Source organism: Taurulus bubalis, assembly GCF_910589615.1.
Source record: "Taurulus bubalis genome assembly, chromosome: 3".
NCBI classification, from domain to species: domain Eukaryota; kingdom Metazoa; phylum Chordata; class Actinopteri; order Perciformes; family Cottidae; genus Taurulus; species Taurulus bubalis.
The window spans coordinates 40048840-40119678 of record NC_136591.1 but is presented as its reverse complement, the minus strand read 5'-3'; the positions used below and the strand labels follow the sequence as shown (position 1 = coordinate 40119678).

Genomic DNA, 70839 nt, shown 5'->3' with positions numbered 1-70839 from the left:
TGAGAAACGAGGAGTTGGCGAAACCTTAACTGCTTGCTGAGGATGAGCGTAAATACAGTCAGTGCCGTAACGGAAACACATGAGGCCCCCCTGCAGAATAACCCTGAGAGACCCCCCCCCCATATGTAAGGGATAATGTATTGTCCAGCGGTCATTATCCAAAGATAAACGAACAGGACCAAAGCTTTTCTTTTGAGGGAAATGCATTCAATCAGAAAAAACAGCTCAAACAGAGAACAAATGTATTCCAACTGAAAAACATATGCTAGGGCCTATCGAACAGCTCAAACAGAACATATGTTACAACAACATAACAAATATGCCTACATATAGTCGATACACCGGTAGGCTACTTTCTACAGGTTTGCATTTGAATACACATGTGCGCGTCTTTTAGCAAATCTGTGTGCAAAGGCTTTAACCACGCTCTTTACATCTAAACTGCGCGCACGTTTACTCTCTATGCTAAGGATGGCCAGACCTGACAGCCTCTCTTGTGACATGGAGCTTCTGAGATATGTTTTGATCAGTTCTAGCTTGGAAAACGACCTTTCAGCGCTTGCGACAGTCACGGGTATTGTCAGAAATAATTTGATGGCCGTGGCTACATCAGACACACTTGATAGTATGGAGTTGTGTTTTATTATTAGCGTGTTCGCTAAATCATGAATTGAGCCATTTTTTATTTCCCTGATGGCGAACTCTAGCGCCTGTCTTAAGGCGAGCACCTGGTCTGGGAAGTCCGCGGATAAGTCGTCAGAGTCTTGCTCAGCAAGGGCACTCGCTGACTGGTACATATCATTGTCTGACTTTGACAGGAGTTCTCGTGGGCGTAGGAACCCAAACCTCCTTGCCACCTCTTGCATTCCACTGAACCTACGGGTGACCTGTGTAATGGCTATGTCTACAGTCTGGTAAAACACTGACCCTTTAAAGTGTTCCTCGGGATCCAGCAGCCTCTCATCCTCGCATAACTCATCGAAATGCCTCTTGGTGGGCCTGGCGCGTTTTTGAAGAAATGTGGGAGGAATGCCCCAGGACTGGGCAAGATCTTGGGCTCTTTCTTTAAGGCTTTGAAACTCCCCTCTGAGTGCAGCAAGGCTCTGCGATACACCGGCTAGATATTCGCTTGCCTGCAAAACATCCACATTCTGTTTCTGGAGGCTCTGTGAAACAACATTTACAGTTTGGAGAAGTTTACCCTGTATAACTGTTTGGAGGACAAACTTGAAATTCTCCATGCTGTGTTTGAGTCCCTCGGCCTCGGCACACTCTTTCTTTTTGTTGGACAATAGACATATTTTCGTCAGTGCTTTCATCACGTCTTTAAAGCGAAAGCGGAGAGAGCGCACAGCATCATGCCGGGATGCCCAACGCGTCGGGCATAGCCGTTTAAGTGTAGGCCCTGCTTTGAAGAATCACAGAATCATTGAAATCTTTTACCTTTGTTACATTTTGGCATGCATCGTTCAGGACGAGGTTTAAATTGTGAGAAGCGCAGTGAATATAGATGGCGCTACGTTCTCTGTCTGAGATGCGTTTTTGTAGCCCGGAGTACGCCCCACTCATTGTGGCTGCACCATCATATCCCTGTCCTCGACATTTATTGACAGAAATACCCTTCTTCTCTAAAAGGCCAACTATGTCTTTCTCCAAACCAGATGCGCTTTGATCATGCACTGCATGGAAACCCATGAAGCTTTCATGTGTTTTGACCTCTAACGGAGTGTCATTTTCATCTTTTGAAATTGTTACATAGCGCAGCACCTGGCTGAGTTGATCTACTTTGGAAATGTCTTGAGTTGTGTCCATTATTATCGAATAAAATTCTGCGTCGCGGACCTCTTTCACTATCTCGTTATATAGGGTCATATCTGCCGAGAAGTTCTATAACGGATACAAAGTTTCCGTTTGTAACGGCCCGATAATCCAAGGACCCAAAAGCACAACTCAGGAAGGCGGAGGTACGGAATACGATTCTTTTACTTAACAGGTCACTACAGATTACACACAAGGAATGCTGGAGAGCTAGGTTCAAAAACACAAAACAATCTGGCAGGGGACAAGTGCAAGTGAGGGGACCTAAGTAGTGAAGACTAATGAGGGGATGTGCAACAGGTGAGACAGGGATGGGCCAGGTGCAAGAAATGAGGACTGACGAGGAGGGAGTGACTGATGAAGGGGGTGTGCAGCAGGATCTGAAATGACAGGACAGTTAGAATACAGACAGGCAGACAGGATGAAAATAACTTAAGGAAAAGTGTGGCGCTAAACCGTGACAGAATCCCCCCTCTAAGGGACGGCTCCTGACGTCCCAAAGCCACCGCCACGCTGGCGAAGAGGATCTGAGGGAGGCCTAATACTCCTCCGACATCTCCGCCCTCTCCTCATCGGCGGGTGAATTGCCCTGGTCGGAGGACGGCTCCTCCTCGATGTCTGACTCTGCCGACGGAAGAGAGGGAGCAGAGTTCGGCTGGGTAGCCCCCGTGGGCACAGGCCCCTTGGAGGGCTGGTCAGGGTGGCTGCAGTGAAACTCTCTTATGAGAGGGGCATCCAGAATGTGTCGGGCCGGGACCCAGCATCTCTCCTCTGGGCCGTAGCCCTCCCAGTCTACCAGGTATTGCAACCCTCTCCCACGACGGCGGGAACAAAGTAAGCGACGAACCGTGTAGGTAAGACCTCCATCGATGAACCGCGGTGGCGGTGGAGGCTGTACTGCAGGGACCAGTGGACACTCCCGAACCGGCTTGACTCTGGAGATGTGGAATGACGGATGGACCCGCATGGCCCGGGGCAGCTTGAGCCTCACCGCTGCAGGATTGATGACCTTCAGGACCTCGAATGGTCCGATGAACCTGGGTGCCAACTTCTTTGCCTCCACTCGCAAGGGTAGGTCCCTGGTCGACAGCCACACCTTCTGACCAACCTGGTAGGTGGGAGCCTTGGAGCGGCGCCGGTTGGCCGCTGCGGAGTACCGGTTGGCTGAGCTGAGGAGCGCAACTCTGGCCTTGGCCCAGGTACGGTGGCAGCGGCGGACGAAAGCCTGGACCGAGGGGCAGGAAACCTCCTTCTCCAAGGCCGAGAACAATGGAGGTTGAAACCCGTAGGCACACTGGAACGGGGACATTCCAGTGGCAGAGCTGGTCAAGGTGTTGTGAGCATACTCCACCCACAGGAGCTGCTGGGACCAGGATGCTGGAGTTTCGGAGACCAAGCACCGTAGAGCTGTCTTCATCTCCTGGTTCTTGCGCTCCGTCTGGCCATTAGACTGTGGGTGGAATCCCAATGACAGGCTGGCTGTGGCCCCGATTAGCGTGCAGAACTCCCTCCAGAAGACTGACGTGAACTGAGGACCCCGGTCGGAGACTACATTCGTGGGAAGCCCGTGAAGCCGGAAGACATGCAGCAGAACCAGCTCAGCAGTCTCCTTGGCCGAGGGGAGCTTGGGCAGGGAGACAAAGTGGGCCATCTTGCTGAACCGATCTACCACCGTTAGGATGGTGGTATGCTTGTTGGACAGCGGGAGACCAGTCACAAAGTCCAGGGAGATGTGAGACCAGGGCCGATGCGGCACCGACAGAGGTTGCAGGAAACCAGCGGGAGCCTGGTGGGAAGGTTTGTGCCGGTTGCAGACAGGGCAGGCGTTGACAAATTCCCGGGTATCCTTCTCCAGAGTAGCCCACCAGAACCTCTGCTGCAAGGCATCCTTAGTACGCTGGCTCCCAGGATGGCACGTGAGCTTGGAGCTATGGGCCCACTGGAGGACCTCGGACCTCAGGGTCTGGGGAACGAACAGGCGGTCAGGGGGACAGGAGCTCGGCCCGGGCTGGGCCTCCAGGGCAGCCTTGACTCGCTCCTCTACCTCCCAGGTGATAGAGGCAACCAGAACAGGGGCAGACAGGATCTTGTCAGTGCAAGGGGTGGAATCCCCCTTGTCCACAAACTGACGTGACAGGGCGTCCGGCTTGACGTTACGGGTTCCGGGCCGGTAACAGAGGGAAACGCTAAACCGGGTAAAAAACAGAGACCATTGTCGGGTTCTCTTAATAACGTGCGTGAGACAGACTGTGTAGTAAAGCCAACATGTTTATTCCGAGCTCACCCCGTGTCTCAACCCCGCCCCACACATTGACTCCCTCCTCTTATTGGTCTCTGGCCTCCCAACCTAGAGCTGTCATGAGTAACATTGAACAGTACCACATCTTCCCTTTCAAGATAACAAAGAATAAACTGTTGTTCCCATCAGACCATTTGAACCCTGTAAGGAAAACAATGTTAGGCATTTTGGTGAGCATTGGAACTAGTATGAAACAAGTGTATTAATTAAACAACTGCAGTTCCCTGAATTCTCACATCGTAACCTCACGTGTTTTAACTAACCTTATTAACTTCAACTAAGCCTTCCCATGACCATGACACCATAACACAACAATAACTCAACATATATTTCAAAGATTTCTTTCATTTCATATCTGTTCACAAGTTAAGCCTATCGGGCTTAATGATGGCTCTCCCAGACCTAGTTCTGAGAGTGGGAGACTGTGCAGGTAACACTGGAGGTGTCGCAGCAGGTGACATGGAAGCCTGCTCTGACGTGTGCTGCTGTGGTGATGTCCTCTCTTGTGTAGGCTCCTGTAGAGGTATCAGATGCAGACGGTTACGTCTCACCACCCCCTGAGGTACATCCACCAAATAAGATCTAGGAGTAGAGTGTTTCTGGATCACAGTTCCCGACGTCTTAGCGTTGGTGACCCATACATGTTCTCCTGGTGACAAGACACTGTGCATTTTTGCACGGTGGCGCCTGTTGTAATGTGCAGCATCTGACATCCTCTTCTCCTTTTCCTTCCGAGCCAGTGCGCAGCTGTCAGGCAGTGCAGGGTCCAGATGAGAGGGAACAGTTGGCACCGTGGTGCGTAAACGTCGGCCCATGAGAAGCTGAGCCGGGCTGTATCCATTCTGAAGAGGAGTGGCTCTATAAGAGAGTAGAGCCAGGTAGGGATCATCTGCCTTCTTTAGAAGGTTTTTCACCGTCTGGACTGCCCGTTCTGTTTCTCCGTTGCTTTGCGGGAACCTTGGGCTGCTGGTGACATGTTTGAATCCGTATGCAGCTGCAAACAAGGCGAAGGCCTGTCCAGAAAACTGAGGTCCGTTATCTGACATCATTACCTCCGGGATGCCATGGCGAGCGAAGATTGCCTTTAGATGCGTGACGATGTCGGTGGACCTGGTGTGGGATAAGAGAGCAATCTCAATATATCTCGAGAAGTAGTCGACGACAAGTAAGTACGTCTTACCAAGCAGTTCAAAGAGGTCCGCCCCCAACCTCTGCCATGGTCGGTCAGGGTGCTCTGAGGGCATGAGCGGCTCATTGTGATTGTGTCTCTCTTGTATGCATGTTCTGCATTTGAGTACCATGTCATTTATCTGCTGACCAAGTCCCGGCCACCATACAGACTGGCGTGCGCGCGCTTTACATTTCACGACACCTTGGTGTCCTTCATGCAGCTTGGCCAGCACATCGTTCCGCAGCGTTGCAGGTATGACCAGCCGTGAGTCTTTTAGGAGCAACCCGTCTTCCACTGTGAGTGTGGCTCGCTCTAGCCAGTAGTTTTTCAGCACTGATTCCTGTTTATCATGCGCTGGCCATCCTTCTCTGCACAGCATCATGACCCGTGAGCAGACATTGTCAGCATTGAGCTGCTCTTTCAGATTTTCTATGTATGAGGGGCTGGCAGGCAGATTTTCAATGATACAGTCCACATATATGTTTGTGCTCTCCATCAGTTCGTTTTCATCTGGGGACATGCTTGCTTTCACAGGCGAGCGTGACAGTGTGTCTGCTGTCCAGAGTGACTTCCCTGGCACATGTATGATTGTGTATGAGTAGCGCATGAGCCTCATTCTGAAGCGCTGGATTCTTGGCGGCAGAAGATCGAGTGCTTGGGCTCCAAGAAGACTGAGAAGAGGCTTATGGTCGGTCTCCAGGACGAAATGCTTTCCCAGGAGGTAATCCCGGAACCGTTCACAGGCCCATATGAGGCCCAGAGCCTCCTTTTCCACTTGTGCATAGCGTTGCTCCGTTGGAGAAAGTGACCGCGATGCATAAGCCACAGGACTCCATTCACCGTTCACCTTCTGGAGAATAACGCCTCCCAAGCCATACGAAGATGCATCGGCTGATACTTTAGTGTCCCTGTTTGGGTCATACATGGCCAGCACTGGAGGAGAAGTAAGTGCCTCCTTCAGCTCCTTAAACGCCATTACCTGGTCCGTGTCCCACACCCAGCAGTTCTTTTTCGAGAGGAGGTCGCGGAGTGCTTTGTCTTTTTCCGCCAGCTGAGGAATGAATTTCCCCAGCTGGTTGACCATGCCAAGAAAACTCCTCATCTCACTCACATTTGTGGGCTCCTTCATCTCCGTGATAGCCTCCGTCTTCTTCGGATCGGGCCGGATGCCCGTGGCTGAGATGATGTGGCCCAAAAAGGCCATCTCGCTCTTGGAGAGGTCACACTTTTCCACATTCAGGGTGATGCCTGCTTTCTCTACTCTTTGTAGCACAGCATGGAGTCGAGTGTCATGCTCGTCTTGGTCCCGCCCCCACACCAGTAAGTCATCAATGTGGCAGACCACACCCTCCAACCCCTCTATGACTTCCGCCATCATGCACTGAAAGTGTTCAGGTGCCGAGTTGATGCCGAAGGGAAGGCGGTTAAAATGGAACCGCCCGAAGGGTGTTATGAATGTGGTGTACATGACTGACTCTTCTGCTAAGGGGATCTGCCAGAACCCCATGTTAGCATCCAATTTACTGAACACCTTTGCTCCGGCTAGCATTCCAAGGGACTGATCCACAGACGGCAGAATGTACTTTTCACGGCACACATACCCATTCAAGCCAGTATAATCCACACACAGTCTCAGTCGTGTACTGTTTTTCTTTGGTACGACCACGATTCCGGCACACCAGTCTGTTGGCTCCTCCACACGGCTGATGACGCCCAGCTTCTCCATTCGCTGGAGCTCTTCCTTGACTTTCCCCACCAGCGGCAGGGGAATTCTCCTAGGGGTTTTCAGAGAGAAAGGCACAGCATTTGGTTTAAGTTTTATGTGATATGCCCGTTTCACCTCACCTAGCCCACTGCACAGTCTAGGGTACGTCGACTTGAGAGTGTCCACATCTATGCCGTCAACACGTTTGAGCAGGCCAAGGGCTGTAATGGCTGGAAATCCAAGCAAAGGCGTACTCAGATTTTTAACCACATAAACCTTCTGCATGGACTGTTTGACTCCACTTCTCAGCTGCATACTGGCGAACCCTGACACATCCAGCGGCATCCGTCCCGGACCAAGCAAAGGTCTCTCTGCTTTCTGGAGAACAGGCTGCTGCGTACCGGAAAATATGCGGTTCATATCAGTCTGTGCGACAGCAGTGACATCCGCTCCGGTGTCGAGTTTGAACCTGATTGTGGTGTTCATTATTCCTATGTTAACGGTCCATGCAGCTTTGTCGGACGTCACAGAACCCAGGAAGAAACTTTCATCCTCCTCTTCCGTCTCAATACCGTCCACATTTCCGCCTGCACGACAGACACGCTGAAAGTGACCTTTTTTCCCACATGAATAACATTTTGCATCGTTGGCAGGGCACTCATGTCTAGGGTGAGGTGAGCCACCACATTTGTAGCACTGGGAACTATGTGGCTGTTTACTCTGGCTGCCGAAGTGTGGCTTTGCTCCATCACTTTTGTATCTGTTAAACCTGGGCTTCTCTTTTAGCTTCCTGCCTTCGAACACTCTGTCCACAGTGGCTGCATCCATCTGCCCTACACTACTGGCATCACTCCTCAATGTGTTTTGTTGTTTTTTTATCTCCTCTGATTGTCTTGCCATATTAATGGCTTTTTCCAGGTTTAAATCCTTCTCCATCTGCATGCGTTCGGAGAGCCTTGCATCAGCCAGTCCCACTACAATCCTATCTCTGATTAGTTCGTCATGCAATGTCCCATAATTGCAGTGCTCTGCTAATGCATGTAAGGCAGTTACAAAACCGTCAACTGTTTCATTTGCCTCCTGTTTGCGCATGTTAAAGCGCGCACGCTCATACACAATGTTCTTTCTAACAATGAAGAACGACTCCAATCCGTCTCTCACTTTTGTGTATACATGCTGGTCTGTAGCGCTTAGTTTTAAGCCTCTCAAGACGTCATCTGCGTCGTCTCCCATGCAGTATATCAAGGTATTCACCTGGTTGTCTTCGGAGCTTGCAAACAGGTTGCTTGCCTGACGGAATCTCTCAAATCTCCGAATCCATTTCGTCCAGTCGTTCGGTTTGGAAAAATCGAAGGGCTCCGGCGGCTGGATGTTAAACGTAGCGCCGGGAACGTTAGCCGCCATGCTAACGGTAGCTACTTCCCCGTCCTGCTCGTTATTACTCATCTAACTTCACCGAACACTTCTTCCGAACTTTTGCCTACGTCCCTACAGTAGTACAACTTGTACATATCCTGCTTTAGCTACACAGCACTTCTGACACCATGTCGGGTTCTCTTAATAACGTGCGTGAGACAGACTGTGTAGTAAAGCCAACATGTTTATTCCGAGCTCACCCCGTGTCTCAACCCCGCCCCACACATTGACTCCCTCCTCTTATTGGTCTCTGGCCTCCCAACCTAGAGCTGTCATGAGTAACATTGAACAGTACCACAACCATCTGGCTTGCCGAGAGTTCAGTCTCCTAGCGGACTGAATGTACTCAAGGTTCTTGTGATCAGTCCAACACAGAAATGGCAGACTGGTCCCCTCAAGCCAGTGACGCCACTCCTCAAGGGCCAGCTTAACGGTAAGCAGCTCTCGGTTCCCCACGTCATAGTTGCTCTCTGCCGGTGAGAGCCGCCTGGAAAAGAAGGCGCACGGGTGGAGCTTCTGGTCGCTGGCAGACCGCTGGGACAGGATGGCCCCCACCCCTACATCGGAGGCGTCCACCTCCACCACAAACTGTCTCTCTGGGTCGGGGACTTGCAGGATGGGAGCCGACGTAAACCGGGCCTTCAGGTTCTGGAAGGCCTCCTCAGCCGAAGGTGACCACCGAAACTGCACTCTAGATGAGGTAAGTGCCGTGAGTGGGGCAGCCACGGTGCTATAGCTGCGGATAAACCGCCGATAGAAATTGGCGAATCCCAGGAATCGTTGCAGCTGCTTACGCGAGTCAGGGATGGGCCAGGACGTCACCGCTGACACCTTGGCAGGGTCCATCTGCACGATCCCCTGTCCCACGATGTAGCCCAGAAAGGAGACAGAAGAGGCGTGAAACTCGCACTTCTCTGCCTTCACAAACAGGGAATTCCTCAGGAGGCGTTGGAGGACCGATTGAACATGGTGGATGTGCTCCTCTCGGGACCTCGAGAAAATGAGAATGTCATCAAAGTAGACAAATACCTGCTTGTTCAGCATGTCTCTCAGCACATCGTTCACCAGTGCCTGGAAGACGGCTGGGGCATTAGTCAGACCGAAGGGCATCACCAGGTACTCATAATGTCCAGTGGGGGTGTTGAAAGCTGTCTTCCACTCGTCCCCCTCTCGGATCCGGACCAAATGATAGGCGTTACGTAGGTCTAACTTGGTGAAGATGGTAGCCCCTCGCAGCAACTCAAAGGCAGAAGAGATGAGTGGGAGTGGGTAGCGGTTCTTGATGGTAATGTCATTGAGGCCCCTGTAGTCAATGCATAGCCTAAGTGACTTGTCCTTCTTCCCTACGAAGAAGAACCCCGCACCTGCAGGTGAAGAAGAGGGACGGATGATCCCAGCAGCTAGGGAGGAACTGATGTACGCCTCCATGGCCTCTCTCTCAGGTGCCGATAAGGAGTAGAGACGGCCCCTGGGGGGGGTGGTGCCTGGTTGCAGGTTAATGCAGCAGTCGTAGGGACGATGTGGGGGCAGGGATGTGGCCTTGACCTTACTGAATACCTCCCGAAAGTCATGGTACTCCGTAGGCACTCCTGACAGATCCGACGCAGAGCTGGGGCAAGCTGACTGCGGAACTGCAGCAGCTTGTTTCAGGCAGATCAGATGGCATGATGCACTCCACTCCCTGATGGCCCCTGTGGCCCAGTCGATGTGGGGGTTATGGCGACGGAGCCAGGGGTGTCCCAGGATTAGTGGATGCTGGGGTGACCGCAGGATGAGAAACCGAATGGTCTCCAGGTGGTTACCCGACAGGAGCATACGAACTGGTTCGATCTGGTGAGTCACTGTCCCCAGTAGGTGGCCGTCCAGAGCGTTAGCAGGAACAGGGCATGGCAGCGGTGCCCGCTCGATACCCAGCTGACGGACTAGGTCCTCGTCAATGAAGCTGTCATCAGCACCAGAGTCAATGAACGTAGCTAGGGTCTGTGATCCGTTCACGAGTAGCAGCTGAGCGTGGAAAAGGGGTCATTGGTTGGGAGAGAGTCTTGTGGTTCGGCTCACCAGTACCTCCCCTGTTACGGGCGAGCCATGTCTTTTACTGGGCACCGGGATACAAAGTGACCAGCCTGGCCACAGTAGAGGCAAAGACCTCCCCGGCGACGGCGCTCCCGCTCCTCGCGGGTGAGACTGGTGCGCCCTACCTCCATGGGTTCAACCTCCACTGGTTGAGAGGCCGAGGTGAAGCTGGTGGCTGCCGGAGGAGCTCGACGCTGGTTGAAAGCGCGGCGATCTGTCTCCCCCTTGCGTCGCTCCTGTCGCCTTGCCTGGATGCGTCTGTCCACTCGGGAAGTCAATTCTATTAAGCCATTTAAACTGGCAGGCAAATCAAAAGAGATCAGTTCATCTTTAACATACTCCGCTAGCCCAGTCAAGAACACCTCGCACTGTGCTGCCTCGTTCCAGTCGCTAAGGCGTGCTCTTGTTCGAAACTCCAAGGCATAATCTACCACAGTCCGGTCTCCCTGACGCAGCTCCGCTAGTCCCCCGCTTGGATCTGGGCCCTTGGAAACTGCCCCGAAAACCTTGCGAAGCTCTGCCGAAAACAGGAACGAAGAGCAGGCCGGCGTGCGTCTCTCCCATTCAGCGGTACCCCACAGTCGCGCTCTGTCAGTCAGGTGGTTGATGGTGAAGGCTACCTTAGCCTCCTCCGAGGCGAAGGTGTGGGGCTGCAGAGAGAACAGGATGGAGCAGTTTGTGATGTATGGGTTGCAGCCCTCAGGTTCTCCAGCGTAGCGCTCCGGGGTACCCACACGAGGCTCGTGTGTTGGCACAGGCGCTGGTGAGACCGGAGGTGGAGAGGCCGGACGTGGAGAGGCAGGAGACGGCGCAGCGGCTACCAGCTGGGTCAGGGCCGTCGTCAGTTGTAGCATCTGGGCGGTCATCGCCGTCATAGCCTGCTCCTGGACTGCTGCGTCTCCGCAGCGAAGCGGACCATCTGCGCCTCGTGCTGCTGGAGGGCATTCTCGATTAGTGATGGGACGAGCGACACTGGTGCATCAGCACTGTGCCGAGAGCTCAAGAGGGAAACCTCGTATCGGTGCGTGTATTGCTTTAAGAAAGAATCACGTGACCGATACAGGAACTGTGTCGTTTGGATGTGCCGCGCCAAAGTGTGTTTATCAGGAAACAAACTGTATCAACATGTCGTGGGTTTGTCGGATGGAGTTTTGCTTGATCATGGATCGTCCTAGGAAGTTTTCCCCGGTGTGGAATAATTTTGATCTCGTGACGCCAAACAAGGTAAATCTTTTTCTCCTTTATATACTATTTTTTACGGTGGCGCATTGCAATCACTTTATCAGTTTATCAAGTGAATGACCTGTGATTCAAATGATAGTCAGTTAAAGAGCCTTACAGTTGCTTTATTCATGTCATCATGTAATTTTGAGATCCTGATCTCGTAATCATGAGATAGGGTGTCTATTTTGTTTAACAAGTGAATGCAATGTTCTGGTAAGAGGTTTGAATTGTTTTCAGATAAATTAACTTTTTATGTTATTGTAGGTGAAGTGTCGGCTCTGCTCCACAGAGCTATCTTATATCAATAAGAGCACTTCATCAATGCTGAGGCATTATAGAGCTCGGCATGGCAATGAAGAATTGGCAGATACTCGTGAGAGTACCCCAGGTATGTTAAAATTCTCTCTAAAAATTGTGCAAAAAAAAAACATGCATGCAAAACGACAGGCTCCAGGCCTGGTATCGAACCTCCAACCCTTATTTTCGGGAGCCGAATATAGTAAGACTTAACTTCCTTAACTTTTACCATTCATTCTCTATGGTAGTCCTTATCACTACAAGTGTCATATATTTTTGGCCACAAGTGAGATTTTGGGGGCGCTGTTTCCTCCCTTGGATTAGAGGGAAAGAAACTCCGTTTCCCCCTGAGACAGACGTCCAGCAGCAGCGAGCAGACTACAGTAGATAAACAACCTGTACCTCACGGCGTCTTTTCACGGCTTGTTCTCCGGACAAACAGTCAAACATAAGTACGGCTCTTCTTCCAAGGTCTTCATGAACGGTTCTGAGTTGTATTTGTGGGTCAACTGTTTCTGTAGTTTACTTAGTGTTGTTGTTTAGCATTGGTTATAGCTCTGTTTGATGCTAGCAACGTCACGTCAGTACATTAAGGTGACGTGTAACGGGACGTATGCATGTAACGTTATTGTGTGTGTGTGTGTGTGTGTGTGTGTGTGTGTGTGTGTGTGTGTGTGTGTGTGTGTGTGTGTGTGTGTGTGTGAGGTGATGTATGCATGTATATTGTTGTGTGTGTAACGTTGTCAGCATTAACAGTAGTAATTTGAATCTTCATGAATCATATTCTTTTGAATAGGTAAATACAACTGTGACCAACAGAATAATGATGCTGCCTGTCTGCCTGCATGTCTATCTGCCTGTCTGCCTGCCTGTCTATCTGCCTGTCTGCCTGCCTGTCTATCTGCCTGTCTGCCTGCCTGTCTGTCATAACACATGCTGTTACCTAGTTATTACACATGCTGATCACCGTTACCGTGAGGGACTCTGTCTATGAAGTGCATTGTGTTTTGCTGTGCAGGAGATGATGAAGAAGACCATCAACTTCTTCCCAGGAAGGAAGGCGGTGTTGTTCAGAACGGGTCCATCGGGCCATCTGCGACAGGACCCTTCTGATGAGGCCATGAAGATTAAAACAGACCCATCGCTCCAGGACAAGTCTTGTGCTCAGAGACCGGACCTTGTGAGGACCAATGCTCTCTCTCTGGTCCTCCAGCGTGGAGGGGATGTGTCAGACAGACAGGAGGTGATGGGGGAGTATGTGCTGCAATTTGGAAAGTACAAGGGGAAGTTATTCAGGTGGCTCCTTGAAAACGACATTGGCTACACCATTTACCTAATGAAGAAGGTAGAAGAGGAGGAGAGAGACGGTACATTCAACCCTCAAGGACACAGTAAGGACAGCCTGCTGTCCTTTCTGGATTATGCCAGGAGCTTCCAGGAGGTGGAGGACCTGAGGGAGTACCTCGTCTCCAGGAAGCCTGCTTCACCAGCGGCAACAGAGGGTGACACTACTGTCGGCTTTGGAGCCAGGGCCAAGAACACCTGGGGGCAGATCTGGGAGAGCAGGGCTGATGGCTATGCGGCCTTCGTTTCAAGAGTGAAGTGCATCAGAAACAGCAGGATGTACAACCTGCAGCAGTACATCCTCAAGCAGCAGAGGGCTGAGTCCTGTCCACCACCTGCAGCTACTTCAGCGCCTACAACGCTAGGTCAGCTCACAAAAGCATGCAAACACAGTTTGTTGTGAACATTCAGTGTCCAAACACACCTCATGTTAATGTTTCATCTCGTAGTAATTGAGGAGGACGAGCAGCTGGAGAGAGAGATGCTGAATCTGTCTCCGTCCAAATTCCACACTGAACTAAGTAAGTGGATCTACTTTAACAAACAGAGCTTTCATACACATGGTACTGTACATGTAACAATCTAATGTCATCGCCTGTGCTTTCAGGGCCACCAGCAGCCGTCTCCAGGACCCCGGCTGTATCTTCACCAACAGGTTTCAATCAATCAGTGTGGAGGAGGATTCTGTGTTCACCAGAATTCCCCTCCCATTACTGTTCTCTCTCAAATAGTTTGTTGTTTTGGCCGTGTTCAGGCCTGTTCTCATGCCTGTGTTCTCTTACTCTCCTACTAACTGAAGGATTTAACATGTCACCGATGATGGTAAGTGTTTTCCTTTTTTTTTTTTTTTTTTGCATACTTTTTATTATCATTCCAGGATGTGGCATGTTAGCCTACATATACATATGTAGGCTAACATGCCACATCTTTTATTGACAGGTTGTGTTTATACTATATATTGATATAGTTTCTGTGCTTTACCTGTTTACAAACACAAATACATTGGTTTTCGTTAAATAAACAAAATAGCTACTTGCAATTAAAGTAAAGGACATTTTCAGTGTGCAGAAGCAACAGGTAAAGACACACTGAACACACACTTTGTGTGAAGAAAATGACGCAGAGTTGTTTTTACAGCACACAGGACTAAGTCGCCGGCTACCGTGACTGTTTCCAGACCTGCTGAGCCAGATGAGCCCCTTGTGGCTAAAGCTCCAGTAAAAGGTAATCATCTTACTCTCCTCCTCACGTTCCACCGTCCTGGAAGTCGTTCTAACTGTGTGTCGTTTCTTTGCTGTTCTTTGAATCCACAGTGAAGGCTGTGCTGCCGGTCCCTCCTCAGCTGCTCGCCATCGGCCCTCAGCTCGTGATAGCAGATCAGGAACCCAATGTGTTGATGCAAAGTATGTAGTCCTTGTCACAGTTCAGCGTGCATGTTCTCCTGCCCACCCTGCTGCACTCACTCCCTTCTGTATTACCTTGTCAGCTCTATCACTCTCACCGGCCCACTCACCTATTTCCCCTTCAGTCACTGCCATATCGTTCTCTGTGTTAAGCCAGACCATCCAGCACTTCAGTGTATATTCTCTTATTGTACATGTAATGTTGTATTTGGTTTTACATTTCTTCCATGTGCAGCTCCTGCCGTCTCTGTCGATGCTCCACACCAGCTTGCATCCTCCGTCCCTGCTCATGATCATGACGTTGCTCAGTGGAAGTGCTCTCAGCAGCAGAGGCTGTGGATGAAGGCGGAGCTAGAGGCGTTGGGGCTGTGGCCGGGTTCACGTCCAGTACGTCACCTAATGAACATGCTGTCCCTGTGGCGTCATCCACCTCAACCCGAGCTCATAGACGCCGTCTCCGAGCTGCCGTCACCAAAGTACTTTCAGCTTCACCCTTTTTTCATCTGGAAGCCGGAGCACGCGCTCATGGAGAGGGCGAGGAACAATTACGACCTGCCTTGTCTTTACGGTTGTCCCAACCCTCACGTAGCATCGTCCGGCATTGGAAGGCCGAGGGTCATTATTGGCACCGGCTGTCAGTACTACATTTTAGCCTCCCGGCTCACCTGCAGGGGGTGTGAGAAGTACTGGCATGCGGACAAGCCTCAGTGGCTGGAGAAGCTCCCGCAGCGCTTCCGCAACATGGTGCCGGCGTTCCTGACGCACAAAAAGGCCGTCTGCAAGTCAGTGATGGACGAGATGAGGCGCAGCGGCAGATCACCAGAAGACATGTCCGAGCAGCTGACAGAGACGCTGCATCTGAAATATGAGAGGGCTCACCTGGCCTACCTGCTGAGTGTGCAGAACGTCAGGGACGCTGAGGCCGGAGTCTACGGCCAGAGAACCATCACCGGGCTCCTCAGACAGGCCGACGCTCCAGAGCCATTCGGTGGATACTCTGACGCTGACGGCTGGTGTGGAGTGTCCATATCTTCACACTACCTGGTGCATTGTCTGGTTCGTGAGTACCGGCGGCAGCATCAGCACCTCACTCTGCTGCTACAGGGCACCTTCGGACAGACACTGAGGTCCGACCACACCCGCAAGGTGGCGAGGAAGGTGGTGCTGTCGTCCGGCACCGTGTCTTCATACGCCATCATGAACGAGAACTGGATGATCCTGAGCTGGGTGATGCTGCAGTCAGAGTGCGACCGGTCCCTTCATCCCATGTATGAGGGTCTGTCTCAGCGCTACACTGCAGCTGGAGTGGAGAAGGCCGGCTACCAGTGGGTGGACAGGTATGAAGAACCAGTTTAGATTGAAAACTTCATTTTTTGTTTTTGACTTGGACGTTATATAGTTTTGTTGTCTTTTTTATTTTTTTATTCAGTTTAAAGTGTTTTCTGACTGAAAAGATATAAACATGGAAAACTTCAGGTTGATTATTTTATACTGTAAAACATATTGAGGCTGAGTTTGTACTTAGGCTGTGAATTTATTTCCCATGTTTTAGGGACTGCTGTGCTGCCTTCAGGGTCCTGCACCCAGGAGCTCAGGAGCAGCTTTCATGGGACTGCTGGAGGACCTCAGAGGCCACGTCTGGAAACCTGGCTAACAACAGCGCCTCAAGGACCAAATTCAACACTGACATCACCATCAAGTTGGATTTGTTTCACTGCATGCGGCGCTTAACCAGAGAGTGTGTCTCAGAGCATCACTCGCTCTACAGCTCTTTTTGCCAGTTCCTCTCTGCAGCCTTCCTTGTTGTGGACCAGGGAGATCTCCAGAGGCTCAGGGAGGCGTACACCTTCTGTGGTATCTCTCCTGCTAATCCCACCAAGCAGCACACCAGAGAGCACTGCAGGACAAAGGTGCCACAGCCCAGAGAGCTGCTGCAGAGGGTAGAAGACGTCCTGCATCACTTCCACCTCGCAAAAGATGCCAACGATCTGCTCCTCTTCAAGTCCTCCATGCTGAACATGTGGAGGATTCAGCGTGTGCACATCCTGAGAGGCTGCCTGAGCGACCCGGGGGAGGTGGGGGAGGGAACCCTCTATAGGTTTGGTGGCACCTTGCAGTTAAATCACACAAAGGGCGAGGGAGCTGCTGTACCCATCTGGATCCCTGTGAGAGGCACCTCTCAGCAGGAGGGCTTCCACTCCCACCAAGCCCAGTGGGTGACTGGGAACCGGGTGTCCTGCGAACTATTTCAGGCCCAGGCCATGACGGGAGTGGTGCGCTGGAACTTCCAGAGGCTGGTGGACCTGAAGCTGCCTGGTGTGTTCGACCCCGCGTTGATAGCAGAGCTCAACATTTTGTCTTCGAAGGTGACGGCAAAGGCAAAATATCCAGCTCTGCAGATCACCGACAGAGACACAGGGGAAAGGTTTGGACTTGACTATGTGGAGCCCGGCTGTCGTCCTGTTCCTCTGGACTGGGAGAAGCGCAAGTCACAGCCAAACATGGCAGCTGCTGTCGCCATGGAGACGGATAATTTCCCTCAAGCTGCAGATGCCACAGGCTGTCAGGTAATCCAGATGAATCCCCCGGTCAATTATCAATAACTATTATCAGATTGTCAATAACTATTGTCATCTCCATGTGATGCTTTATTTCAGGAGACCAGTCTCACTGTCAAGGAGCCTCCACTTGCAGCTGTGCGCATCCTGTCTTTCCAGCAGGGGTCTGAGGCCAAGTTCCAGCCGCCCTTGATGTCGTCGTCTGCCACAGGTAGCTTTCAGATGACCTCTCATATAGACAGTTAGAACCAGCAGCGGACATAATATCAAGACAATCGTCTTAATATGTTGTTTATTAACAATAATCATGAACATATAAAAAACATATCGCCATATAATTGTATTCTAACAATAGACATTATAATAAACATGTGCTTTAAACATTGTATTTATTTACAGCACCGCTGCCCGTATCCTCCTCTCCTCGAGCCACTCGCACCGGATCCATCAAAACCGGCGGCATCGTCCAAGTCCTGGACCACAGCCGGTGGACAGGAGCCATGAGAGCTGCCATCAACGAGCTTCTGATTAAGCACCACGGAGCTCCACGCATGCTGAAGCAGGTGGATGATGACTACGCTGCCATGGTCCAGAGGTCGTGCACTGACCCAAACACTTTAATCCACCCCACCACATGCCAACATATCTCCAGATATGTGAAGCATCTGGCCAAAAAAAAACAAAACACCAGCTCCTCTCTCAACACCAGCCCAGAGAAGGTGCTGGAGACTCAGCAGCTGTGGCAGAGTTTGACCTCCGGCAGCCAGACGGTCAGTGTGCCGGTCACAACCCTGCCTGCTGCCACCCTCAACCCTCCACCTGTGGCTGCTCCCCAGGAGGAGTCACTGAGCCGGGATGCAGTGGAGAAGCTGGTGACGGAGATCCTAGAGAAGCAGCAGCAGCAACAGCAACAACAGCAGAAGAAGAAGAAGAAGATGACGAGGAACTGTTTAGCCTGCGGTCAGCCAAAGTCGCGTTATCTTGCTGATGGTTCCTCTGTTCATTTCTTCTATCAATCTAAAACTGTAAAGTATTTCTACTGCTCCACCAAGGTCTTTGAGGCCTACGCAGGCGAAGGCCTCAAAGACCCCCGCATGTCCTTTGAGAACTTTGCAGCGTCTCCTTTCTTTGAGCGGGAGCTGGAGGCCTCAAAGCAGAGGGGGGCCGAGTGGAGGAAGGTGTCAGAGGAGAGGAAGAAGAGGACGTCAGCGGTGGAGCTGCCGACAGGTCGCCTGTGCCGGTTCTGCCACCGGCCGCTGAAGCAGGGCCCCAGCAGCCCTCACATACACAGCAGCTTCCCTGGGGAGAAGGGGAAGTACATCTACTGCCCCTCCAGAGTGTTCTCCCTGTACCAGGACCAGGGCATGGTGGAGGAGATGACCTGGAAGGACTTCACAGCATCTGCTTTCTATGAGGCTGAGAGGGACAGGTGGATCAGAGAGAAGAAGAAGTGACATCATTACTGCACAGACTGTGTTGTTCACATTCAGATTCTTTGTCATTGTACATACAAGTACTGAGACTGTGTTGTGAGACTGTGCATTTTAGAATTCAGCTGTGTTTTACAATAAAATATCTTGAAATCATCACTTTGACTGTCTTCAATGCACAGAACATTAAATAATCAAACATTTAGATATGATCAGCTGCATACGTGCACAGATGTGTAAAATAAACATCTGTTGTGCCTTATAAGTACATCTGCAGCATGATCTTTGGAGATTAATATCTTATTTGCATAATTACATCACAATAAATGATAAAAGCTTGATTATTTGTTTTGTGTTCTGCTCACATTCTGGAGCTGACAATTTATTTGGGTGAGGTGGGAGTCAAACCGCTGACTTTGTGTACCGTCTGGAAAGTCCTCTATGGCTATACGCGGCTGGCCTCTTGCTGTGAGGCAACAGTGCTAACCACTACACCACCATGTCGTCTTATGTCTATTTGATATTGTTTGTAAGAATTACAGTCCTTTTATTAAGCTTTTGACAAAATAGTTCCTTTTGGCTTGCAGTTCCTAACAAGCAAGCAGTGGATGAGGCAGTGGTCAATATGATCATCAAAGACTGTCAGCCACTCAGCTTTGTTGAAAATGAGGGATTCAGGGAGCTCCTGAAGCTTATTGTACCCTCGCATGCTCGACCCAGCAGGAAGGTATGTTTAAGAATTTTAATTATATGTTTGTACTAACTATATAACTATATTTTAGTGGTGTAACAGTATTTGTATGGTTATTTTCAGACCATCAAGGACTTGGTGAGCCAGAGATATGAGGAGGAAAAGGAGAAAACCAAAAAGGACCTCCAGAGTGCTGTTGCTGTTACTTTAACAGCTGATATGTGGACGTCCATGAATATGGAGGCATATCTAGCTGTTACTGGCCACTATGTGGACAAAGAAAGCCATGAACTCCATTCATCAGTCTTGGCAGTGCAGCATTTTCCTCAGAAACACACTGCAGAAAACATTGCCACGGTTAAAAGGAGCCTCATGGAGGAGTGGGGCATAGCAGGAAAGGTCAGGTGTCTTGTCACTGATGCAGCAGCAAACATGACTGCATGTGCTCGAATGCTGCAAATACGGCATACCATTTGTATAGCCCATTCCCTGAATTTAATTGTGAGAAAATCATGCGATCAAATCCCAACAATAACTGAAATACGCAACAAAACACGACACATTGTGACATACTTTCGATCGAGCGTGACTGCTAAAGAGAAGCTCACTCAAATACAGCAACAGCTGGGAACACCGGGCCATAAATGAATAAACGAGGTGCCAACACGATGGAACAGTACCTACCAAATGTTTGAAAGAATGACTGAGCAGAAGGAGGCAGTCTGGGTGTCACTGGCCTCATTAAAACCTGACATCACTCCACTGACTCCAGAAGAATGTCAGATCATTGAAGAGATGCTCAGGGTTCTTGTTCCTTTTGACCAAGCTACAAGAGAACTGTCTGAGGAAAAAAGGGTCTCTGGGTCAAAGGTCATTCCCATGATGAGATAATGCTCCACATTGAGCTTCAACGTCAGGCCACAACAGTGACACAAACAGCTGCTCAGCAACTGGCTGAAAACCTGAGGAAGCGGCTAACTGACGCTATTTGCGGCATAGAATCTCTCAGTGTGATGACTCTGGCAACTCTGTTAGATCCCAGATTTAAAAAGAATGGATTTGTTAGTCAGCAAAAGGCAAGTGAAGCGGTGAAGAGACTGCAGTCAGAATGTGCAGAAGAAATGAGGAGCCAAGAGCCTGACCCAAGAGAAGAAGAGCCTAGCTCTTCACATGGGTCAGAACCCAGTTCAGGTATGAAAATACATTTTTGTGGCACTTTGTGATATGATTCATCATGTGATAATGAAGTAATGATTAACTATTTTTTTAGGGCACAATCTCTGGAAGACTTTAGATATGGAGGTTGCAGAGACCCAGAAGACGAGGAACGCAACAGCTGACTCCATTATTGAAGTCCAACGCTACCTGGCAGAAACAAACACACCCAGAAACCAAGATCCTTTGCAATATTGGAAATGGAACCAGAACATATACCCACATCTTCATCAACTTGCACTTAAAACTCTCTGCTCACCATCATCGTCTGTACCATGCGAAAGAGTATTTTCCAAGGCTGGGGAGCTGGTGTGTAAGAGGAGAAATCGCCTTGGAGCAAAGACACTCGAAAAACTTTTGTTTCTCAATAAAAATTCATGAACTGATCACTTTTTGGTCTTTTATTTCATGTGATTTAACAGTTAAGTTGACAAATGTGCACATAAGTTACAAAATTGTAACTCTGAATTTTTACTCTAATTTGCTATATTTTACATACCAACTCAGTTTTAGCATTTACACGAACAAGGACTTTCTTTACCTGCAATGATTTTATAACTACTGCAGGGGTCACTATTGGGTGACCAACACAGTATCAATACAGTGCCGACACAGTTTGTTTAGTGTGTCAATACACTCCTTGAGGTATCATCGTCCCATCACTATTCTCGATCCTCTCGAACCGGCTTGCTGCAGAAGGTTGTGCTGGGTCCATAATTGGCCAGATCGTAATGTAACGGCCCGATAACCCAAGGACCCAAAAGCACATCCATCTGTGGTCACTGCTGTCCTGCTGTTGGTGGGCATCATCAACACTGTGACAGCAATAAGCCCCGGTAAGTACACGACCATCAGCACAATATTATCAAACTAAAACCCAAGAAACTTGGTCATTGAAGTACTAGTGTTCCCACAGGTACTCCTTGGAGAGCATGTGCAAAGTATCCTGTTACGCAATGTGCCGAAGCAGGATGGATGAGCTTTGATGGGAAGCGCTGTGTGAAATACATCTTTGTTCAAAAGACCTTCCAGGAGGCACAGGTGATAAAACACACACACACACACACACACACACACACACACACACAGGACGATAAAAGAAAAAAGAAGATCAATTCATCCTTTTCTTGTCTTATATGTTCTGATAAAGTTCTGGTGAAGACTAACACTCTTTCACATTTCTGTTGGTTTCAGGCTCACTGCCTCTCTTTGGGTAGTGAACTGTTGTCAATACACAATGAAGATGAGAAGAACCATGCGATGTGTTCGAGCGTGTTTTTTTCCATTAGCCCTGATCCCCAAACTTTTTGGATTGGAGCCCAAAGATCCGGGGTAAGCATTGAACGCCTCATTGTGGTCAGAGATCAGACAGATTGGTCAGTGAACTCAAAGACCCTGATGGACGATACATGGAGCCGAATGTGTCTCATGTCATCACTGATCCTCACCTTGAGTTCTTCAGGATGGGTTCAAGTTCACGGATGGAACCGAATTCAAGTTCACTAATTGGGCTCCTAACCAACCAGACAATTATCTCGGACGAGAGGGCTGCGTGGAGGAAAATTATCCGGGTAAGGGAACACGGATTATATAAAATTAACTTTTGAAAATGAAAAACTGTCTTTAAACGTGAATAATTCAGAAGGGCTGAAGAACACCGGGCCTCAGAAAAAAAGAGGAAAACAACACAGCAGACAAACAAACATAACAAAACTAATACAGTCACCCTTTATTATCTTTTACCTGTAGATTTGCATACACAGCCCTGCATTTATACCTGAACACATACATACGAGTACTTGACCACTCCTCCAATTTGTGTACCAGACGCCATTGTTTGACTTCTGACTGGTCATGAGCTGCACTCATCTGATTGGCTACGGATAGGTCCATATTGAAAAAAATGCATTTGCGAATACAAGCACGGCAGGGGAGTCTTAAAAAAATGCAAATGCAACAAATGCAATGCGATCCACAAATAAATCCATACAAATCCACAAAGTAATAGAAAAATCAACGCACAAATACATACAAATGTAGAAATATATTTGTGAATCTTTCTGTCATCATCTTTCTAGCCAGGTACACTGAAAAAAGTGAAACAACTGTGTCATTCATGTAAAGTGCATTTTTAATTTGGTCTCATCGAAAATCATGGTTTCCGGTTAAAACAAGTTGTTTTCACTTTCCCTAAAAGCAAATAGAGCTCCCCATAGACAAAATTAAAAGCAATAATTTAGGTAAAAGTCGTATTTTCACTTTAGACCAGAGGTTTACGTGTCACGTGACCACCACGTGACCATATGAAGTCGCATCTGGTCTGTGTTCTGATGTCCGCCATTACCTCGCTTCGCCTGAACTTCGCTTGAAGTGAAAAGCGTCAAAGCAACTCAAAAACAAGGTAATAATTCTAAATTGTGTTGTTTTAAAGGGAGCATGTCTTTTCCATGTATATTCATTGTTAATGGCAGAATGTACAACTGTCTATATTTTGTGCGTGTTCGCTAGAGTAACGTAACGTTGGCTGATGTAACGTAACATTAGCTAACGTAAGTTAACGTTAGCCAACGCTAGCTCGCTCGTTACACAAATCATAGTTTAGAAGCTGTTTGCCTGCTACTGGGCATCCACATCCCACATGGTTACAGAGCCACAGCAATCGCTATGCTCTCTTGTGTTTTCCAAGCATATTGATTGTTCGTGGCAGAATGTACAACTGTTTATATTTCGCACGTGTTCGCTAGCGGTGCTGTTGGCTAACGTATCGTGAGCTAACGGTACCGTTAGCGAACATGCGCTAACGGTACCTTTTAGCTAACGTACCGTGGAGCTTTTATAGGGAACATGTGCTTGCCATGCATAGGTATTGTTAATTGCGTAATGGACAACTGTCGATATATTTCGCACGTGTTCGCTAACGCTAATGTTGGATAACGTTACGTTAGCTAACGCTTGCTCGCTAGTAACCACATGGCTTCTGTTCAGTAGGTAACTGTACTTTCGCAGCGTGGGGACAACTTAATTTCTTTCCAATACCACACATTATACACCAAAATGAAGATTGGAGCATGTGGTTTTTAGTTAATAATTAAAATAACGACATGTTACCTTGTATTTAAGCCAGTAACCCTATCTTTATCCATTGAGGTGGTGGGGGTAGAAACTTGGAATATGAAAAGTACACTGAGGATATGTCCCATAAAGTATTATATGCCAATATTAAATTAACTGGATACTTTTAAGCCACAAATTTAATTGCCAATGAATATTGGGTCACAAAATACAACATTTGCCTGATTTAAGGCAACTCCAGGTATAAACTTTGCCCACTTCTGTTATCTAGATACAAATACAGAGACAGGATTTTGTTTGATTGAACAGATGCAGATCATTATGTCTCAGTACACCTCTATTAGTACTAGATAATGAGGAACAAAATTCATATTTCATTCTTTCAGCTGTCAGTATTTTGCAGTATAGTACAATACCTTCAGCATGTCTAAAGCCTTATTAATACATGTGTCTGTAGTGACAATTATGGATAGTGCCAACTGTCACAAAAGTTATTTCTCTTTCCTTTTAGGTTTACAAGTCTACTGCTGTGTCCCGCAACAGTCCCGACATTGTAACCATATTGCTGAATTCGGTAAGTCCCAATATGACAACTGTGAACATTTTCATGTATTTTTAAATGGGAGCGATAAACCCAAAATATAATTGCAGCACTTAAGAGAATACCTTGAATTTACCATAAATGTATACTTATGAATGTAGTCTGTAATTTCAAACATTTAAATTGTAATGTAGTGGACATTACATTTTAATGGCAGGTTCATTTTACATTTCTATTTTTGCAATATTTATTTATTATCATATTTGTAGAATTTTAAACACAAATAACTTGCAGTCAAAACAAATATCAAGAAGTTGCCCACCCAATGTAATGTGTATAGATTTCACCAAACAATAAACAAATATATTAAATGTTAAGTCATTTACTATCGTTGTATATATCCTTAAAACAATATTTAAAATACTAAAGTTAAAAGATGATCATTGCATGACTGAATTGTAGATATCATAGAGATCATGCAATACAGGAAATCACTGTTTCTTTTTGTTTCAAACTGTAGAAACCTTTTTGCCTTTTCCATCTTTTGAATTATTGAACAGTATGTGAAGATGTTCAGGATTGTTTGATCAGACTAATAACAATAACTCTAGTCAAATGTACTCTATGAACTAAAAAAGGGCACGTATGTCTACTGGATTTAAAATATTTCTTTCCTGCTGAAGAAGTAACTGACAACAAACATAAACGGGTCCCTTTTTTCTTCTTTGCTAGTCTTCCGATGAATGTGGAAATGTAAAGACTGTGGTACTTCTGTTTCACGAAGATCGGAGCTTCTTAAACATTATAAGCTAGAACACCGACATTATGGCCGCCGCCATTACTATCCGTGCATCCATTTGAACTGTCCATGCACCTGCAAGACCTGGAATGCACTTTTGAGCCACTTGTCAAGATGTCATCAGCAATCCTCACAAACGGAACTGACCACCTTTAAATGTCTCTTATGCAATTACTGTGAACTTTCTAATTTAAAAGACTATTTTCAACATATAGCACAGCATCTAAAAAACAGTGAAACAGTTGTTTGTGTTTTTCAAGGGTGTTCATACAAAACAAATATTTATGGTTCGTTTCGAACTCACAGAAGCAGAAATCATAAGGATTGTTCAGTAAATGACTTAAAGCCAGGCATACTTGAAAAACAGGAGTCAAGTTTAAGTCTTTCTGTTGAAGGTAATAATTCCGACAGTATTCAGATTGATAGTGTTGGTACTGAGCCTTCAGATGATTTAAGTACAAATGATTTTGGTGACTCTAGTTTCAATGTTCAGGATTTAAACGACTTATCATATAATGTTGAGCTCAAAGTTGCTTCTCTCTTACTGAAGCTAGAACATAATTATCTTGTGTCTAGAGTGGCTGTTGATGAACTTTTGCAAGAGTTTGACTATTTAATAAGGACCGCTTCTGTCCCTCTTGTCCATCAAACCATAGCTCAGCACTTAGAAAATGATAACTTTCAAGTAGATAAAACGGTTCTGCAAGAACTAGCATTAACCCTTTGTAAGTCAAATCCTTTTGCAGCCTGTTTTAGTGGTCACGGCCCACTTTCCACTGCTTGGAAGCGGGAAAAATACTACAAAAAACATTTTAATGTTGTAGAACCAATAGAATGTCTACTTGATTTCAAAAGCAGAAAATCCTTTCAGTACATTTCCATACTTAAGTCTTTACAGCAGATCCTAAGTTGTCAAACTGTTCTGGATAAAGCAATCAATTTGAAATCTCCCCATCAAGTTCAATCTGATGAAATTCAGTACAAATCCTTTTATGATAGTATTATTTACAAATATAATTTGCAATTGTCAAAGGAGTGTGCCATTTCGCTTGTTTTGTATGTAGATGATTTTGAAATCTGTAATCCACTGGGCACCTCCAGAAAAAAACACAAAATCTTTGGGGTGTATTGGGTATTGGGGAACTTACCTAATAGTTTTCACTCATCACTGTCTAATATATATTTAGCTGCACTTATTCATAGTGAGGATGTTAAGTGCTATGGTTATGACAGTGTATTGAAGCCCTTATTAGATGATCTTACTATATTAGAACAACAAGGACTATTTATTGCCAAATTGGGGAAAACTTTGAAAGGCTTTGTCCATTGTGTCGTAGCTGACAATCTTGGGGCCCACAGTATTGCCGGTTTCTTGGAAAAATTTTCAGGTAAATATGTTTGCAGATTTTGTACAGCAGAAAATGTAGACATTCAAACAAAAGAAGTCAATTCAGGAGCATTTTGTGTGAGAACTGAGGACATTCATGTTTCTCATCTGAAAGCTATTGAAGAAAAATCCTTGGTTAATTATTTCGGTGTAAAAAGGAAGTGTGTGCTGTCAGAACATCTGTCATATTTTAATGTGACGCAGAGTTTTCCCCCTGATATAGCTCATGATCTCTTTGAAGGCATTATCTCCGTAGAGCTTGCGCTATGTCTTACTGTGTTAATTTCCCAAAAATATTTTACATTGGGTGATTTAAATGAAGCCATAACAACGTTTCCATTTAAGTGGACTGATAAGACAAATCGTCCTCATCGTGTGCCAATCACCTATGCCACAAAAAGAACAATTGGAGGAAACGCACACGAGAATTGGAGCCTACTGAGATTTCTTCCTGTCTTGGTCGGAACCAGAGTTCCTTCAAACGAACCAGCATGGCAGGTCCTTTGTGAATTGAAGGACATTGTGGAACTTGCTGTTGCACCTTTTCACACTGAGGAATCTATTTCTTATCTTGACTTCAAGATTTCTGAACACAGGACAGTATTCAAAGAAGTTTTCCCCCATGAAAAAATTCGGCCGAAACATCATTACTTGGAGCATTATCCACAATTGATGCGCCAGTTTGGCCCCCTTGTTGCACTATGGACTATGAGATTTGAATCAAAACATAGCTTCTTCAAAAGGGTAATCCGTCATACAAACTGTTACAAAAATGTACTGTACTCATTAGCGCAAAGGCACCAATTTCAGACTGCATATAATCTGTACACGTGTAGATTTGCAAAGCAATCTTTGGAGGTTACTGATGTTTCAACACTTCCCCTTGATGTTATCAATGAAGATATTGCACTTGCAGTGAAACTGAAACACCCACATATGGACAATGTGAACCTGGCAAAAAACTTATCCTACAGTGGCTTCAACTATAGGATTGGAATGGTGGTAGCCCATGGGTCGCTGGCTGGACTTCCAGAGTTTTGGGAAATTGTCCACATGATTGTTCTACAAGAGGAACTCATTTTCATTCTCAAAAAAATGGATGCCTGGTACCTGGAACATTATCGAGCTTATGGCTTGGTCATATCTAGTCCTAAAGAACTACGGCTTGTTGGGGTGGATGAACTGACAGATCCCTATCCTTTGGCTTACTACATAGTTGGTGGACAGCGCCTCATCTCGCTGAAGAGATACATTCATGCATAAGGTTGTATATTAATGAATTTGTGAAGATGAATTAGATGTTATGGCCAATGTTATGACACTAATATTACTGTTTTTATTCTTTTTTTTAATAGATCCTTTTGGATGGGCTGACATGGCAGGGAAAAGGCCAGCCAAGTTGCTAGTTATCCTGAATTCTGATGACACCAGGAAGCTAATTCTGCCTGATGGCATTCCAGAGACAATGGAGCAGCTTTTGAATGAAGTCAGGAAACAGTGTGAGTTAAATGGAACTTTTAGACTGCAGTACAAAGACAGAGACTTTGGAGATGCACTCGTGAATTTGACATCAACTGCAGAACTTGAGGATTTGGCAACTGTCAAGGTCATCCCAATAATTGATGATTGCAGCGAAGGATTTGATATCACTGCCTCTAATGAGTCAGTGTGTACCCAATCAGATGACACAGAGCTCCTGTCCTCACCCTCCAGCACTGTCTCTACAAGAACTCAGTTGAGGCCAAGAGTGTTTCCAATACCAACATTCTCTTACGAAACTGAATTACAGTTAGAAACAGGAAATGCAGTGCATAAGTCAAACATGACAAGATTGTCAATGAATTCTAAATTAAAGTCAGATATCCTGGAAAAAGTAGCTGAAGAGATGTTTAAGTACAAAGCCTACCCAACAGATGCTGACTTCAGTGACGTGGCCCAAGCACTAATCAAGAAGCACCCATGCCTCTCTGAGACTGGTTCATTCAACGGTTGCTATGGGTGGAAGCAGCGCCTGAAAACTAAAATGGGCAACTACCGTACTCAGCTGAAGGGCATCGGATGTTCTGAACTGCGTGTAAATTCATTCAAGTCCAAAGCCCCAAGAGATGCATTGCCAGCAAAGAATGTCAAGAAACCTAAGAGAGGAGAGCCCAACCACATTCCTGACATTCCTACTGGAGAGACCTCAGACAAATTGGAAAATGAGAGACTGTCACTTTTAAGTGAGGTGAAGAAGAGAAACAATCGTACAGTGATAAAGTCGAAAATGGACAAGACTTTTTCAGTGCGAAGACAAGAAATTGTGGAAAAGGAATTGGGAGTGGAAGAGTTGAAAGAGAGATGGCCTGCATTGTTCTCAGTGGATGAGGTATGTGACTTTTTCAGTGGTGGCTTGTAAAGTAAACAATATTTTCTTCTATTATAAGAAACCTACTAAAAAACTCACCACATCTGCAATGCATCACGTAATGTTTTATACCATTTGCATGTGCTTTTTTTTTTTAAAGATCAATGCTGAATTTACAAGAATTACAACTGTGCCACTTCAACCGCGCTTCCTCGCTGCCTTGGACAAGCACTACGGCAGACTGATGGAGATCTTCAAAAAAAAAGGGAGGAGTTATCGGAGAGAAAACCCAGAACATACTGAAAGTTCTTGATCACGTATGTACTTGCTTTGTTTCTGTTCACCGATGCACTACCTTAATCGTTTTAGTTTCAAAGATCTTTTAAATGGTTTGCTCAGAGTATGTGTACATTAGGGTCTTGCAAAAAGTGCAATATTGCTATTGACCATCCGACCGCATGTCAAGTGAGTGTGGCACATTTCATTTTTATTTAATTTATTTTTTTCATTATCGAGAGTTGGAAAAAAAATTAGCGCAACAAAAAAGCCAACAATGTACCTAATACTAGTACCTAAAATAGTTTATTTACATAGCACTTAAATCTGGATCTTCTGAGCAATATCAAAATATCAACAAAAAAAAACAATCTGCATTTTCACTATTGAGTCGATAATCAGGGGAAATTCCTTAATCGCCCTAAATCACTATTACTGTAACTCCAAGTGCCCATTTTATGCATTGTATAGTGTTGCGTCTACCGTGAATTGTTCAAATTGGACAGCATCATTTTGCATTTTTATAATTTTGTGTGTTTGTGCTTTCACCTAGAGCTTTGAGGTGAATCTAAAAAGAGTGTGTCTGCTTAAGTGCCTGATTGTGTACCTTGGGGAAGATGGGGACAACCTTATCAAGGACTATCTGGTAAGTAGTTTTGCTTTAAACATTAAATTAGGGCTGGGCGGTATACCGGTTTTAATTTCCCGTATGATATGAATTTTTCATAGCTGTAACAACTGCTGTCGCTCTTAACAGGCAGCAAAATATATTGTTCACCGCCGAGGACACAGCGGTCGGAGCTGTGGTACATCAGAAACTGGTTTCATCAGAATAACTTTTTTAATAAGTGTTTTGTCTTTTATCAGGTTGTTCAGAAGGATGACGCTTGGTCCCAGCTTCAGAAGTGCAAAATGGCAGTGTTTGTCTTCAGGGAGGAGGAGGAGGATTGCCTCCAGCCGCCACACGACATTGGAGTTGTGATCGATGGTGTGGAGGTCCTTAATGGTCTGCAATCAGTAGCGCATGCATGTGCCATGTTGCTTGGGCTCATTTATGCTCTGAACCTGAGCTATCCAGGTGAACTCAAACACACTTTTGATGCTCTGCAAAAAATCTTCATGGAGATAGAAGCCAAAAAGATGACCCGGCGAGTGTGCACTCTGAGTCTTAAACTCTAAATATTGTTGTGCATGTTTAACCCTTTGTTATGCACAAAGGGTTTATCCCTTGTTAGCACTTCATAATAAGTGCACACTATTTAGCATTAGTATAGCAATGACAAACAATGAATTCATCATTTCTAAAGCATTATTCCAACATGAATACTCATTAGTAACTCGTTCATAAACACAGTTCTAAATGTTTCATTAAGCTTGGGTTTCATACTTTATGAATGATAGATTCCCCATTTGTAAATGAAGTATTCAGGACTTTTATATGATTAATAAGATACTTTGTAAAGTGTTAGTAAATGATACACAATACTTAATTTACAAATGGGGAATCCATCATTTATAAAGTATAAAACCCAAGCTTATTAATCAAGAATGAAACATTTATAACTGTGTTTAGGAATGAGTTACTAAGAGTATTCATGTTCATGTTGGAATAATGTTTTATAAATGATGAATTCAGTGTTTATTCATGCTTTACTAATGCTAAATAGTATTATAAAGTGCTACCCTTCTTTGTTATTGCATCTCTCATGTTAAAGGACGGATGTAAAAAACCCACTGTAATGGTGTTTAAATTGTCATGTTTAAATGGAGCCATATTGTAATTGTATTGTCCATGTTAAGATGTATGTAGATCTTTTGAAGTCTATATATTTTTGTTATAGTTATTTTTATATAAGACTATTTTTTTCAAATTAAAAAATAAAGTTGTTTTAATGAAAAACAAGCAAACATGGTTTATGGTCTTTATAATTACTTATTATACTTTGTGTGAATGTAATTTTTTAACTTTATATTTAATCAACATTTTAGCTTTCAACCAAATCAAATGTGTAACAAAGTTAGAGTGTTTTAAATACTTTTGTGTGAAGTAAAATCTTTGCTTTCATGTAATAGAAAATATGAGGTTTTTCCAAATTAAAAAATTAAGTTGTACCAAAGTAAAATAATTGTCTTTATACTAAATACAACTTTTAATTTGTATGAATGTAATTTTTTTGCTTTATATTTAATCAACATTTTAGGTTTCAACCAAATCAAATATATCATTTGAGAGAAACTAATAAATGTATGTGTAACAAAATTAGAGTGTTTTAAATACTTTTGTGTAAAGTAAAATCTTTGCTTTCATGTAATAGAAAATATGAGGTTTTTCCAAAATAAAAAATTAAGTTGTACCAAAGTAAAATAATTGTCTTTATACTAAATACAACTTTTAATTTGTATGAATGTAATTTTTTTACTTCATATTTAATCAAAATGTCCAGTTTCAACCAAATCAAAAATATAATTTGAGAAAAACTAATAAATTTACTTGTAACAAATTAGAGTAATTTTTTTAGGTTAGTCCAAAGTATCATTTTTTTCAGTGTATGAAGAATAGGGCCCAGAGCAGTTCTTAAATAACACATGAGAGGTTTAAGAGAAGTTGTCAAAATAATGATACTAAATGTGTTGTGTTTTATTATATAACAATACATTCATTAAGTGTATGTTGGAAAGATTGTTACTGGACGCTGTTGTAAAGTCATCAATCAGGACATTATTGCAAGAAGAAGCAGAGTCAGAAAATACAACATGTTAACTTTAATAATTGCAATTTCAAGTCTTCTCTCCTCAAGACAGCATGCATTTAACAGAAAACTGTTTTCCTCCAACATTGTCATAGAAGACAAATCATGAATAAAAACATTTGTTCTTATAAAGTAATTTTGGGGCATTGATTACACAGATGATCATTTATCATGAACGTGCACCAATTCCTGATCATGTGACTTTCATCCAGTTGAAACGATCACTTTAACACATAATTGTTCCTTCATGAGGTCCATTATCTGAACACATATAATCCAACAATTACTTAATGTGTATATATATTAATATATATATATATATATATATATATATATATATATATATATATATATATATATATATATATATATATATATATATATATATAATATATATATTAATATATATACATATATATATATATTAATATTAATATAATATTAACATAATATTAATATATGTCTGTTGTATGTGTCCACACAAGAGCTAAACATCCCACCTGTCCTCAGCATGAGTTCTCAGTTCGACCACAAGGGGGCACAACAGACTTTCAGACAGACTTTGAATACTACTGTTTATTTACTAAGTCCCTGTTATGACTGGTGAACCAAAGGGGAAAAAACACAGGACTCAAACGCACGACCCAGACAGCAGCATTAGGTGGAAGATATATACTAATATACTGTATATTGATAATGTATACATGAAAAACTTGAAAGTTCATGACCTGGAGATTGCCCCACCTCTCAGGGACAACCCTTCATATTCAGTCACATGTGACGTTGAAGACCGTTCCATAAAAATAGGAAATTACACTTCCAAGTCAAATCCACACGCAAAGAAAAAAAAAGAACGCAGAATTGTAAAGAGAAGTTGATTTGTCCATATTGTTATAAATAAATGCTTTCTAAGACATTATGATTTGTTTTTGCCCTCATTGTAATTTTATTAAAAGTGTTACTTACTGTGTTAACAAAGCGAATACCTACAACTGTATTCAGGATGACAATAACTCTTCATGTGCGAACTGTATTTGTTTTATGTTTTGTCCTAACTTTTCCCGGTGGTCCTGAATGCAACACCCAAATGGGAAGTGCACTCTCAGTGAAGGAGGATCTCCACGGGGCGTCTGTCTGAGGATCCGGATCACGTTTCTGAAGTGTTCACGTCCACTCCGATGAGAAGGAAACATCCGTTCCGTGTGTTCCGGTGATGAATCCTCGCGTTTATCTGGTCGCCACTCTGCTGATTTGTTTTACTGATTACGCTCACATACTTTTACTGAAGGAACTTTTTACTGCAGCTTGAGCATTTTTTACAGTGTGGCATTAGTACTTTTACTGAAGTAAAGTATCTAAATACTTCTTCCAGATATGTAAAGGGTTAAAGTCTGAAAATGGGCCCAATGTATTTAAAAACCTTCCATCAAAACACGTCCTTTATTTAGAAGCAGAGTTACGTAACAGGTCAGACTTGAACCCTCAATCACTCAGAAATCTCTGAAGTGAAGCGTGATGTGAGTTTGTGTCACACTTTGGTTTTAAATATGCAGTGTTGGAATCTAGTTTACGCCTACCAGAGGGGAGGAGTTGGAACAGCTTGTGTCCAGGGTGTGAGAGGTCTGCAGTGATCTTTCCAGCCCGCTTCCTGTCTCAGGAGGTGTACAAGTCCAGGATGGAGGGCAGGCTGCAACCAATAGTTCTCTCTGCAGACTTGACTATCCGCTGTAGTCTGTCTCTGTCCTGTCTGGTGGCCGATCCAAACCACACAGTGATGGAAGAGCAGAGGACAGACTGGATGATGGAGTAAAACAGGATCAGCAGGTTGAACTTCCTGAGCTGGCACAGGAAGTACAGCCTCTGCTGGGCCTTTTTCTGGATGGTGTTGATGTTGGCGGTCCACTTCAAGTCCCGGGAGATTGTGGATCCCAGAACCTGAAGGACTCCACTGCAGACACAGGGCTGTTGTGCATGAAAACACTGAGTCTGTTAAAAAGGCTGAAGTTATACAAATATTATGTGTGTTGTACTACCTCATGTCCTTAAGATGCACTTTTTGGTTTTTAATTGAGTGCAAAAGGGAATGTTTATTAAAAAAAAATGTGTGTTGGCATACTGTGATATTGTGTACTTTCTCAGGTTCAAACTGCACCACATCATTAAATTAATTTGAGAAGTTGAAAATGTTCCTTACATTGGATCTCAGCTTGTCATGAAGGGGTCAAGGTGGGTCCTGCAGCCAGACCAGTAGAACCACTGCCCCAGACCAGTTCAACCACTGCCCCAGACCAGTTCAACCTTTGCCCCAGACCAGTAGAACCACTGCCCCAGACCAGTAGAACCACTGCCCCAGACCAGTAGAACCACTGCCCCAGACCAGTAGAACCACTGCCCCAGACCAGTTGAACCACTGCCCCAGACCAGTTGAACCACTGCCCCAGACCAGTTCAACCTTTGCCCCAGACCAGTAGAACCACTGCCCCAGACCAGTTGAACCACTGCCCCAGACCAGTTGAACCACTGCCCCAGACCAGTAGAACCACTGCCCCAGACCAGTAGAACCACTGCCCCAGACCAGTTGAACCACTGCCCCAGACCAGTGGAACCACTGCCCCAGACCAGTAGAACCACTGCCCCAGACCAGTAGAACCACTGCCCCAGACCACATGCATGTCTTTATTTGCTCACAATTACTTGTTGGACCAGTTATGTCTTTCTCAACTGTGACAAAAAAGCTTTAAAGAAAGTTAATATAATAACAACGTGCGTTTGATCTTTGTCTTTGTTATTTTCTTCTGTTTTAAGTTTGATCTTTATAATTGTATATTTATCATAATTTAGTAATGTGGGTTTCTTAACCCTAAATTAAATGGACTTCTGTCATAGTAACAGAGAAATTTGCTTCCATATATTTTTACATTCATATAAATGCATGTACAATATTTGTACACTTGAATAAACAATAATCTGATACAAAGACAGTTAACATGATGCTGGGAGGAGTTAAATGTCTACAGTGTTACAGTTACAACCCTTTGAGGACGACCATGATGCTGATGAGGCCCGGGGTGAAAATGAGTTTGACACCCCTGATGTAAACCTTCAGTTTGTTCACATCCCATCAGTAAAGTCTGTTAAATTAGTTTCACCTGAATCTCACTTATGTAAAATAATAGTGAATGACTTCCTTATTGATTATGATCATGATACTTTATTTTATAATACAACATAGTACATCATTTGTATGTTGATTCAGACAACAACAACATTTAGTCTCACACATATAAAGATAGAATACTTTACAGGAAGTGGTGAGAATAAAATATCTAGGATAAAGAAGCTCTGGTGCTTTCTCTCTTTAAGACCCATGCAGAGGAAGAGACACAACAACAAATACATCAACAACAATATTCATCAAACATTTAGAGATCAGAGAAGTTTACATTTTCCTGCAGAGAAATATGAGTTCAGGTCAACAAAGATGACCATGAGCAGTGAGAGCCTCCACGACTAAACAGACACAGGAAGGAGCTCAAACATCTACACAACAATAATGAGAACACGTCAAAGCACCGCCCACAATGTTTGATTGACAGGTGAAGAGAAATCAGCTCTCGAACAATAACATCAGTTTAAGAATTAAAACACATAATTGAACCTGCTGTCCCTTAAATCACTTCTGTCTGTTTGAGTTGACAGAACTCAGCAGTGGTTCCATAATCATAATAACAAATCCCAACTCCAGCATAGAGAGGCTGAGTGAATGAGGTCTGGACTCTGTGGAGGAGAGTCATGGTTTCAGAGACGCTGTAGAAGGACAGAACACCTGCTGTGTGATCCAGGTACACTCCTACTCTGGAGGACGGAGGACCAGAGACGGGAGCTCTGATGTTGTTGTACCAGAATGCAAAACTGTTGTTGTCACAACGTAACGCCCAAGATTTGTCATTGAATCCAAACACACATTCATGACTGTTCCCTGTTCTGATGATATTCTTGTATGAGACTGATACATAAACTCTTCCTCCTCTCCTCTCCACCTCCCAGTAACAACGTCCAGTCAGACTCTCTCTACTCAGGACCTGAAAATAACCAGTGAATCTGTCTGTGTGACTAGAATAAGACTGTTGTTTCATCATTGATGTTGCTTTTCTGTTCCCCTCAGATAATAACAGATATGTGTTCGCTGTGTTTGGATCCAGAGTGATGTCACGTGAATACCTTAAGAATCCAGCTCTGGTCTTGGGCTCTGCTTGTGACAGTAAAACGTCCACTTCAGTCCCTGCCAGTGAGACGTTTGTCCACTCGTCCCTCAGGACGTCCTGTAGTTTATCTCTGACTTCTGACACAGCCGCCGTCACGTCCTCAAAGTATCTCAGAGGACGGATGTCGATGCCGGTGGAGTCTGTAGACTCACTGAGTGGTGCCAGTGAGGGGTAGTTGTGTAGGAACTGGTTGTGATCCTCTGTGTGTGAGAGCAGCTTCAGCTCAGCGTCCTTCCTCTTCAGCTCAGCGATCTCCTGCTCCAGCTTCTCCTGAAGCTCTTTGACTCGACTCACTTCCCTTTTCTGCTGGGATCTGACCTGCTGCTTCACATCGGAGCTTCTGTTCTCCAGGAGACGGATCAGCTGGGTGAAGATCTTCTCGCTGTCCTCCACCGCTTCATCAGCTGAGAGATTGACGGCCTCCACCTCCTGATGGAGCAGCTTCACGTCCTTCTCTCTGTCCTGGATTCTCTGCTGGATGTTTAGTCGACTCCCCTCCAGCTCTCTCTGCCTCTCGGTCCTTTCTGCTGCAGCTGAGACTGTGTCGTGGCCTTTATGGTCATCCATTAAGCAGAGATAACAGATGCACTGCTGATCAGTACGACAGAAGATCTTCATCACCTCATTGTGACGAGAGCAGATGTTCTCCTGGAGCTTCTTGGACGGCTCCACCAGCTTGTGCTTCTCAAAGGCAGGTGATTGAATATGAGGCTGGAGGTGTTTCTCACAGTAAGAGATCACACATTGCAGACAGGACTTGAAGGCCTTCCGTCTCCTCCCAGTGCAGACATCACAGCCCACATCTTCAGGTCCAGCATAGCAGTGATCAGCAGCAGCAGCTTGGAGTCCAGTCTTCTTCAGCTCCTCCACTACATCTGCCAGCATGGTGTGTTTCAGCAGGACAGGCCTCGGTGTGAAGCTCTGCCTACACTGAGGGCAGCTGTGGAGTTTCTTACCGTCCTCTTCGTCCCAGTGGCTTTTAATACAGTTCATGCAGTAGCTGTGTCCACAGGGAATAGCCACCGGATCCTTCAGTAGATCCAGACAGATGGAACAAGAGAAGCTTTCCCGATCCAGCTGAACTCCTTGCTGCGCCATTTCAGCTCTCAGTAGCAACGACTGTCTGAGTTTCACTTCCTGAGAAACGACTCTGCTTTGACTTGATCTGAACAACATGTGATGTTCAGTGAACGGGGCGCGTCAGCTCTATCGCTTCACACCATGTTGGTTACACCCATCTGTAAAGCTGTAGATCTGAAGGGGAGGGAAGAGGACAGAGTCCAGCGGCTGTGTTAGAGAGCAGGAGGAAGAGGGAGGGCTTATCAAGCTGTGGTTCATTCCAGGAAGAGGAGCGGCGCTGTGAATGTGAACTTTGTTTTACTCTTTAAAAAAAATACTTCTGCGAGTGATAAACCAGTATTTCAAGCTTCAATTTGTATGTGTGCAGTTTTATTCCTATTTGAAGAACCCAGCAGAATTATAGCTTTCACAGCATTGCTAGTGTGTGTGTGTGTGTGTGTGTGTGTGTGTGTGTGTGTGTGTGTGTGTGTGTGTGTGTGTGTGTGTGTGTGTTCTTCCTGCTGAACGAGTTGCACAACAGGTGGCTGGTTAATTTCTTTTTTGGGGGGGCGCAGTTGGGCGGCGCGGTTTAAATAGCACCTCACAATGAGAAGAAAAGAGGCTTTGAGTAGAATATTCTAAAAAACAAAGCTTTATTTCAAGACAACACAGAGCTCAACACTGTCCAATAACAACTATCAACAAAGTGTCACTTTGGGCATGAGAGGTTCAGAGCAGAATGGTTTAAGAAACATTGGGTTGGGTTTCAGAGGTTTACAGAATAAAAGAGGTGCCCACAGCCTCACATGAAAGAGGTTTAGAGCAGAATAGATTCAGAAAGAGAGACATCACATTTTACATTGGGTGTTTGACAGAGTAGGCCCCACTACTTGTAAAGACATTTAAACTGGGGGCCCTGCAGTAAGGAGGCACTGGTGAGGTGGTCTTTGAAGGCAACGCGTTCCCTGGTGTGTCCAAGGATGGTGACACCAACCTACAGATAAATATATAGAGAGAGACAGATAAGATGTGGGGAAATATCGACTACAAACAGGCTTCATACTACAGACAAAACACTATGTTTTGTGGGTCTTGATGGCTCATCAACAGACAAAAGGCCAAGAGCCACCTTGATGCTCTAGCCTGGAGCTCACACACACACACACACACACACACACACACACACACACACACACACACACACGCTGGGGGTTGAATTGGTATTTTAGAAAAGGTTATAGTCTGATGTGATATCTACCCAAATCTGACAATGTCCAACATGTGTTCTGCTGTGGGAAAGATACGTGATAGCTGCGTGGGAGCTGTATGGGCTGTGAGGGAATGATAAAGGTCTCTGATTCGACGCATAGTCCAATCACATTGAAATAAGAAACGATGTCATTGGCTAGGGCGCACTTTTATGCGCCCGAAGATTCTTGTTTCATCCGCCAATGAGAAGCTGTCCTCGCCGTAACGCCCCTGAAATGTTTGCTCGCTTCCATAGACTCACATTTGGCCGGCGCCCGAGAGGGGAGGGGCTTTCCTCAGTGATGATGAACGGCGATATATTATATTTGGTCACATTTAACTGGTTGTTGACAGGGGCTTACGCTCTCCCACACATTTAGCGCGTCAACACGGTATATTTCTTATTTCAATTATTTGGTATATAATAATTCTTTTCTTTTTTTTTTCGCAAAATTTTAAGAGGGGCGGCGCCCTAGCGCCCTCTATTGACGCACCGCCACTGGTTCACACGTAGTTGAGCTCCCGTACTTTAGCTTAGCAGCTAGCGATGGCTTCCCTCTCGACCTCTCCTGCTCTCTCTGCTTTAGTGTGTCACATGTTTAGCCGTTCCTCCGCCTCCCTTAAGGGTACATGTAATGAGTGTAGTTTCTTTGCTATGTTGGAGGTTAGAAGCACGGCTCTGCACTAAGGAAGCTCAGTCGTTAGCCGCTGTAGCTAGCCGTCCCTCTGCAAACCCCGAGCAGCCTGGAGGCTTCAGTCTGAGTAGAAGCACGCGATTCACCACCAACCTCTTCGTGTTTCTCACCGGTTCTCCTCACTTAGCGACAAACCAACTCTGGTTCTATTCTGAGAAACGAGGAGTTGGCGAAACCTTAACTGCTTGCTGAGGATGAGCGTAAATACAGTCAGTGCCGTAGCGGAAAAACATGAGGCCCCCCTGCAGAATAACCCTGAGAGCCCCCCCCCTCCATATGTAAGGGATAATGTATTGTCCAGCGGTCATTATCCAAAGATAAACGAACAGGACCAAAGCTTTTCTTTTGAGGGAAATGCATTCAATCAGAAAAAACAGCTCAAACAGAGAACAAATGTATTCCAACTGAAAAACATATGCTAGGGCCTATCGAACAGCTCAAACAGAACATATGTTACAACAACATAACAAATATGCCTACATATAGTCGATACACCGGTAGGCTACTTTCTACAGGTTTGCATTTGAATACACATGTGCGCGTCTTTTAGCAAATCTGTGTGCAAAGGCTTTAACCACGCTCTTTACATCTAAACTGCGCGCACGTTTACTCTCTATGCTAAGGATGGCCAGACCTGACAGCCTCTCTTGTGACATGGAGCTTCTGAGATATGTTTTGATCAGTTCTAGCTTGGAAAACGACCTTTCAGCGCTTGCGACAGTCACGGGTATTGTCAGAAATAATTTGATGGCCGTGGCTACATCAGACACACTTGATAGTATGGAGTTGTGTTTTATTATTAGCGTGTTCGCTAAATCATGAATTGAGCCATTTTTTATTTCCCTGATGGCGAACTCTAGCGCCTGTCTTAAGGCGAGCACCTGGTCTGGGAAGTCCGCGGATAAGTCGTCAGAGTCTTGCTCAGCAAGGGCACTCGCTGACTGGTACATATCATTGTCTGACTTTGACAGGAGTTCTCGTGGGCGTAGGAACCCAAACCTCCTTGCCACCTCTTGCATTCCACTGAACCTACGGGTGACCTGTGTAATGGCTATGTCTACAGTCTGGTAAAACACTGACCCTTTAAAGTGTTCCTCGGGATCCAGCAGCCTCTCATCCTCGCATAACTCATCGAAATGCCTCTTGGTGCGCCTGGCGCGTTTTTGAAGAAATGTGGGAGGAATGCCCCAGGACTGGGCAAGATCTTGGGCTCTTTCTTTAAGGCTTTGAAACTCCCCTCTGAGTGCAGCAAGGCTCTGCGATACACCGGCTAGATATTCGCTTGCCTGCAAAACATCCACATTCTGTTTCTGGAGGCTCTGTGAAACAACATTTACAGTTTGGAGAAGTTTACCCTGTATAACTGTTTGGAGGACAAACTCGAAATTCTCCATGCTGTGTTTGAGTCCCTCGGCCTCGGCACACTCTTTCTTTTTGTTGGACAATAGACATATTTTCGTCAGTGCTTTCATCACGTCTTTAAAGCGAAAGCGGAGAGAGCGCACAGCATCATGCCGGGATGCCCAACGCGTCGGGCATAGCCGTTTAAGTGTAGGCCCTGCTTTGAAGAATCACAGAATCATTGAAATCTTTTACCTTTGTTACATTTTGGCATGCATCGTTCAGGACGAGGTTTAAATTGTGAGAAGCGCAGTGAATATAGATGGCGCTACGTTCTCTGTCTGAGATGCGTTTTTGTAGCCCGGAGTACGCCCCACTCATTGTGGCTGCACCATCATATCCCTGTCCTCGACATTTATTGACAGAAATACCCTTCTTCTCTAAAAGGCCAACTATGTCTTTCTCCAAACCAGATGCGCTTTGATCATGCACTGCATGGAAACCCATGAAGCTTTCATGTGTTTTGACCTCTAACGGAGTGTCATTTTCATCTTTTGAAATTGTTACATAGCGCAGCACCTGGCTGAGTTGATCTACTTTGGAAATGTCTTGAGTTGTGTCCATTATTATCGAATAAAATTCTGCGTCGCGGACCTCTTTCACTATCTCGTTATATAGGGTCATATCTGCCGAGAAGTTCTATAACGGATACAAAGTTTCCGTTTGTAACGGCCCGATAATCCAAGGACCCAAAAGCACAACTCAGGAAGGCGGAGGTACGGAATACGATTCTTTTACTTAACAGGTCACTACAGATTACACACAAGGAATGCTGGAGAGCTAGGTTCAAAAACACAAAACAATCTGGCAGGGGACAAGTGCAAGTGAGGGGACCTAAGTAGTGAAGACTAATGAGGGGATGTGCAACAGGTGAGACAGGGATGGGCCAGGTGCAAGAAATGAGGACTGACGAGGAGGGAGTGACTGATGAAGGGGGTGTGCAGCAGGATCTGAAATGACAGGACAGTTAGAATACAGACAGGCAGACAGGATGAAAATAACTTAAGGAAAAGTGTGGCGCTAAACCGTGACAGAATCCCCCCTCTAAGGGACGGCTCCTGACGTCCCAAAGCCATCGCCACGCTGGCGAAGAGGATCTGAGGGAGGCCTAATACTCCTCCGACATCTCCGCCCTCTCCTCATCGGCGGGTGAATTGTCCTGGTTGGAGGACGGCTCCTCCTCGATGTCTGAGGGAGCAGAGTTCGGCTGGGTAGCCCCCGTGGGCACAGGGCCCTTGGAGGGCTGGTCAGGGTGGCTGCAGTGAAACTCTCTTATGAGAGGGTCATCCAGAATGTGTCGGGCCGGGACCCAGCATCTCTCCTCTGGGCCGTAGACCTCCCAGTCTACCAGGTATTGTAACCCTCTCCCACGACGGCCGGAACGAAGTAAGCGACGAACCGTGTAGGTAAGACCTCCATCGATGAACCGCGGTGGCGGTGGAGGCTGTACTGCAGGGACCAGTGGACACTCCCGCACCGGCTTGACTCTGGAGATGTGGAATGACGGATGGACCCGCATGGCCCGGGGCAGCTTGAGCCTCACCGCTGCAGGATTGATGACCTTCAGGACCTCGAATGGTCCGATGAACCTGGGTGCCAACTTCTTTGCCTCCACTCGCAAGGGTAGGTCCCTGGTCGACAGCCACACCTTCTGACCAACCTGGTAGATGGGAGCCTTGGAGCGGCGCCGGTTGGCCGCTGCGGAGTACCGGTTGGCTGAGCTGAGGAGCGCAACTCTGGCCTTGGCCCAGGTACGGTGGCAGCGGCGGACGAAAGCCTGGACCGAGGGGCAGGAAACCTCCTTCTCCAAGGCCGAGAACAATGGAGGTTGAAACCCGTAGGCACACTGGAACGGGGACATTCCAGTGGCAGAGCTGGTCAAGGTGTTGTGAGCATACTCCACCCACAGGAGCTGCTGGGACCAGGATGCTGGAGTTTCGGAGACCAAGCACCGTAGAGCTGTCTCCATCTCCTGGTTCTTGCGCTCCGTCTGGCCATTAGACTGTGGGTGGAATCCCGATGACAGGCTGGCTGTGGCCCCGATTAGCGTGCAGAACTCCCTCCAGAAGACTGACGTGAACTGAGGACCCCGGTCGGAGACTACATTCGTGGGAAGCCCGTGAAGCCGGAAGACATGCAGCAGAACCAGCTCAGCAGTCTCCTTGGCCGAGGGGAGCTTGGGCAGAGGGACAAAGTGGGCCATCTTGCTGAACCGATCTACCACCGTTAGGATGGTGGTATGCTTGTTGGACAGCGGGAGACCGGTCACAAAGTCCAGGGAGATGTGAGACCAGGGCCGATGCGGCACCGACAGAGGTTGCAGGAAACCAGCGGGAGCCTGGTGGGAAGGTTTGTGCCGGTTGCAGACAGGGCAGGCGTTGACAAATTCCCGGGTATCCTTCTCCAGAGTAGCCCACCAGAACCTCTGCTGCAAGGCATCCTTAGTACGCTGGCTCCCAGGATGGCACGTGAGCTTGGAGCTATGGGCCCACTGGAGGACCTCGGACCTCAGGGTCTGGGGAACGAACAGGCGGTCAGGGGGACAGGAGCTCGGCCCGGGCTGGGCCTCCAGGGCAGCCTTGACTCGCTCCTCTACCTCCCAGGTGATAGAGGCAACCAGAACAGGGGCAGACAGGATCTTGTCAGTGCAAGGGGTGGAATCCCCCTTGTCCACAAACTGACGTGACAGGGCGTCCGGCTTGACGTTACGGGTTCCGGGCCGGTAACAGAGGGAAACGTTAAACCGGGTAAAAAACAGAGACCATTGTCGGGTTCTCTTAATAACGTGCGTGAGACAGACTGTGTAGTAAAGCCAACATGTTTATTCCGAGCTCACCCCGTGTCTCAACCCCGCCCCACACATTGACTCCCTCCTCTTATTGGTCTCTGGCCTCCCAACCTAGAGCTGTCATGAGTAACATTGAACAGTACCACATCTTCCCTTTCAAGATAACAAAGAATAAACTGTTGTTCCCATCAGACCATTTGAACCCTGTAAGGAAAACAATGTTAGGCATTTTGGTGAGCATTGGAACTAGTATGAAACAAGTGTATTAATTAAACAACTGCAGTTCCCTGAATTCTCACATCGTAACATCACGTGTTTTAACTAACCTTATTAACTTCAACTAAGCCTTCCCATGACCATGACACCATAACACAACAATAACTCAACATATATTTCAAAGATTTCTTTCATTTCATATCTGTTCACAAGTTAAGCCTATCGGGCTTAATGATGGCTCTCCCAGACCTAGTTCTGAGAGTGGGAGACTGTGCAGGTAACACTGGAGGTGTCGCAGCAGGTGACATGGAAGCCTGCTCTGACGTGTGCTGCTGTGGTGATGTCCTCTCTTGTGTAGGCTCCTGTAGAGGTATCAGATGCAGACGGCTACGTCTCACCACCCCCTGAGGTACATCCACCAAATAAGATCTAGGAGTAGAGTGTTTCTGGATCACAGTTCCCGACGTCTTAGCGTTGGTGACCCATACATGTTCTCCTGGTGACAAGACACTGTGCATTTTTGCACGGTGGCGCCTGTTGTAATGTGCAGCATCTGACATCCTCTTCTCCTTTTCCTTCCGAGCCAGTGCGCAGCTGTCAGGCAGTGCAGGGTCCAGATGAGAGGGAACAGCTGGCACCGTGGTGCGTAAACGTCGGCCCATGAGAAGCTGAGCCGGGCTGTATCCATTCTGAAGAGGAGTGGCTCTATAAGAGAGTAGAGCCAGGTAGGGATCATCTGCCTTCTTTAGAAGGTTTTTCACCGTCTGGACTGCCCGTTCTGCTTCTCCGTTGCTTTGCGGGAACCTTGGGCTGCTGGTGACATGTTTGAATCCGTATGCAGCTGCAAACAAGGCAAAGGCCTGTCCAGAAAACTGAGGTCTGTTATCTGACATCATTACCTCCGGGATGCCATGGCGAGCGAAGATTGCCTTTAGATGCGTGACGATGTCGGTGGACCTGGTGTGGGATAAGAGAGCAATCTCAATATATCTCGAGAAGTAGTCGACGACAAGTAAGTACGTCTTACCAAGCAGTTCAAAGAGGTCCGCCCCCAACCTCTGCCATGGTCGGTCAGGGTGCTCTGAGGGCATGAGCGGCTCATTGTGATTGTGTCTCTCTTGTATGCATGTTCTGCATTTGAGTACCATGTCATTTATCTGCTGACCAAGTCCCGGCCACCATACAGACTGGCGTGAGCTTGGCCAGCACATCGTTCCGCAGCGTTGCAGGTATGACCAGCCGTGAGTCTTTTAGGAGCAACCCGTCTTCCACTGTGAGTGTGGCTCGCTCTAGCCAGTAGTTTTTCAGCACTGATTCCTGTTTATCATGCGCTGGCCATCCTTCTCTGCACAGCATCATGACCCGTGAGCAGACATTGTCAGCATTGAGCTGCTCTTTCAGATTTTCTATGTATGAGGGGCTGGCAGGCAGATTTTCAATGATACAGTCCACATATATGTTTGTGCTCTCCATCAGTTCGTTTTCATCTGGGGACATGCTTGCTTTCACAGGCGAGCGTGACAGTGTGTCTGCTGTCCAGAGTGACTTCCCTGGCACATGTATGATTGTGTATGAGTAGCGCATGAGCCTCATCCTGAAGCGCTGGATTCTTGGCGGCAGAAGATCGAGTGCTTGGGCTCCAAGAAGACTGAGAAGAGGCTTATGGTCGGTCTCCAGGACGAAATGCTTTCCCAGGAGGTAATCCCGGAACCGTTCACAGGCCCATATGAGGCCCAGAGCCTCCTTTTCCACTTGTGCATAGCGTTGCTCCGTTGGAGAAAGTGACCGCGATGCATAAGCCACAGGACTCCATTCACCGTTCACCTTCTGGAGAATAACGCCTCCCAAGCCATACGAAGATGCATCGGCTGATACTTTAGTGTCCCTGTTTGGGTCATACATGGCCAGCACTGGAGGAGAAGTAAGTGCCTCCTTCAGCTCCTTAAACGCCATTACCTGGTCCGTGTCCCACACCCAGCAGTTCTTTTTCGAGAGGAGGTCGCGGAGTGCTTTGTCTTTTTCCGCCAGCTGAGGAATGAATTTCCCCAGCTGGTTGACCATGCCAAGAAAACTCCTCATCTCACTCACATTTGTGGGCTCCTTCATCTCCGTGATAGCCTCCGTCTTCTTCGGATCGGGCCGGATGCCCGTGGCTGAGATGATGTGGCCCAAAAAGGCCATCTCGCTCTTGTGAGAGGTCACACTTTTCCACATTCAGGGTGATGCCTGCTTTCTCTACTCTTTGTAGCACAGCATGGAGTCGAGTGTCATGCTCGTCTTGGTCCCGCCCCCACACCAGTAAGTCATCAATGTGGCAGACCACACCCTCCAACCCCTCTATGACTTCCGCCATCATGCACTGAAAGTGTTCAGGTGCCGAGTTGATGCCGAAGGGAAGGCGGTTAAAATGGAACCGCCCGAAGGGTGTTATGAATGTGGTGTACATGACTGACTCTTCTGCTAAGGGGATCTGCCAGAACCCCATGTTAGCATCCAATTTACTGAACACCTTTGCTCCGGCTAGCATTCCAAGGGACTGATCCACAGACGGCAGAATGTACTTTTCACGGCACACATACCCATTCAAGCCAGTATAATCCACACACAGTCTCAGTCGTGTACTGTTTTAATTTGGTACGACCACGATTCCGGCACACCAGTCTGTTGGCTCCTCCACACGGCTGATGACGCCCAGCTTCTCCATTCGCTGGAGCTCTTCCTTGACTTTCCCCACCAGCGGCAGGGGAATTCTCCTAGGGGTTTTCAGAGAGAAAGGCACAGCATTTGGTTTAAGTTTTATGTGATATGCCCGTTTCACCTCACCTAGCCCACTGCACAGTCTAGGGTACGTCGACTTGAGAGTGTCCACATCTATGCCGTCAACACGTTTGAGCAGGCCAAGGGCTGTAATGGCTGGAAATCCAAGCAAAGGCGTACTCAGATTTTTAACCACATAAACCTTCTGCATGGACTGTTTGACTCCATTTCTCAGCTGCATACTGGCGAACCCTGACACATCCAGCGGCATCCGTCCCGGACCAAGCAAAGGTCTCTCTGCTTTCTGGAGAACAGGCTGCTGCGTACCGGAAAATATGCGGTTCATATCAGTCTGTGCGACAGCAGTGACATCCGCTCCGGTGTCGAGTTTGAACCTGATTGTGGTGTTCATTATTCCTATGTTAACGGTCCATGCAGCTTTGTCGGACGTCACAGAACCCAGGAAGAAACTTTCATCCTCCTCTTCCTTCTCAATACCGTCCACATTTCCGCCTGCACGACAGACACGCTGAAAGTGACCTTTTTTTCCACATGAATAACATTTTGCATCGTTGGCAGGGCACTCATGTCTAGGGTGAGGTGAGCCACCACATTTGTAGCACTGGGAACTATGTGGCTGTTTACTCTGGCTGCCGAAGTGTGGCTTTGCTCCATCACTTTTGTATCTGTTAAACCTGGGCTTCTCTTTTAGCTTCCTGCCTTCGAACACTCTGTCCACAGTGGCTGCATCCATCTGCCCTACACTACTGGCATCACTCCTCAATGTGTTTTGTTGTTTTTTTATCTCCTCTGATTGTCTTGCCATATTAATGGCTTTTTCCAGGTTTAAATCCTTCTCCATCTGCATGCGTTCGGAGAGCCTTGCATCAGCCAGTCCCACTACAATCCTATCTCTGATTAGTTCGTCATGCAATGTCCCATAATTGCAGTGCTCTGCTAATGCATGTAAGGCAGTTACAAAACCGTCAACTGTTTCATTTGCCTCCTGTTTGCGCATGTTAAAGCGCGCACGCTCATACACAATGTTCTTTCTAACAATGAAGAACGACTCCAATCCGTCTCTCACTTTTGTGTATACATGCTGGTCTGTAGCGCTTAGTTTTAAGCCTCTCAAGACGTCATCTGCGTCGTCTCCCATGCAGTATATCAAGGTATTCACCTGGTTGTCTTCGGAGCTTGCAAACAGGTTGCTTGCCTGACGGAATCTCTCAAATCTCCGAATCCATTTCGTCCAGTCGTTCGGTTTGGAAAAATCGAAGGGCTGCGGCGGCTGGATGTTAAACGTAGCGCCGGGAGCGTTAGCCGCCATGCTAACGGTAGCTACTTCCCCGTCCTGCTCGTTATTACTCATCTAACTTCACCGAACACTTCTTCCGAACTTTTGCCTACGTCCCTACAGTAGTACAACTTGTACATATCCTGCTTTAGCTACACAGCACTTCTGACACCATGTCGGGTTCTCTTAATAACGTGCGTGAGACAGACTGTGTAGTAAAGCCAACATGTTTATTCCGAGCTCACCCCGTGTCTCAACCCCGCCCCACACATTGACTCCCTCCTCTTATTGGTCTCTGGCCTCCCAACCTAGAGCTGTCATGAGTAACATTGAACAGTACCACAACCATCTGGCTTGCCGAGAGTTCAGTCTCCTAGCGGACTGAATGTACTCAAGGTTCTTGTGATCAGTCCAACACAGAAATGGCAGACTGGTCCCCTCAAGCCAGTGACGCCACTCCTCAAGGGCCAGCTTAACGGCAAGCAGCTCTCGGTTCCCCACGTCATAGTTGCTCTCTGCCGGTGAGAGCCGCCTGGAAAAGAAGGCGCACGGGTGGAGCTTCTGGTCGCTGGCAGACCGCTGGGACAGGATGGCCCCCACCCCTACATCGGAGGCGTCCACCTCCACCACAAACTGTCTCTCTGGGTCGGGGACTTGCAGGATGGGAGCCGACGTAAACCGGGCCTTCAGGTTCTGGAAGGCCTCCTCAGCCGAAGGTGACCACCGAAACTGCACTCTAGATGAGGTAAGTGCCGTGAGTGGGGCAGCCACGGTGCTATAGCTGCGGATAAACCGCCGATAGAAATTGGCGAATCCCAGGAATCGTTGCAGCTGCTTACGCGAGTCAGGGATGGGCCAGGACGTCACCGCTGACACCTTGGCAGGGTCCATCTGCACGATCCCCTGTCCCACGATGTAGCCCAGAAAGGAGACAGAAGAGGCGTGAAACTCGCACTTCTCTGCCTTCACAAACAGGGAATTCCTCAGGAGGCGTTGGAGGACCGATTGAACATGGTGGATGTGCTCCTCTCGGGACCTCGAGAAAAGGAGAATGTCATCAAGGTAGACAAATACCTGCTTGTTCAGCATGTCTCTCAGCACATCGTTCACCAGTGCCTGGAAGACGGCTGGGGCATTAGTCAGACCGAAGGGCATCACCAGGTACTCATAATGTCCAGTGGGGGTGTTGAAAGCTGTCTTCCACTCGTCCCCCTCTCGGATCCGGACCAAATGATAGGCGTTACGTAGGTCTAACTTGGTGAAGATGGTAGCCCCTCGCAGCAACTCAAAGGCAGAAGAGATGAGTGGGAGTGGGTAGCGGTTCTTGATGGTAATGTCATTGAGGCCCCTGTAGTCAATGCATAGCCTAAGTGACTTGTCCTTCTTCCCTACGAAGAAGAACCCCGCACCTGCAGGTGAAGAAGAGGGACGGATGATCCCAGCAGCTAGGGAGGAACTGATGTACGCCTCCATGGCCTCTCTCTCAGGTGCCGATAAGGAGTAGAGACGGCCCCTGGGGGGGGTGGTGCCTGGTTGCAGGTTAATGCAGCAGTCGTAGGGACGATGTGGGGGCAGGGATGTGGCCTTGACCTTACTGAATACCTCCCGAAAGTCATGGTACTCCGTAGGCACTCCTGACAGATCCGACGCAGAGCTGGGGCAAGCTGACTGCGGAACTGCAGCAGCTTGTTTCAGGCAGATCAGATGGCATGATGCACTCCACTCCCTGATGGCCCCTGTGGCCCAGTCGATGTGGGGGTTATGGCGACGGAGCCAGGGGTGTCCCAGGATTAGTGGATGCTGGGGTGACCGCAGGATAAGAAACCGAATGGTCTCCAGGTGGTTACCCGACAGGAGCATACGAACTGGTTCGATCTGGTGAGTCACTGTCCCCAGTAGGTGGCCGTCCAGAGCGTTAGCAGGAACAGGGCATGGCAGCGGTGCCCGCTCGATACCCAGCTGACGGACTAGGTCCTCGTCAATGAAGCTGTCATCAGCACCAGAGTCAATGAACGTAGCTAGGGTCTGTGATCCGTTCACGAGTAGCAGCTGAGCGTGGAAAAGGGGTCTTTGGTTGGGAGAGAGTCTTGTGGTTCGGCTCACCAGTACCTCCCCTGTTACGGGCGAGCCATGTCTTTTACTGGGCACCGGGATACAAAGTGACCAGCCTGGCCACAGTAGAGGCAAAGACCTCCCCGGCGACGGCGCTCCCGCTCCTCGCGGGTGAGACTGGTGCGCCCTACCTCCATGGGCTCAACCTCCACTGGTTGAGAGGCCAAGGTGAAGCTGGTGGCTGCCGGAGGAGCTCGACGCTGGTTGAAAGCGCGGCGATCTGTCTCCCCCTTGCGTCGCTCCTGTCGCCTTGCCTGGATGCGTCTGTCCACTCGGGAAGTCAATTCTATTAAGCCATTTAAACTGGCAGGCAAATCAAAAGAGATCAGTTCATCTTTAACATACTCCGCTAGCCCAGTCAAGAACACCTCGCACTGTGCTGCCTCGTTCCAGTCGCTAAGGCGTGCTCTTGTTCGAAACTCCAAGGCATAATCTACCACAGTCCGGTCTCCCTGACGCAGCTCCGCTAGTCCCCCGCTTGGATCTGGGCCCTTGGAAACTGCCCCGAAAACCTTGCGAAGCTCTGCCGAAAACAGGAACGAAGAGCAGGCCGGCGTGCGTCTCTCCCATTCAGCGGTACCCCACAGTCGCGCTCTGTCAGTCAGGTGGTTGATGGTGAAGGCTACCTTAGCCTCCTCCGAGGCGAAGGTGTGGGGCTGCAGAGAGAACAGGATGGAGCAGTTTGTGATGTATGGGTTGCAGCCCTCAGGTTCTCCAGCGTAGCGCTCCGGGGTACCCACACGAGGCTCGTGTGTTGGCACAGGCGCTGGTGAGACCGGAGGTGGAGAGGCCGGACGTGGAGAGGCAGGAGACGGCGCAGCGGCTACCAGCTGGGTCAGGGCCGTCGTCAGTTGTAGCATCTGGGCGGTCATCGCCGTCATAGCCTGCTCCTGGACTGCTGCGTCTCCGCAGCGAAGCGGACCATCTGCGCCTCGTGCTGCTGGAGGGCATTCTCGATTAGTGATGGGACGAGCGACACTGGTGCATCAGCACTGTGCCGAGAGCTCAAGAGGGAAACCTCGTATCGGTGCGTGTATTGCTTTAAGAAAGAATCACGTGACCGATACAGGAACTGTGTCGTTTGGATGTGCCGCGCCAAAGTGTGTTTATCAGGAAACAAACTGTATCAACATGTCGTGGGTTTGTCGGATGGAGTTTTGCTTGATCATGGATCGTCCTAGGAAGTTTTCCCCGGTGTGGAATAATTTTGATCTCGTGACGCCAAACAAGGTAAATCTTTTTCTCCTTTATATACTATTTTTTACGGTGGCGCATTGCAATCACTTTATCAGTTTATCAAGTGAATGACCTGTGATTCATATGATAGTCAGTTAAAGAGCCTTACAGTTGCTTTATTCATGTCATCATGTAATTATGAGATCCTGATCTCGTAATCATGAGATAGGGTGTCTATTTTGTTTAACAAGTGAATGCAATGTTCTGGTAAGAGGTTTGAATTGTTTTCAGATAAATTAACTTTTTATGTTATTGTAGGTGAAGTGTCGGCTCTGCTCCACAGAGCTATCTTATATCAATAAGAGCACTTCATCAATGCTGAGGCATTATAGAGCTCGGCATGGCAATGAAGAATTGGCAGATACTCGTGAGAGTACCCCAGGTATGTTAAAATTCTCTCTAAAAATTGTGCAAAAAAAAAACATGCATGCAAAACGACAGGCTCCAGGCCTGGTATCGAACCTCCAACCCTTATTTTCGGGAGCCGAATATAGTAAGACTTAACTTCCTTAACTTTTACCATTCATTCTCTATGGTAGTCCTTATCACTACAAGTGTCATATATTTTTGGCCACAAGTGAGATTTTGGGGGCGCTGTTTCCTCCCTTGGATTAGAGGGAAAGAAACTCCGTTTCCCCCTGAGACAGACGTCCAGCAGCAGCGAGCAGACTACAGTAGATAAACAACCTGTACCTCACGGCGTCTTTTCACGGCTTGTTCTCCGGACAAACAGTCAAACATAAGTACGGCTCTTCTTCCAAGGTCTTCATGAACGGTTCTGAGTTGTATTTGTGGGTCAACTGTTTCTGTAGTTTACTTAGTGTTGTTGTTTAGCATTGGTTATAGCTCTGTTTGATGCTAGCAACGTCACGTCAGTACATTAAGGTGACGTGTAACGGGACGTATGCATGTAACGTTATTGTGTGTGTGTGTGTGTGTGTGTGTGTGTGTGTGTGTGTGTGTGTGTGTGTGTGTGTGTGTGTGTGTGTGAGGTGATGTATGCATGTATATTGTTGTGTGTGTAACGTTGTCAGCATTAACAGTAGTAATTTGAATCTTCATGAATCATATTCTTTTGAATAGGTAAATACAACTGTGACCAACAGAATAATGATGCTGCCTGTCTGCCTGCATGTCTATCTGACTGTCTGCCTGCCTGTCTATCTGACTGTCTGCCTGCCTGTCTGTCATAACACATGCTGTTACCTAGTTATTACACATGCTGATCACCGTTACCGTGAGGGACTCTGTCTATGAAGTGCATTGTGTTTTGCTGTGCAGGAGATGATGAAGAAGACCATCAACTTCTTCCCAGGAAGGAAGGCGGTGTTGTTCAGAACGGGTCCATCGGGCCATCTGCGACAGGACCCTTCTGATGAGGCCATGAAGATTAAAACAGACCCATCGCTCCAGGACAAGTCTTGTGCTCAGAGACCGGACCTTGTGAGGACCAATGCTCTCTCTCTGGTCCTCCAGCGTGGAGGGGATGTGTCAGACAGACAGGAGGTGATGGGGGAGTATGTGCTGCAATTTGGAAAGTACAAGGGGAAGTTATTCAGGTGGCTCCTTGAAAACGACATTGGCTACACCATTTACCTAATGAAGAAGGTAGAAGAGGAGGAGAGAGACGGTACATTCAACCCTCAAGGACACAGTAAGGACAGCCTGCTGTCCTTTCTGGATTATGCCAGGAGCTTCCAGGAGGTGGAGGACCTGAGGGAGTACCTCGTCTCCAGGAAGCCTGCTTCACCAGCGGCAACAGAGGGTGACACTACTGTCGGCTTTGGAGCCAGGGCCAAGAACACCTGGGGGCAGATCTGGGAGAGCAGGGCTGATGGCTATGCGGCCTTCGTTTCAAGAGTGAAGTGCATCAGAAACAGCAGGATGTACAACCTGCAGCAGTACATCCTCAAGCAGCAGAGGGCTGAGTCCTGTCCACCACCTGCAGCTACTTCAGCGCCTACAACGCTAGGTCAGCTCACAAAAGCATGCAAACACAGTTTGTTGTGAACATTCAGTGTCCAAACACACCTCATGTTAATGTTTCATCTCGTAGTAATTGAGGAGGACGAGCAGCTGGAGAGAGAGATGCTGAATCTGTCTCCGTCCAAATTCCACACTGAACTAAGTAAGTGGATCTACTTTAACAAACAGAGCTTTCATACACATGGTACTGTACATGTAACAATCTAATGTCATCGCCTGTGCTTTCAGGGCCACCAGCAGCCGTCTCCAGGACCCCGGCTGTATCTTCACCAACAGGTTTCAATCAATCAGTGTGGAGGAGGATTCTGTGTTCACCAGAATTCCCCTCCCATTACTGTTCTCTCTCAAATAGTTTGTTGTTTTGGCCGTGTTCAGGCCTGTTCTCATGCCTGTGTTCTCTTACTCTCCTACTAACTGAAGGATTTAACATGTCACCGATGATGGTAAGTGTTTTCCTTTTTTTTTTTTTTTTTGCATACTTTTTATTATCATTCCAGGATGTGGCATGTTAGCCTACATATACATATGTAGGCTAACATGCCACATCTTTTATTGACAGGTTGTGTTTATACTATATATTGATATAGTTTCTGTGCTTTACCTGTTTACAAACACAAATACATTGGTTTTCGTTAAATAAACAAAATCGCTACTTGCAATTAAAGTAAAGGACATTTTCAGTGTGCAGAAGCAACAGGTAAAGACACACTGAACACACACTTTGTGTGAAGAAAATGACGCAGAGTTGTTTTTACAGCACACAGGACTAAGTCGCCGGCTACCGTGACTGTTTCCAGACCTGCTGAGCCAGATGAGCCCCTTGTGGCTAAAGCTCCAGTAAAAGGTAATCATCTTACTCTCCTCCTCACGTTCCACCGTCCTGGAAGTCGTTCTAACTGTGTGTCGTTTCTTTGCTGTTCTTTGAATCCACAGTGAAGGCTGTGCTGCCGGTCCCTCCTCAGCTGCTCGCCATCGGCCCTCAGCTCGTGATAGCAGATCAGGAACCCAATGTGTTGATGCAAAGTATGTAGTCCTTGTCACAGTTCAGCGTGCATGTTCTCCTGCCCACCCTGCTGCACTCACTCCCTTCTGTATTACCTTGTCAGCTCTATCACTCTCACCGGCCCACTCACCTATTTCCCCTTCAGTCACTGCCATATCGTTCTCTGTGTTAAGCCAGACCATCCAGCACTTCAGTGTATATTCTCTTATTGTACATGTAATGTTGTATTTGGTTTTACATTTCTTCCATGTGCAGCTCCTGCCGTCTCTGTCGATGCTCCACACCAGCTTGCATCCTCCGTCCCTGCTCATGATCATGACGTTGCTCAGTGGAAGTGCTCTCAGCAGCAGAGGCTGTGGATGAAGGCGGAGCTAGAGGCGTTGGGGCTGTGGCCGGGTTCACGTCCAGTACGTCACCTAATGAACATGCTGTCCCTGTGGCGTCATCCACCTCAACCCGAGCTCATAGACGCCGTCTCCGAGCTGCCGTCACCAAAGTACTTTCAGCTTCACCCTTTTTTCATCTGGAAGCCGGAGCACGCGCTCATGGAGAGGGCGAGGAACAATTACGACCTGCCTTGTCTTTACGGTTGTCCCAACCCTCACGTAGCATCGTCCGGCATTGGAAGGCCGAGGGTCATTATTGGCACCGGCTGTCAGTACTACATTTTAGCCTCCCGGCTCACCTGCAGGGGGTGTGAGAAGTACTGGCATGCGGACAAGCCTCAGTGGCTGGAGAAGCTCCCGCAGCGCTTCCGCAACATGGTGCCGGCGTTCCTGACGCACAAAAAGGCCGTCTGCAAGTCAGTGATGGACGAGATGAGGCGCAGCGGCAGATCACCAGAAGACATGTCCGAGCAGCTGACAGAGACGCTGCATCTGAAATATGAGAGGGCTCACCTGGCCTACCTGCTGAGTGTGCAGAACGTCAGGGACGCTGAGGCCGGAGTCTACGGCCAGAGAACCATCACCGGGCTCCTCAGACAGGCCGACGCTCCAGAGCCATTCGGTGGATACTCTGACGCTGACGGCTGGTGTGGAGTGTCCATATCTTCACACTACCTGGTGCATTGTCTGGTTCGTGAGTACCGGCGGCAGCATCAGCACCTCACTCTGCTGCTACAGGGCACCTTCGGACAGACACTGAGGTCCGACCACACCCGCAAGGTGGCGAGGAAGGTGGTGCTGTCGTCCGGCACCGTGTCTTCATACGCCATCATGAACGAGAACTGGATGATCCTGAGCTGGGTGATGCTGCAGTCAGAGTGCGACCGGTCCCTTCATCCCATGTATGAGGGTCTGTCTCAGCGCTACACTGCAGCTGGAGTGGAGAAGGCCGGCTACCAGTGGGTGGACAGGTATGAAGAACCAGTTTAGATTGAAAACTTCATTTTTTGTTTTTGACTTGGACGTTATATAGTTTTGTTGTCTTTTTTATTTTTTTATTCAGTTTAAAGTGTTTTCTGACTGAAAAGATATAAACATGGAAAACTTCAGGTTGATTATTTTATACTGTAAAACATATTGAGGCTGAGTTTGTACTTAGGCTGTGAATTTATTTCCCATGTTTTAGGGACTGCTGTGCTGCCTTCAGGGTCCTGCACCCAGGAGCTCAGGAGCAGCTTTCATGGGACTGCTGGAGGACCTCAGAGGCCACGTCTGGAAACCTGGCTAACAACAGCGCCTCAAGGACCAAATTCAACACTGACATCACCATCAAGTTGGATTTGTTTCACTGCATGCGGCGCTTAACCAGAGAGTGTGTCTCAGAGCATCACTCGCTCTACAGCTCTTTTTGCCAGTTCCTCTCTGCAGCCTTCCTTGTTGTGGACCAGGGAGATCTCCAGAGGCTCAGGGAGGCGTACACCTTCTGTGGTATCTCTCCTGCTAATCCCACCAAGCAGCACACCAGAGAGCACTGCAGGACAAAGGTGCCACAGCCCAGAGAGCTGCTGCAGAGGGTAGAAGACGTCCTGCATCACTTCCACCTCGCAAAAGATGCCAACGATCTGCTCCTCTTCAAGTCCTCCATGCTGAACATGTGGAGGATTCAGCGTGTGCACATCCTGAGAGGCTGCCTGAGCGACCCGGGGGAGGTGGGGGAGGGAACCCTCTATAGGTTTGGTGGCACCTTGCAGTTAAATCACACAAAGGGCGAGGGAGCTGCTGTACCCATCTGGATCCCTGTGAGAGGCACCTCTCAGCAGGAGGGCTTCCACTCCCACCAAGCCCAGTGGGTGACTGGGAACCGGGTGTCCTGCGAACTATTTCAGGCCCAGGCCATGACGGGAGTGGTGCGCTGGAACTTCCAGAGGCTGGTGGACCTGAAGCTGCCTGGTGTGTTCGACCCCGCGTTGATAGCAGAGCTCAACATTTTGTCTTCGAAGGTGACGGCAAAGGCAAAATATCCAGCTCTGCAGATCACCGACAGAGACACAGGGGAAAGGTTTGGACTTGACTATGTGGAGCCCGGCTGTCGTCCTGTTCCTCTGGACTGGGAGAAGCACAAGTCACAGCCAAACATGGCAGCTGCTGTCGCCATGGAGACGGATAATTTCCCTCAAGCTGCAGATGCCACAGGCTGTCAGGTAATCCAGATGAATCCCCCGGTCAATTATCAATAACTATTATCAGATTGTCAATAACTATTGTCATCTCCATGTGATGCTTTATTTCAGGAGACCAGTCTCACTGTCAAGGAGCCTCCACTTGCAGCTGTGCGCATCCTGTCTTTCCAGCAGGGGTCTGAGGCCAAGTTCCAGCCGCCCTTGATGTCGTCGTCTGCCACAGGTAGCTTTCAGATGACCTCTCATATAGACAGTTAGAACCAGCAGCGGACATAATATCAAGACAATCGTCTTAATATGTTGTTTATTAACAATAATCATGAACATATAAAAAACATATCGCCATATAATTGTATTCTAACAATAGACATTATAATAAACATGTGCTTTAAACATTGTATTTATTTACAGCACCGCTGCCCGTATCCTCCTCTCCTCGAGCCACTCGCACCGGATCCATCAAAACCGGCGGCATCGTCCAAGTCCTGGACCACAGCCGGTGGACAGGAGCCATGAGAGCTGCCATCAACGAGCTTCTGATTAAGCACCACGGAGCTCCACGCATGCTGAAGCAGGTGGATGATGACTACGCTGCCATGGTCCAGAGGTCGTGCACTGACCCAAACACTTTAATCCACCCCACCACATGCCAACATATCTCCAGATATGTGAAGCATCTGGCCAAAAAAAAACAAAACACCAGCTCCTCTCTCAACACCAGCCCAGAGAAGGTGCTGGAGACTCAGCAGCTGTGGCAGAGTTTGACCTCCGGCAGCCAGACGGTCAGTGTGCCGGTCACAACCCTGCCTGCTGCCACCCTCAACCCTCCACCTGTGGCTGCTCCCCAGGAGGAGTCACTGAGCCGGGATGCAGTGGAGAAGCTGGTGACGGAGATCCTAGAGAAGCAGCAGCAGCAACAGCAACAACAGCAGAAGAAGAAGAAGAAGATGACGAGGAACTGTTTAGCCTGCGGTCAGCCAAAGTCGCGTTATCTTGCTGATGGTTCCTCTGTTCATTTCTTCTATCAATCTAAAACTGTAAAGTATTTCTACTGCTCCACCAAGGTCTTTGAGGCCTACGCAGGCGAAGGCCTCAAAGACCCCCGCATGTCCTTTGAGAACTTTGCAGCGTCTCCTTTCTTTGAGCGGGAGCTGGAGGCCTCAAAGCAGAGGGGGGCCGAGTGGAGGAAGGTGTCAGAGGAGAGGAAGAAGAGGACGTCAGCGGTGGAGCTGCCGACAGGTCGCCTGTGCCGGTTCTGCCACCGGCCGCTGAAGCAGGGCCCCAGCAGCCCTCACATACACAGCAGCTTCCCTGGGGAGAAGGGGAAGTACATCTACTGCCCCTCCAGAGTGTTCTCCCTGTACCAGGACCAGGGCATGGTGGAGGAGATGACCTGGAAGGACTTCACAGCATCTGCTTTCTATGAGGCTGAGAGGGACAGGTGGATCAGAGAGAAGAAGAAGTGACATCATTACTGCACAGACTGTGTTGTTCACATTCAGATTCTTTGTCATTGTACATACAAGTACTGAGACTGTGTTGTGAGACTGTGCATTTTAGAATTCAGCTGTGTTTTACAATAAAATATCTTGAAATCATCACTTTGACTGTCTTCAATGCACAGAACATTAAATAATCAAACATTTAGATATGATCAGCTGCACACGTGCACAGATGTGTAAAATAAACATCTGTTGTGCCTTATAAGTACATCTGCAGCATGATCTTTGGAGATTAATATCTTATTTGCATAATTACATCACAATAAAAGCTTGATTATTTGTTTTGTGTTCTGCTCACATTCTGGAGCTGACAATTTATTTGGGTGAGGTGGGAGTCAAACCGCTGACTTTGTGTACCGTCTGGAAAGTCCTCTATGGCTATACGCGGCTGGCCTCTTGCTGTGAGGCAACAGTGCTAACCACTACACCACCATGTCGTCTTATGTCTATTTGATATTGTTTGTAAGAATTACAGTCCTTTTATTAAGCTTTTGACAAAATAGTTCCTTTTGGCTTGCAGTTCCTAACAAGCAAGCAGTGGATGAGGCAGTGGTCAATATGATCATCAAAGACTGTCAGCCACTCAGCTTTGTTGAAAATGAGGGATTCAGGGAGCTCCTGAAGCTTATTGTACCCTCGCATGCTCGACCCAGCAGGAAGGTATGTTTAAGAATTTTAATTATATGTTTGTACTAACTATATAACTATATTTTAGTGGTGTAACAGTATTTGTATGGTTATTTTCAGACCATCAAGGACTTGGTGAGCCAGAGATATGAGGAGGAAAAGGAGAAAACCAAAAAGGACCTCCAGAGTGCTGTTGCTGTTACTTTAACAGCTGATATGTGGACGTCCATGAATATGGAGGCATATCTAGCTGTTACTGGCCACTATGTGGACAAAGAAAGCCATGAACTCCATTCATCAGTCTTGGCAGTGCAGCATTTTCCTCAGAAACACACTGCAGAAAACATTGCCACGGTTAAAAGGAGCCTCATGGAGGAGTGGGGCATAGCAGGAAAGGTCAGGTGTCTTGTCACTGATGCAGCAGCAAACATGACTGCATGTGCTCGAATGCTGCAAATACGGCATACCATTTGTATAGCCCATTCCCTGAATTTAATTGTGAGAAAATCATGCGATCAAATCCCAACAATAACTGAAATACGCAACAAAACACGACACATTGTGACATACTTTCGATCGAGCGTGACTGCTAAAGAGAAGCTCACTCAAATACAGCAACAGCTGGGAACACCGGGCCATAAATGAATAAACGAGGTGCCAACACGATGGAACAGTACCTACCAAATGTTTGAAAGAATGACTGAGCAGAAGGAGGCAGTCTGGGTGTCACTGGCCTCATTAAAACCTGACATCACTCCACTGACTCCAGAAGAATGTCAGATCATTGAAGAGATGCTCAGGGTTCTTGTTCCTTTTGACCAAGCTACAAGAGAACTGTCTGAGGAAAAAAGGGTCTCTGGGTCAAAGGTCATTCCCATGATGAGATAATGCTCCACATTGAGCTTCAACGTCAGGCCACAACAGTGACACAAACAGCTGCTCAGCAACTGGCTGAAAACCTGAGGAAGCGGCTAACTGACGCTATTTGCGGCATAGAATCTCTCAGTGTGATGACTCTGGCAACTCTGTTAGATCCCAGATTTAAAAAGAATGGATTTGTTAGTCAGCAAAAGGCAAGTGAAGCGGTGAAGAGACTGCAGTCAGAATGTGCAGAAGAAATGAGGAGCCAAGAGCCTGACCCAAGAGAAGAAGAGCCTAGCTCTTCACATGGGTCAGAACCCAGTTCAGGTATGAAAATACATTTTTGTGGCACTTTGTGATATGATTCATCATGTGATAATGAAGTAATGATTAACTATTTTTTTAGGGCACAATCTCTGGAAGACTTTAGATATGGAGGTTGCAGAGACCCAGAAGACGAGGAACGCAACAGCTGACTCCATTATTGAAGTCCAACGCTACCTGGCAGAAACAAACACACCCAGAAACCAAGATCCTTTGCAATATTGGAAATGGAACCAGAACATATACCCACATCTTCATCAACTTGCACTTAAAACTCTCTGCTCACCATCATCGTCTGTACCATGCGAAAGAGTATTTTCCAAGGCTGGGGAGCTGGTGTGTAAGAGGAGAAATCGCCTTGGAGCAAAGACACTCGAAAAACTTTTGTTTCTCAATAAAAATTCATGAACTGATCACTTTTTGGTCTTTTATTTCATATGATTTAACAGTTAAGTTGACAAATGTGCACATAAGTTACAAAATTGTAACTCTGAATTTTTACTCTAATTTGCTATATTTTACATACCAACTCAGTTTTAGCATTTACACGAACAAGGACTTTCTTTACCTGCAATGATTTTATAACTACTGCAGGGGTCACTATTGGGTGACCAACACAGTATCAGTACAGTGCCGACACAGTTTGTTTAGTGTGTCAATACACTCCTTGAGGTATCATCGTCCCATCACTATTCTCGATCCTCTCGAACCGGCTTGCTGCAGAAGGTTGTGCTGGGTCCATAATTGGCCAGATCGTAATGTAACGGCCCGATAACCCAAGGACCCAAAAGCACAACTCAGGAAGGCAGAGGTACAGAATATGACTCTTTTACTTAACAGGTAACTACAGGTTACACACAAGGAATGCTGGAGAGCTAGGTTCAAGAACACAAGACGATCTGGCAGAGGACACATGCAAGTGAGGGACCTAAATAGTGAGCTAATGAGGGAACGGGCTGCAGGTGAGATGGCCGTGAGGCCAGGTGACGGTGATGAGTGGTAATCAGGTGTGAGTGGCAGGATCTGGAATGACAGGACAGTTAGTATACAGACAGGCAGACAGGATGAAAATAACTTAAAGAACAGCGTGGCGCTGAACCGTGACAGCAACACTGTTAGTAAACTCAAGTGCTTACACCTGTCTGCTCTAACTTTCCCGCTCATTTTACTCTGTCTTGTTGAACCAGTCTTTATTTGCTCAAACTCCATCCCAGCTGCAGATTGGGAGCAAAAAGCAAAATATATATATAATTATTAAAACAAAAAAGGGTCACTTCTGGGTCAGGGAGTTGGAAAAGACCCAAACTGGGCTGAGCTGAGTTTAGACTGAATTAGGTCTGAAATAAATAAGCAAACAAGCAAAGAAACTAAACAAACGCATTTACATTACTTATTTATTTTATGCTGCCAGTGTAATCAGAGAATGTTGTTGCTGAAAACACACTGAAAGTGACAGTTTGGATATTTTGACATCAGTCACTGGGGATACAACAGAACCTCAACTCAGCTGAAGAGAGTTTCAGCTGAATGTTGTTCTCACGCCTTAAACAAGAGTCTGTCTCTCAGAGACATGGGAATACTTTATTACTGTTTGTTCTGATAATCACATGGTAATGATCCATTTGGGCACATTGGCAGAACATACACAGGGCATGAGAGTTGAGTATAAGAGAGAAGAAGATCCACCTGACAGTCAGACAGACGAGCAGCAGAAACCAGAACACATCTGTGGTGAGTACACTTTACAGAATACAGGAGCTGCTGGTCTGACGCTGCCTCCATCAGTCACTTAGTTTGTCACTGTTATTATTAACGGATAGAGGCAGCGGGAAACCAGCAACTCTGTGTTCTGATGGGGAGAATTACTGTTGTACCTTACACTTATACATTTCAATGATATAATCCAGTAAATATGTTATCTTCACCTTAAGCATTTATGTTTTTCTACAATCAAAGTAGGTCTGAGTCATGCGTCCATCTGTGGTCACTGCTGTCCTGCTGTTGGTGGGCATCATCAACACTGTGACAGCACGACCTTACCGTTGCAGTTCCCGTGAGTACCGTGAGCAAAATAGCATTGAACTAAAACCCAAGCAAACTCAAGAAACTTGGTCATTGAAGCACTTGTGTTCTCACAGGTGCTCCTTGGGATTTATTTACAAAATTCCTCGTACGAATTGTGCCGAACGTGGATGAGTCCGCTATGGAGAGAGTCGCTGTATGACATACATCACGGTTAAAAAGACTTTCCAGTAGGCACAGGTGATAAAACACACACACACACACACACACACGACACGGGTAAAAAAAGAAAAAAAAAACTCTAAATGGGAGGTGTCCAGGAGGCATCCTGACTAGATGCCCGAACCACCTCAGCTGATTCCTTTCGACACGAAGGAGCAGCGCCTCAACTCCAAGTTCCCTCCTGATGTACGGGCTCCTTACCCTATCTCCAAGGTTCCCCCTGATGTCCGAGCTCCTTACCCTATCTCCAAGGTTCCTCCTGATGTCCGAGCTCCTTACCCTATCTCCAAGGTTCCTCCTGATGTCCGAGCTCCTTACCCTATCTCCAAGGTTCCTCCTGATGTCCGAGCTCCTTACCCTATCTCCAAGGTTCCTCCTGATGTCTGAGCTCCTTACCCTCCTTGCCCCCCAACACAACCCCCCCCTCACCATACACAACAGCCCTGTGTCTGCAGTGGAGTCCTTCAGGTTCTGGGATCCACAATCTCCCGGGACTTGAAGTGGACCGCCAACATCAACACCATCCGGAAAAAGGCCCAGCAGAGGCTGTACTTCCTGTGCCAGCTCAGGAAGTTCAACCTGCTGATCCTGTTTTACTCCATCATCCAGTCTGTCCTCTGCTCTTCCATCACTGTGTGGTTTGGATCGGCCACCAGACAGGACAGAGACAGACTACAGCGGATAGTCAAGTCTGCAGAGAGAACTATTGGTTGCAGCCTGCCCTCCATCCTGGACTTGTACACCTCCTGAGACAGGAAGCGGGCTGGAAAGATCACTGCAGACCTCTCACACCCTGGACACAAGCTGTTCCAACTCCTCCCCTCTGGTAGGCGTAAACTAGATTCCAACACTGCATATTTAAAACCAAAGTGTGACACAAACTCACATCACGCTTCACTTCAGAGATTTCTGAGTGATTGAGGGTTCAAGTCTGACCTGTTACGTAACTCTGCTTCTAAATAAAGGACGTGTTTTGATGGAAGGTTTTTAAATACATTGGGCCCATTTTCAGACTTTAACCCTTTACATATCTGGAAGAAGTATTTAGATACTTTACTTCAGTAAAAGTACTAATGCCACACTGTAAAAAATGCTCAAGCTGCAGTAAAAAGTTCCTTCAGTAAAAGTATGTGAGCGTAATCAGTAAAACAAATCAGCAGAGTGGCGACCAGATAAACGCGAGGATTCATCACCGGAACACACGGAACGGATGTTTCCTTCTCATCGGAGTGGACGTGAACACTTCAGAAACGTGATCCGGATCCTCAGACAGACGCCCCGTGGAGATCCTCCTTCACTGAGAGTGCACTTCCCATTTGGGTGTTGCATTCAGGACCACCGGGAAAAGTTAGGACAAAACATAAAACAAATACAGTTCGCACATGAAGAGTTATTGTCATCCTGAATACAGTTGTAGGTATTCGCTTTGTTAACACAGTAAGTAACACTTTTAATAAAATTACAATGAGGGCAAAAACAAATCATAATGTCTTAGAAAGCATTTATTTATAACAATATGGACAAATCAACTTCTCTTTACAATTCTGCGTTGTTTTTTTTCTTTGCGTGTGGATTTGACTTGGAAGTGTAATTTCCTATTTTTATGGAACGGTCTTCAACGTCACATGTGACTGAATATGAAGGGTTGTCCCTGAGAGGTGGGGCAATCTCCAGGTCATGAACTTTCAAGTTTTTCATGTATACATTATCAATATACAGTATATTAGTATATATCTTCCACCTAATGCTGCTGTCTGGGTCGTGCGTTTGAGTCCTGTGTTTTTTCCCCTTTGGTTCACCAGTCATAACAGGGACTAAGTAAATAAACAGTAGTATTCAAAGTCTGTCTGAAAGTCTGTTGTGCCCCCTTGTGGTCGAACTGAGAACTCATGCTGAGGACAGGTGGGATGTTTAGCTCTTGTGTGGACACATACAACAGACATATATTAATATTATATTAATATTTTATTAATATTAATATATATATATATGTATATATATATATATATATATATATAATATATATATATATATATATATATATATATATATATATATATATATATATATATACACATTAAGTAATTGTTGGATTATATGTGTTCAGATAATGGACCTCATGAAGGAACAATTATGTGTTAAAGTGATCGTTTCAACTGGATGAAAGTCACATGATCAGGAATTGGTGCACGTTCATGATAAATGATCATCTGTGTAATCAATGCCCCAAAATTACTTTATAAGAACAAATGTTTTTATTCATGATTTGTCTTCTATGACAATGTTGGAGGAAAACAGTTTTCTGTTAAATGCATGCTGTCTTGAGGAGAGAAGACTTGAAATTGCAATTATTAAAGTTAACATGTTGTATTTTCTGACTCTGCTTCTTCTTGCAATAATGTCCTGATTGATGACTTTACAACAGCGTCCAGTAACAATCTTTCCAACATACACTTAATGAATGTATTGTTATATAATAAAACACAACACATTTAGTATCATTATTTTGACAACTTCTCTTAAACCTCTCATGTGTTATTTAAGAACTGCTCTGGGCCCTATTCTTCATACCTGGCTAGAAAGATGATGACAGAAAGATTCACAAATATATTCGATTTACAAATGCACACAGAAGGGTTTACAAATACATTCCAATAATTTATTTAAATGTAAAAAAAAAAAATCACAAATATATTTCTACATTTGTATGTATTTGTGCGTTGATTTTTCTATTTCTTTGTGGATTTGTATGGATTTATTTGTGGATCGCATTGCATTTGTTTGGAGATGAGTTTCCTCTGTAGGGCTCAGCCTTAGCGAAAGGGTAAGGAGATGAGTTTCCTCTGTAGGGCTCAGCCTTAGCGAAAGGGTAAAGAGATGAGTTTCCTCTGTAGGGCTCAGCCTTAGCGAAAGGGTAAAGAGATGAGTTTCCTCTGTAGGGCTCAGCCTTAGCGAAAGGGTAAAGAGATGAGTTTCCTCTGTAGGGCTCAGCCTTAGCGAAAGGGTAAAGAGATGAGTTTCCTCTGTAGGGCTCAGCCTTAGCGATAGGCAGTGCGTCGTTACAATGACATGGCCCGCTTTTAGTAAGACAGAATAAATCAATATGATCATCTGATAAAAAATTTCACTAATACAGCTTTAGATGACAGCTCTGATAATTAAGAGTCCACATTTAATTATCCCATTTTGTTGCACTTTTGTGTTGGTGGTGTTAACTTTCATGAGGTTATTTTGTATTTTCTCGTGTTTACTTTTGACTTAATTAACTCCAGTGGCCGTGTGCAGACAGTCTCTGTAGGGTTTTGGGTGGGGAACTTGTCTAATGGAAGCACAGAGAAGCATGTAAGACTGAAACTCTGCTTCCTGCTGTGAACTCTGGCTTGTCATGGATTAAATTCACTAATAATCTGGGCGGTGGAATGATGACATGCAGATAAACAAGTCATCGCTGGTCAAGAAGGGACACATAATAAATACACAACCTCTTAGTTTTCTACTTTTCATGACAGGTGAGGCCTCCCCTGACGTCACCTCCCTGAGCTCCACCTAAACAAACTCAAACATTTACAGAACAATAATAAGATTACAAAGTACCGCCCACATTGTTTGATTGACAGGTGAAGAACAAGCTCTCAGCAACAATGATGGACAAAGCGTAACCCCGCCCCCTGCTGGAGACAAGCCGGGATGAACCCCACACACACAGTGAAGGCGCGTCAGCCAGCTATCAAACTGTTTCTAGAACATACCAGAGTCATATTACACTGTAAAAACATGGCGGCTACACAGGAAACCAAAGCACATCAACACACGTGATGACACTTTGGTGGGCGTCACATTTTAATGTTTGCCAGTAACTGTATTTTATATTTTGGGCATTTTTTGGGAAGACAAAAGAAGAAAGAACTTTGTTCATTCTTGAAACAAGAAATACTTTATTCATCATGTAAACCACATCAAACTCAAGGCCCGCCGCGTTATTTTATGTGGCTTCATGGACCCGTTTTCAGTGAATCGCGGACCTTTGCATGGGCTTTTATTTTGAAGGGGATTTTTTACGTGCTTTTATTTTGAAGGAGATTGTTTTATGCAGCGGAGCGCCATCTATTCACACTCCTCAATGCTGCGTTCACAACACGTCTTACTTGCATGATTTTACACATTGGACTATTTGTGATAGTTAAGCTTCATTACCGACTTTTTTATTCCATGTTTGTGCATGAAAACACTGAGTCTGTTAAAAAGGCTGAAGTTATACAAATATTATGTGTGTTGTACTACCTCATGTCCTTAAGATGCACTTTTTGGGTTTTAATTGAGTGCAAAAGGGAATGTTTATTAAAAAAAAATGTGTGTTGGCATACTGTGATATTGTGTACTTTCTCAGGTTCAAACTGCACCATATCATTAAATTAATTTGAGAAGTTGAATATGTTCCTTACATTGGATCTCAGCTTGTCATGAAGGGGTCAAGGTGGGTCCTGCAGCCAGACCAGTAGAACCACTGCCCCAGACCAGTGGAACCACTGCCCCAGACCAGTAGAACCACTGCCCCAGACCAGTGGAACCACTGCCCCAGACCAGTAGAACCACTGCCCCAGACCAGTAGAACCACTGCCCCAGACCAGTTAAACCACTGCCCCAGACCAGTTCAGAACCACTGCCCCAGACCAGTAGAACCACTGCCCCAGACCAGTTGAACCACTGCCCCAGACCAGTAGAACCACTGCCCCAGACCAGTAGAACCACTGCCCCAGACCAGTTGAACCACTGCCCCAGACCAGTAGAACCACTGCCCCAGACCACATGCATGTCTTTATTTGCTCACAATTACTTGTTGGACCAGTTATGTCTTTCTCAACTGTGACAAAAAAGCTTTAAAGAAAGTTAATATAATAACAACGTGCGTTTGATCTTTGTCTTTGTTATTTTCTTCTGTTTTAAGTTTGATCTTTATAATTGTATATTTATCATAATTTAGTAATGTGGGTTTCTTAACCCTAAATTAAATGGACTTCTGTCATAGTAACAGAGAAATTTGCTTCCATATATTTTTACATTCATATAAATGCATGTACAATATTTGTACACTTGAATAAACAATAATCTGATACAAAGACAGTTAACATGATGCTGGGAGGAGTTAAATGTCTACAGTGTTACAGTTACAACCCTTTGAGGACGACCATGATGCTGATGAGGCCCGGGGTGAAAATGAGTTTGACACCCCTGATGTAAACCTTCAGTTTGTTCACATCCCATCAGTAAAGTCTGTTAAATTAGTTTCACCTGAATCTCACTTATGTAAAATAATAGTGAATGACTTCCTTATTGATTATGATCATGATACTTTATTTTATAATACAACATAGTACATCATTTGTATGTTGATTCAGACAACAACAACATTTAGTCTCACACATATAAAGATAGAATACTTTACAGGAAGTGGTGAGAATAAAATATCTAGGATAAAGAAGCTCTGGTGCTTTCTCTCTTTAAGACCCATGCAGAGGAAGAGACACAACAACAAATACATCAACAACAATATTCATCAAACATTTAGAGATCAGAGAAGTTTACATTTTCCTGCAGAGAAATATGAGTTCAGGTCAACAAAGATGACCATGAGCAGTGAGAGCCTCCACGACTAAACAGACACAGGAAGGAGCTCAAACATCTACACAACAATAATGAGAACACGTCAAAGCACCGCCCACAATGTTTGATTGACAGGTGAAGAGAAATCAGCTCTCGAACAATAACATCAGTTTAAGAATTAAAACACATAATTGAACCTGCTGTCCCTTAAATCACTTCTGTCTGTTTGAGTTGACAGAACTCAGCAGTGGTTCCATCATAATGAATCCAAAGTCCAGCATAGAGAGGCTGAGTGAATGAGGTCTGGACTCTGTGGAGGAGAGTCATGGTTTCAGAGACGCTGTAGAAGGACAGAACACCTGCTGTGTGATCCAGGTACACTCCTACTCTGGAGGACGGAGGACCAGAGACGGGAGCTCTGATGTTGTTGTACCAGAATGTAAAACCGTTGTTGTCACAATCTAACGCCCAAGATTTGTCATTGAATCCAAACCCACATTCATGACTGCTCCCTGTTCTGCTGATATTCTTGTATGAGACTGATACATCAACTCTTCCTCCTCTCCTCTCCACCTCCCAGTAACAACGTCCAGTCAGACTCTCTCTACTCAGGACCTGACACCGACCAGTGAATCTGTCTGTGTGACTAGAATAAGACTGATGTTCCTTCATTAATGTTGCTTTTCTGTTCCCCTCAGATAATAACAGCCGTGTGTGTGCTGTGTTTGGATCCAGAGTGATGTCACGTGAATACCTTAAGAATCCAGCTCTGGTCTTGGGCTCTGCTTGTGACAGTAAAACGTCCACTTCAGTCCCTGCCAGTGAGACGTTTGTCCACTCGTCCCTCAGGACGTCCTGTAGTTTATCTCTGACTTCTGACACAGCCGCCGTCACGTCCTCAAAGTATCTCAGAGGACGGATGTCGATGCCGGTGGAGTCTGTAGACTCACTGAGTGGTGCCAGTGAGGGGTAGTTGTGTAGGAACTGGTTGTGATCCTCTGTGTGTGAGAGCAGCTTCAGCTCAGCGTCCTTCCTCTTCAGCTCAGCGATCTCCTGCTCCAGCTTCTCCTGAAGCTCTTTGACTCGACTCACTTCCCTTTTCTGCTGGGATCTGACCTGCTGCTTCACATCGGAGCTTCTGTTCTCCAGGAGACGGATCAGCTGGGTGAAGATCTTCTCGCTGTCCTCCACCGCTTCATCAGCTGAGAGATTGACGGCCTCCACCTCCTGATGGAGCAGCTTCACGTCCTTCTCTCTGTCCTGGATTCTCTGCTGGATGTTTAGTCGACTCCCCTCCAGCTCTCTCTGCCTCTCGGTCCTTTCTGCTGCAGCTGAGACTGTGTCGTGGCCTTTATGGTCATCCATTAAGCAGAGATAACAGATGCACTGCTGATCAGTACGACAGAAGATCTTCATCACCTCATTGTGACGAGAGCAGATGTTCTCCTGGAGCTTCTTGGACGGCTCCACCAGCTTGTGCTTCTTTAATGGAGCCGCTTCATAATGAGGCTGAAGGTGTTTCTCACAATAAGAGGCCAGACACACCAGACAGGACTTGAAGGCCTTCCGTCTCCTCCCAGTGCAGACATCACAGCCCACATCTTCAGGTCCAGCATAGCAGTGATCAGCAGCAGCAGCTTGGAGTCCAGTCTTCTTCAGCTCCTCCACTAAAGCTGCCAGCATGGTGTTTTTCAGCAGGACAGGCCTCGGTGTGAAGCTCTGCCTACACTGAGGGCAGCTGTGGAGTTTCTTACCGTCCTCTTCGTCCCAGTGGCTTTTAATACAGTTCATGCAGTAGCTGTGTCCACAGGGAGTAGTCACCGGATCCTTCAGTAGATCCAGACAGATGGAACAAGAGAAGCTTTCCCGATCCAGCTGAACTCCTTGCTGCGCCATTTCAGCTCTCAGTAGCAACGACTGTCTGAGTTTCACTTCCTGAGAAACGACTCTGCTTTGACTTGATCTGAACAACACGTGATGTTCAGTGAACGGGGCGCGTCAGCTCTATTGCTTCACACCATGTTGGTTACACCCATCTGTAAAGCTGTAGATCTGAAGGGGAGGGAAGAGGACGGAGTCCAGCGGCTGTGTTAGAGAGCAGGAGGAAGAGGGAGGGCTTATCAAGCTGTGGTTCATTCCAGGAAGAGGAGCGGCGCTGTGAATGTGAACTTTGTTTTACTCTTTAAAAAAAATACTTCTGCGAGTGATAAACCAGTATTTCAAGCTTCAATTTGTATGTGTGCAGTTTTATTCCTATTTGAAGAACCCAGCAGAATTATAGCTTTCACAGCATTGCTAGTGTATGTGTGTGTGTGTGTGTGTGTGTGTGTGTGTGTGTGTGTGTGTGTGTGTGTGTGTGTGTGTGTGTGTGTGTGTGTGTGTGTGTGTGTGTGTTTCTTCTTCGGTCTACTACCGGTCACATACGTCACAGTATCAGGTGTACTTTATGTTGTACTGTCTTCATCTCCACTAACTATCAGGTACTGGACTAAGTACATACTCGAGGTATTTTTTACTTGCTCACTTTGCTACTTCATACTTCTACTCAGTACATTTCAGATACTCTATTGTACTTTTTTACTCCACTACATATATTTTACAACTTTAGTTAATCATAATTCTTAAAGACTAAGAATGTACATAAATATATAGTATAAGATAATTAAATACAATACATTGTTTAAGAATAAACAGGTGGCTAAATTATTACAAATAATAATAATCGTAATTATCATATTTTTTTAATATTAATGATGATAATATTACTATCTTAGTTTATCAAATACTTGTCATAGTTTTGATGCATATTTAAAAAATATTTTTTTTTAGTAGTTTAAGTTTTAGTAACAGCCTGTTTATCAAAAATATTAACAAATTAGTGACTCCTGTCAGTTTAGATTCGTCTAAACTTCTGCTTTTTATTCCAATATGAAGCACATAACTCGAGCTGAACACACTCACATACACACACACAGTCAATGTTTACACTGATATTAAAAAATAAATAATAATAATAGAATACAAACAATAAAATAGACAATAAGAAAGAACCACGAATGCAAAAAAGGAAGCAAGAAAATCTGCTTTCCCGCTGTAGTTAGTCACTTCTGTCGGTTTGATCAGCTGGTTTAGTACATAAATAAATAAATAAATATATATATATATATGTGTGTGTTTATATGTACTAAACCAGCTGATCTTTGCTTTCATTCTGCAGCGTGTGGTGTACTCTCCA

At 46.3% G+C, this 70839-nt stretch overlaps 7 protein-coding genes across 7 annotated transcripts in view; 5 read left to right on the top strand and 2 right to left on the bottom strand.

The window, feature by feature from the left end:
• Positions 1 to 11597: 11597 nt before the first annotated feature.
• Positions 11598 to 14533, top strand: LOC306734497 (uncharacterized protein; the record flags this gene model as incomplete). Its single annotated transcript, XM_079215854.1, has 6 exons — positions 11598 to 11706; positions 11971 to 12094; positions 13022 to 13712; positions 13797 to 13868; positions 13955 to 14169; positions 14525 to 14533. The coding sequence occupies exons 2-6, from the start codon at positions 12053 to 12055 to the stop codon at positions 14531 to 14533; spliced, it is 1029 nt and encodes a 342-aa protein (XP_079071980.1). The 5' UTR covers positions 11598 to 11706; positions 11971 to 12052.
• Positions 14446 to 18888, top strand: LOC306733882 (uncharacterized protein). The gene is made up of 6 exons (XM_079215192.1): positions 14446 to 14571; positions 14661 to 14750; positions 14986 to 16087; positions 16303 to 17317; positions 17408 to 17519; positions 17708 to 18888. The coding sequence occupies exons 2-6, from the start codon at positions 14744 to 14746 to the stop codon at positions 18760 to 18762; spliced, it is 3291 nt and encodes a 1096-aa protein (XP_079071318.1). The 5' UTR covers positions 14446 to 14571; positions 14661 to 14743; the 3' UTR covers positions 18763 to 18888.
• A 16122-nt stretch (positions 18889 to 35010) lies between these two features.
• On the bottom strand, positions 35011 to 37197 carry LOC306733883 (tripartite motif-containing protein 16-like). Its single transcript, XM_079215193.1, has one exon. It carries the CDS (start codon positions 37177 to 37179, stop codon positions 35485 to 35487), a length of 1695 nt encoding a protein of 564 aa, XP_079071319.1. The 5' UTR covers positions 37180 to 37197; the 3' UTR covers positions 35011 to 35484.
• A 13578-nt stretch (positions 37198 to 50775) lies between these two features.
• On the top strand, positions 50776 to 53682 carry LOC306734496 (uncharacterized protein; the record flags this gene model as incomplete). The annotated part of the gene is made up of 6 exons (XM_079215853.1): positions 50776 to 50884; positions 51149 to 51272; positions 52172 to 52862; positions 52947 to 53018; positions 53105 to 53319; positions 53674 to 53682. Exons 2-6 carry the CDS (start codon positions 51231 to 51233, stop codon positions 53680 to 53682), a joined length of 1029 nt encoding a protein of 342 aa, XP_079071979.1. The 5' UTR covers positions 50776 to 50884; positions 51149 to 51230.
• LOC306733791 (uncharacterized protein) lies at positions 53595 to 58037 on the top strand. The gene is made up of 6 exons (XM_079215094.1): positions 53595 to 53720; positions 53810 to 53899; positions 54135 to 55236; positions 55452 to 56466; positions 56557 to 56668; positions 56857 to 58037. Exons 2-6 carry the CDS (start codon positions 53893 to 53895, stop codon positions 57909 to 57911), a joined length of 3291 nt encoding a protein of 1096 aa, XP_079071220.1. The 5' UTR covers positions 53595 to 53720; positions 53810 to 53892; the 3' UTR covers positions 57912 to 58037.
• A 9300-nt stretch (positions 58038 to 67337) lies between these two features.
• On the bottom strand, positions 67338 to 69533 carry LOC306733792 (tripartite motif-containing protein 16-like). Its single transcript, XM_079215095.1, has one exon. It carries the CDS (start codon positions 69498 to 69500, stop codon positions 67812 to 67814), a length of 1689 nt encoding a protein of 562 aa, XP_079071221.1. The 5' UTR covers positions 69501 to 69533; the 3' UTR covers positions 67338 to 67811.
• A 90-nt stretch (positions 69534 to 69623) lies between these two features.
• Positions 69624 to 70839, top strand: part of LOC306734495 (palmitoyltransferase ZDHHC3-like) — a gene marked incomplete at both ends in the record, with an annotated part of 9344 nt that continues 8128 nt past the window's right edge. Inside the window, 2 exons of the mRNA XM_079215852.1 lie at positions 69624 to 69691; positions 70822 to 70839. The exon at positions 70822 to 70839 is cut by the window's right edge and continues 71 nt beyond it. Of these exons, the coding sequence (XP_079071978.1) occupies positions 69624 to 69691; positions 70822 to 70839 (86 nt within the window). The remainder of the gene's footprint in view (positions 69692 to 70821) is intronic.

Bases quoted from the DNA above. Each gene is read 5' to 3' on its own strand.
- LOC306733882 (XM_079215192.1), top strand. The intron at 16,088-16,302 runs GTATGAAGAACC...CCCATGTTTTAG, and splicing joins GGCTACCAGTGGGTGGACAG to GGACTGCTGTGCTGCCTTCA. The intron at 17,520-17,707 runs GTAGCTTTCAGA...ATTTATTTACAG, and splicing joins GATGTCGTCGTCTGCCACAG to CACCGCTGCCCGTATCCTCC.
- LOC306733883 (XM_079215193.1), bottom strand. From the start codon at position 37,179: ATGGCGCAGCAAGGAGTTCAGCTGGATCGGGAAAGCTTCTCTTGTTCC.
- LOC306733791 (XM_079215094.1), top strand. The intron at 56,467-56,556 runs GTAATCCAGATG...GCTTTATTTCAG, and splicing joins CAGATGCCACAGGCTGTCAG to GAGACCAGTCTCACTGTCAA. The intron at 56,669-56,856 runs GTAGCTTTCAGA...ATTTATTTACAG, and splicing joins GATGTCGTCGTCTGCCACAG to CACCGCTGCCCGTATCCTCC.
- LOC306733792 (XM_079215095.1), bottom strand. From the start codon at position 69,500: ATGGCGCAGCAAGGAGTTCAGCTGGATCGGGAAAGCTTCTCTTGTTCC.